This window comes from Procambarus clarkii, chromosome 75 (genome assembly GCF_040958095.1).
Source record: "Procambarus clarkii isolate CNS0578487 chromosome 75, FALCON_Pclarkii_2.0, whole genome shotgun sequence".
NCBI lineage: Eukaryota > Metazoa > Arthropoda > Malacostraca > Decapoda > Cambaridae > Procambarus > Procambarus clarkii.
Window position 1 is genome coordinate 29,325,802 of NC_091224.1, and position 72,082 is coordinate 29,397,883.

Sequence of the window (72,082 nt, forward strand, 5' to 3'; positions counted from 1 at the left end):
ACCCCAGGTGTGTTGCGAGCACCCCAGGTGTGTTGCGAGCACCCCAGGTGTGTTGCGAGCACCCCAGGTGTGTTGCGCCAGGTATATTGTGAGCACGCCAGGTATATTGTGAGCACGCCAGGTATATTGTGAGCACGCCAGGTATATTGTGAGCACGCCAGGTATATTGTGAGCACCCCAGGTATATTGTGAGCACACCAGGTATATTGTGAGCACACCAGGTATATTGTGAGCACACCGGGTATATTGTGAGCACATCGGGTATATCGTGAGCACTCCAGGGAGCACAACAGGTATATTGTGAGCACGCCAGGTATATTGTGAGCACCCCAGGTATATTGTGAGCACACCAGGTATATCGTGAGCACGCCAGGTATATTGTGAGCATCCCAGGTATATTGTGAGCACGCCAGGTATATTGTGAGCACACCAGGTATATTGTGAGCACACCGGGTATATTGTGAGCACATCGGGTATATCGTGAGCACTCCAGGGAGCACAACAGGTATATTGTGAGCACGCCAGGTATATTGTGAGCACCCCAGGTATATTGTGAGCACACCAGGTATATCGTGAGCACGCCAGGTATATTGTGAGCACCCCAGGTATATTGTGAGCACACCAGGTATATCGTGAGCACGCCAGGTATATTGTGAGCACCCCAGGTATATTGTGAGCACGCCAGGTATATTGTGAGCACACCAGGTATATTGTGAGCACGCCAGGTATATTGTGAGCACGCCAGGTATATTGTGAGCACCCCAGGTATATTGTGAGCACACCAGGTATATCGTGAGCACTCCAGGGAGCACACCAGGTATATTGTGAGTACTCCAGGGAGAACAACAGGTATATTGTGAGCACCCCAGGTATATTGTGAGCACACCAGGTATATCGTGAGCACTCCAGGGAGCACAACAGGTATATTGTGAGCACCCCAGGTATATTGTGAGCACACCAGGTATATCGTGAGCACTCCACATATGTTGTGTGCACACCAGGTATATTGTGAGCACGCCAGGTATATTGTGAGCCACCAGATATGTTGTGAGCACTCCAAATATGTTGTGTGCACACCAGGTATATTGTGAGCGCGCTAAGTATATTGTGAGTGCGCCAGGTATATTGTGAGTGCGCCAGGTATATTGTGAGTGCGCCAGGTATATTGTGAGTGCGCCAGGTATATTGTGAGTGCGCCAGGTATATTGTGAGTGCGCCAGGTGTATTGTGAGTGCGCCAGGCATGTTGTGAGCACGCCGGGTATGTTGTGAGCACGCCGGGTATGTTGTGAGCACGCCGGGTATGTTGTGAGCACGCCGGGTATGTTGTGAGCACGCCGGGTATGTTGTGAGCACGCCGGATATGTTGTGAGCACGCCGGGTATGTTGTGAGCACGCCGGGTATGTTGTGAGCACGCCGGGTATGTTGTGAGCACGCCGGGTATGTTGTGAGAACGCCGGGTATGTTGTGAGCACGCCGGGTATGTTGTGAGCACGCTGGGTATGTTGTGAGCACGCCGGGTATGTTGTGAGCACGCCGGGTATGTTGTGAGCACGCCGGGTATGTTGTGAGCACGCCGGGTATGTTGTGAGCACGCCGGGTATGTTGTGAGCACGCCGGGTATGTTGTGAGCACGCCGGGTATGTTGTGAGCACGCCGGGTATGTTGTGAGCACGCCGGGTATGTTGTGAGCACGCCGGGTATGTTGTGAGCACGCCGGGTATGTTGTGAGCACGCCGGGTATGTTGTGAGCACACCGGGTATGTTGTGAGCACACCAGGTATGTTGTGAGCACACCAGGTATGTTGTGAGCAGACCAGGTATATTGAGTACACCAGGTATATTGTGAGCGCACCAATATACTCACAATATTGTGAGCACCCCAGGTATATTGTGACCACCCCAGCTATATTGTGAGCACACCAGGTATATTGTAAGAACACCGGGTATATTGTGAGTTCTCCAGGAATATTGTGAGCACATCGGGTATATTGTGAGCACCCCAGAAATATTGTGAGCACCCCAGAAATATTGTGAGCACCCCAGAAATATTGTGAGCACCCCAGAAATATTGTGAGCACCCCAGGTATATTGTGAGCACCCCAGGTATATTGTGAGCACCCCAGGTATATTGTGAGCACCCCAGGTATATTGTGAGCACCCCAGGTATATTGTGAGTACACCAGGAATGTTGTGAGCACACCAGGAATGTTGAGCACACCAGGTATGTTGTGAGCAAACCAGGTATGTTGTGAGCACACCAGGTATGTTGTGAGCACACCAGGTATATTTTGAGCACACCTGGTATGTTTTGAGCACACCAGGTATATTGTGAGCTCCAGGTATATTGTGAGCACACCAGGTATATTGTAAGAACACCGGGTATATTGTAAGAACACCGGGTATAATGTGAGTTCTCCAGGTATATTGTGAGCACACCGGGTATATTGTGAGCACACCGGGTAAATTGTGAGCACACCGGGTAAATTGTGAGCACACCGGGTATATTGTGAGCACCCCAGAAATATTGTGAGCACCCCAGAAATATTGTGAGCACCCCAGAAATATTGTGAGCACCCCAGAAATATTGTGAGCACCCCAGAAATATTGTGAGCACCCCAGAAATATTGTGAGCACCCCAGAAATATTGTGAGCACCCCAGAAATATTGTGAGCACCCCAGAAATATTGTGAGCACCCCAGAAATATTGTGAACACCCCAGAAATATTGTGAGCACCCCAGGTATATTGTGAGCACACGAGGTATGTTATGAGCACACCAGGTATATTGTGAGCACACCACGAATGTTGTGAGCACACCGCGAATGTTGTGAGCACACCAGGTATGTTGTGAGCACACCAGTTATGTTGTGAGCACACCAGGTATGTTGTGAGCACACCAGGTATGTTGTGAGCACACCAGGTATAATGTGAGCACACCAGGTATGTTGTGAGCACACCAGGTATGTTGTGAGCACACCAGGTATGTTGTGAGGACACCAGGTATGTTGTGAGGACACCAGGTATATTGTGAGCACACCAGGTATATTGTGAGCGCACCAATATACTCACAATATTGTGAGCACCCCAGGTATATTGTGACCACCCCAGCTATATTGTGACCACCCCAGCTATATTGTGAGCACACCAGGTATATTGTAAGAACACCGGGTATATTGTGAGTTCTCCAGGAATATTGTGAGCACACCGGGTATATTGTGAGCACACCGGGTATATTGTGAGCACCCCAGTAATATTGTGAGCACCCCAGGTATATTGTGAGCACCCCAGGTATATTGTGAGCACCCCAGGTATATTGTGAGCATCCCAGGTATATTGTGAGCACCCCAGGTATATTGTGAGCACCCCAGGTATATTTTGAGCACACCAAGTATATTGTGAGTACACCAGGAATGTTGTGAGTACACCAGGAATGTTGTGAGCACACCAGGAATGTTGAGCACACCAGGTATGTTGTGAGCACACCAGGTATGTTGTACTCACAACATACCTGGTGTGCTCACACCAGGTATATTTTGAGCACACCTGATATGATTTGAGCACACCAGGTATATTGTGAGCACCAGGTATATTGTGAGCACCAGGTATATTGTGAGCATACCAGGTATATTGTAAGAACACCGGGTATATTGTGAGTACAACAGGTATATTGTGAGGTCTCCAGGTATATTGTGAGCACACAGGGTATATTGTGAGCACACAGGGTATATTGTGAGCACACCGGGTATATTGTGAGCACCCCAGTAATATTGTGACTACCCCAGAAATATTGTGAGCACCCCAGAAATATTGTGAGCACCCAGAAATATTGTGAGCACCCCAGAAATATTGTGAGCACCCAGAAATATTGTGAGCATCCCAGGTATATTGTGAGCACACCAGGTATATTGTGAGCACACCAGGTATATTGTGAGCACACCAGGTATATTGTGAGCACACCACGAATGTTGTGAGCACACCAGGTATGTTGTGAGCACACCAGGTATGTTGTGAGCACACCAGGTATGTTGTGAGCACACCAGGTATGTTGTGAGCACACCAGGTATGTTGTGAGCACACCAGGTATGTTTTGAGCACACCAGTTATGTTTTGAGCACACCAGGAATGTTGTGAGCACACCAGGAATGTCGTGAACACACCAGAAATGTCGTGAGCACACCAGGAATGTCGTGAGCACACCAGGTATATTGTGAGCACACCAGGTATATTGTGAGTACCCCAGGGATATTTTGAGTACACCAGGTATATTGTGAGCACACCAATATACTCACTATATTGTGAGCACCCCATGTGTATTGTGAGCACCCCAGGTATATTGTGAGCGCCCCAGGTATATTGTAAGCACACCAGGTATACTGTGAGCACACCAGGTATATTGTGAGCACACCAGGTATATTGTGAGCACACCAGGTATATTGTGAGCACACCAGGTATATTGTGAGCACACCAGGTATATTGTGAGCACACCAGGTATATTGTGAGCACACCAAGTATATTGTGAGCACACCAGGTATATTGTGAGCACCCCAGTAATATTGTGATCACCCCAGAAATATTGTAATCACCCCAGTAATATTGTGAGCACACCAGGAATGTTGTGAGCACACCAGGAATGTCGTGAACACACCAGAAATGTCGTGAGCACACCAGGAATGTCGTGAGCACACCAGGAATGTCGTGAGCACACCAGGTATATTGTGAGCACGCCAGGTATATTGTGAGCACACTAGGTATATTGTGATTACACCAGGTATATTGTGAGCACACCAATATACTCTCAATATTGCGAGCACCCCAGGTATATTGTGAGCACAACAGGTATATTGTGAGCACACCAGGCATATTGTGGGCACACCGGGTATATTGTGAGCACACCGGGTATATTGTGAGCACACCGGGTATATTGTGAGCACCACAGTAATATTGTGATCACCCCAGAAATATTGTGATCACCCCAGAAATATTGTGATCACCCCAGTAATATTGTGAGCACACCAGGTAAATTGTGGGCACACCGGGTATATTGTGGGCACACCGGGTATATTGTGAGCACACCGGGTATATTGTGAGCACACCGTGTTTATTGTGAGCACCACAGTAATATTGTGATCACCCCAGAAATATTGTGATCACCCCAGTAATATTGTGAGCACCCCAGGTATATTGTGAGCACCCCAGGTATATTGTGAGCACCCCAGGTATATTGTGAGCACCCCAGGTATATTGTGAGCACCCCGGGTATATTGTGAGCACCCCGGGTATATTGTGAACACCCCGGGTATATTGTGAACACCCCAGGTATATTGTGAGCACCCCAGGTATATTGTGAGCACCCCAGGTATATTGTGAGCACCCCAGGTATATTGTGAGCACCCCAGGTATATTGTGAGCACCCCAGGTATATTGTGAGCACCTCAGGTATATTGTGAGCACCTCAGGTATATTGTGAGCACCCCAGGTATATTGTGAGCACCCCAGGTATATTGTGAGCACCCCAGGTATATTTTGAGCACACCAGGTATGTTGTGAGCACACCAGGTATGTTGTGAGCCACCAGATATGTTGTGAGCACTCCAAATATGTTGTGTGCACACCAGGTATATTGTGAGCGCGCTAAGTATATTGTGAGTGCGCCAGGTATATTGTGAGTGCGCCAGGTATATTGTGAGTGCGCCAGGTATATTGTGAGTGCGCCAGGTATATTGTGAGTGCGCCAGGTATATTGTGAGTGCGCCAGGTATATTGTGAGTGCGCCAGGTGTATTGTGAGTGCGCCAGGCATGTTGTGAGCACGCCGGGTATGTTGTGAGCACGCCGGGTATGTTGTGAGCACGCCGGGTATGTTGTGAGCACGCCGGGTATGTAGTGAGCACGCCGGGTATGTTGAGAGCACGCCGGGTATGTTGTGAGCACGCCGGGTATGTTGTGAGCACGCCGGGTATGTTGTGAGCACGCCGGGTATGTTGTGAGCACGCCGGGTATGTTGTGAGCACGCCGGGTATGTTGTGAGCACGCCGGGTATGTTGTGAGCACGCCGGGTATGTTGTGAGCACGCCGGGCATGTTGTGAGCACGCCGGGCATGTTGTGAGCACGCCGGGCATGTTGAGAGCACGCCGGGCATGTTGAGAGCACGCCGGGCATGTTGAGAGCACGCCGGGCATGTTGAGAGCACGCCGGGCATGTTGAGAGCACGCCGGGCATGTTGTGAGCACGCCGGGCATGTTGTGAGCACGCCGGGCATGTTGTGAGCACGCCGGGCATGTTGTGAGCACGCCGGGCATGTTGTGAGCACGCCGGGCATGTTGTGAGCACGCCGGGCATGTTGTGAGCACGCCGGGCATGTTGTGAGCACGCCGGGCATGTTGTGAGCACGCCGGGCATGTTGTGAGCACGCCGGGCATGTTGTGAGCACGCCGGGCATGTTGTGAGCACCCCAGGTATATTGTTAGAACACCAGGTATATTGTGAGCACTCCAGGGAGCACACCAGGTATATCGTGAGCACTCCAGGGAGAACAACAGGTATATTGTGACCACCCCAGGTATATTGTGAGCACACCAGGTATATTGTGAGAACATCAGGTATATTGTGAGCACACCAGGTATATTGTCAGCACAACAGGTATATTGTGAGCACCCCAGGTATATTGTGAGCACCCCAGGTATATTGTGAGGCCACCAGATATATTGTGAGCACACCAGGTATATTGTGAGCACACCAGGTATATTATCACCACACCAGGTATATTGTGAATACCCCAGGTATATCGTGAGCACACCAGGTATATCGTGAGCACACCAGGTATATTGTGAGCACATCAGGTATATTGTGAGCACACCAGGTATATCGTGAGCACTCCAGGGAGCACACCAGGTATATTATGAGCACCCCAGGGAGAACAACAGGTATATTGTGAGCACCCCAGGTATATTGTGAGCACACCAGGTATATTGTGAGCACTCAAAGGAGCACACCATGTATATTGTGAGCACACCAGGTATGATGTGAGCACACTAGGTATATTGTGAGCACGCCAGGTATATTGTGAGCACACAAGATATGTTGTGAGCACTCCACATATGTTGTGAGCACACCAGGTATATTGTGAGCCTGCCATGTATATTGAGAGCACGCCGGGTATATTGTGAGCACGCCAGGTATATTGTGAGCACACCAGGTATATTGAGAACACGCCGGGTATGTTGTGAGCACGCCGGGTATGTTGTGAGCTCGCCGGGTATGTTGTGAGCACACCAGGTGTATTGTGAGCACACCAGGTGTATTGTGAGCACACCAGGTGTATTGTGAGCACACCAGGTGTATTGTGAGCACACCAGGTGTATTGTGAGCACACCAGGTGTATTGTGAGCACACCAGGTGTATTGTGAGCACACCAGGTGTATTGTGAGCACACCAGGTGTATTGTGAGCACACCAGGTGTGTTGTGAGCACACCAGGAATGTTGTGAGAACACCAGGTATATTGTGAGCACACCAGGTACATTGTGAGCACACCAGGTATATTGTGAGCACACCAGGTATATTGTGAGTACACCATGGATATTGTGAGTACACCAGGTATATTGTAAGCACACCAATATACTTAAAATATTGTGAGCACACCAGGTGTATTGTGAGCATACCAGGTGTGTTGTGAGCACACCAGGAATGTTGTGAGAACACCAGGTATATTGTGAGCACACCAGGTACATTGTGAGCACACCAGGTACATTGTGAGCACACCAGGTATATTGTGAGCACACCAGGTATATTGTGAGTACACCATGGATATTGTGAGTACACCAGGTATATTGTAAGCACACCAATATACTTAAAATATTGTGAGCACACCAATATACTTAAAATATTGTGAGCACGCCAAGTATATTGTGAGCGCGCCAAGTATATTGTGAGCGCGCTAGGTATATTGTGAGAGCGCCAGGTATATTGAGAGCCCGCCAGGTATATTGAGAGCCCGCCAGGTATATTGAGAGCCCGCCAGGTATATTGAGAGCCCGCCAGGTATATTGAGAGCCCGCCAGGTATATTGAGAGTCCGCCAGGTATATTGAGAGCCCGCCAGGTATGTTGTGAGCACGCCAGGTATATTGAGAGCACGCCAGGTATATTGTGAGCACACCAGGTATGTTGTGAGCACGCCAGGTATGTTGTGAGCACGCCAGGTATATTGTGAGCACACCAGGTAAGTTGTGAGCACGCCAGGTATATTGTGAGCACGCCAGGTATATTGTGAGCACGCCAGGTATATTGTGAGCACAATAGGTATATTGTGAGCACAATAGGTATATTGTGAGCACGCCAGGTATGTTGTGAGCACGCCAGGTATGTTGTGAGCACGCCAGGTATGTTGTGAGCATGCCAGGTATATTGAGAGCACACCAGGTATGTTGTGAGCACGCCAGGTATGTTGTGAGCACGCCAGGTATGTTGTGAGCACGCCAGGTATGTTGTGAGCACGCCAGGTATATTGAGAGCACGCCATGTATATTGAGAGCACGCCAGGTATATTGTGAGCACGCCAGGTATATTGTGAGCACGCCAGGTATATTGTGAGCACGCCAGGTATATTGTGAGCACGCCAGGTATATTGAGAGCACGCCAGGTATATTGAGAGCACGCCAGGTATATTGTGAGCACGCCAGGTATATTGTGAGCACGCCAGGTATATTGTGAGCACGCCAGGTATGTTGTGAGCACGCCAGGTATGTTGTGAGGACGCCAGGTATGTTGTGAGCACGCCAGGTATGTTGTGAGCACGCCAGGTATGTTGTGAGCCCGCCAGGTATGTTGTGAGCCCGCCAGGTATGTTGTGAGCCCGCCAGGTATGTTGTGAGCCCGCCAGGTATGTTGTGAGCCCGCCAGGTATGTTGTGAGCCCGCCAGGTATGTTGTGAGCCCGCCAGGTATGTTGTGAGCCCGCCAGGTATGTTGTGAGCCCGCCAGGTATGTTGTGAGCCCGCCAGGTATGTTGAGAGCCCGCCAGGTATGTTGTGAGCCCGCCAGGTATGTTGTGAGCCCGCCAGGTATGTTGTGAGCCCGCCAGGTATGTTGTGAGGCCGCCAGGTATGTTGAGAGCCCGCCAGGTATGTTGTGAGCCCGCCAGGTATGTTGTGAGCATGCCAGGCATGTTGTGAGCACGCCAGACATGTTGTGAGCACGCCAGGCATGTTGTGAGCACGCCAGGCATGTTGTGAGCACGCCAGGCATGTTGTGAGCACGCCAGGCATGTTGTGAGCACGCCAGGCATGTTGTGAGCACGCCAGGCATGTTGTGAGCACGCCAGGTATATCGTGAGCACTCCAGGGAGCACACCAGGTATGTTGTGAGCACACCAGGGACATTGTGAGCACACCAATATACTCACAATATTGTGACCACCCCAGGTGTATTGTGAGCACACCAGGTGTATTGTGAGCACACCAGGTATATTGTGAGCACACCAGGTATATTGTGAGCACACCAGGTATATTGTGAGCACACCAGGTATATCGTGAGCACACCAGGTATATTGTGAGCACACCAGGTGTTACGGACCCGAGCCCGACGTCCGAGCACGGAGCAGTGACGACCGCGCCATCTGTGGGTCAGCTCCCGAAACCCCTTCCAAATGGACGACGACACCTGGTGAGGACGAGGTGTACTGGCCACGAGGGCCAGTTTCCGGTCCTGTTCAGCTCACAACACAGCCGCTGCTGACCTCTGGTGAGGTGGTGCTCAGACAACAACGCCATCTATGGAGTGGATAGGTGGGCGTTTGGGTCTGAGCCTGTAAGCGAGGTGCTTTAGTGTGTCCCTGTTATTGATGACGTGTCTGCTTACAGAGTCGACCTGGGACTGCTGTAAGGAAAGTTGAGTCAGTCTACCCAAGGCAGCCGTCTCGTCACCAAGTGTTTGCTGCAGCAGCTGTGAGTCGCCCCCCGGATGAACACTGTGGTGTTACCCTGCCTATGAAGTGGCAGTTGAAGGATTGTCATACCCGGGACTGACTGGTGGAGACGCTTAACTACTGGGGTGTTGTGGAAAGGAGAGTGATCTGTGGTATCACACGAGGCTCCTGACTAGGGCGCGACCCTAGTATCGCTCGTGGAGTGGCCTAACCAGCGTGGCTGATTTGGAACCTGCCAGCTATCTGCTGGACTTGTGGTTGACGGCCTCCACGACGGTGCCCCCAGTGGAACTGTGTTTTGGCTGGCCTGTGGCCGGGGTAGACTCAAGATTCGCGAAGGATTCGTCGTGAGGCTACGAGAGCACCAAGAGCTTGGCACCGTGAAGATCCAGAGTCTTCAGAAGAAGACAACCGTGTAGATAATAGTGTTTATACCCCCCCCCCCCCGTGTAATCTTCTTATATATATTTATTGGTGAAGGTGTTAATTATAATATTAAGTTTTTGCCTTTCTTTCCCTTCCCCTTTTATTTTACTTGCGTTACGGATCACATCCCTTGAAAGCCACTACTGGCTTGGGGCCGGATACCCTTCCTCTAACAACATCAGAGTAAGAACCCGATTGCGACCCGAGAGGGCCGTAACACCAGGTATATTGTGAGCACCCCAGGTATGTTGTGAGTACCCCAGGTATGTTGTGAGTACCCCAGGTATGTTGGGAGCACCCCAGGTATGTTGGGAGCACCCCAGGTATGTTGGGAGCACACCAGGTATGTTGGGAGCACACCAGGTATGTTGGGAGCACACCAGGTATGTTGGGAGCACACCAGGTATGTTGGGAGCACACCAGGTATTTTGGGAGCACACCAGGTATGTTGGGAGCACACCAGGTATGTTGGGAGCACACCAGGTATGTTGGGAGCACACCAGGTATGTTGGGAGCACACCAGGTATTTTGGGAGCACACCAGGTATGTTGGGAGCACACCAGGTATGTTGGGAGCACCTTCTAGTGTGTGGTCTGGTCAACATTCTTCAGCCACGTTATTTTGACTCATCGTCTGCATATAGTATATCAACCCGTCCTCGACTTAAGTCCATTACATCCAGCGGTCAACCCCACAGACGCATTCATTAATTTTAACTTGCTGTTCATTCAAAACGGGAATTTTCTCAAGTATAAATTAATATTATAATATATTAGCATATTGTGCATATATAGGCATAGGTTAGGTTAGGTGTTTAGGTTCTGTTGGCGATTATTTGTATTTGTAGTACGTGGGTGAAGCATTTATACAACCCATCCTCGACTAAAGTCCATTACATTCAGCAGTCAACCCCACAGACGCATTCATAAATTTTAACATGCTGTTCATTCAAAACGGGAATTTTCTCAAGTATAAATTAATATTATAATATATTAGCATATTGTGTATATATAGGCATAGGTTAGGTTAGGTGTTTAGGTTCTGTTGGCGATTATATGCATTTGTAGTACGTGGGTGAAGCATTTATAGCGATGTGGTTCGAACAAAACTCGTCAGTGAAGCACTTGTTCCGGAAGTGTTCGAACGAAATCAGTTGTGAGTCGTGTGTAAACCGTTTTCATTCATAAACAGGGGGTTTGACGGGTGGATGGAATCACTTTTGGATCTTTGTTTGGAGGACGGGCTGATTTATAGCGTTGTGATTCGAATAAAATTCGTCAGTGAAGCACTTGTTCCGGATATGTTCGAACGTCAGCAGTTGTGCGTCGTGTGTAAACCGCTTTTCATTCATAAACAGGGGGTTTGGCGGGTGGATGGAATCACTTTTGGATCTTTGTTTGGAGGACGGGCTGAGTATATTGTCCATATATAGGCATAGATTAGGTTAGGTGTTCAGGTTCTTTTGGTGATTATTTGTGTTTGTAATACGTGGATCATTTATAGCGTTGTGGTTCAAACAAAATTCGTCAGTAGAGCACTTGTTCTGGAAGTGTTCAAATGAAATCAGTTAAGTCGTGTGTAAACCGTTTTTCGTTTATAAACAGGGGGTTTGGTGGTTGCATGTACAGCCTGTCTTCCAAACAAAGATCCAAAAGTGATTCCATGCACCCGCCAACCCCCCTGTTTATGAATGAAAAGCGGTTTACACACGACTCTCAACTGCTGACATTCGAACATATCCGGAACAAGTGCTTCACTGACGAATTTTGTTCGAATAACAACGCTATAAATGCTTCACCCACGTACTACAAATACAAATAATCGCCAACAGAACCTAAACACCTAACCTAACCTATCCTATGCCTATATATACACAATATGCTAATATATTATAATATTAATTTATACTTGAGAAAATTCCCGTTTTGAATGAACAGCATGTAAAAAATTATGAATGCGTCCGTGGGGCCGATCACTGGATGTAATGGACTTGAGTCGAGGACGGGTTGGCATGTAATCACTTTTGGGTCTTTGTTTGGAGGACGGGCTGTTGTGGGGCTATAAACACGCTCTCCTTGTCCAGAGTCATGTTGGTCAAGAGAGTCAACTTCAGTGCAACAAAAACACTACAGAACTTCTCAGTCGGTCATCATCAGATTTGTAAATTTATAAAAGACAATAGTTTTAAGAATTAGAAAGTTCTAAACTTAACTAGAGATATAGTTTTAAGAGAAAGAGATATTTAGGGCCTTAGGACTTAGTATTGAAAGTAACCATGTGATGGAATTTAGTATAGAAGGTTTTACACAATCATAAAACTCATAAACATACATTGACAAAACGTGGGTGCTAATAATATAGTGGGTGCTAACATTACTCTAGAGTGGTGTTAGCAAAGCTTGTACAGCATCAGGGGACAATGAGCCGTCTCAACTGACCAATCAAATACTTCACTTGTGGACAATTCTGTCTTAACATTTACTAAGACAACCAATCACTAACATGGCTTTCTTAACACTGACAATTGCAAGAGGAACTCAGGATTCCATTCACATGAACTCTAGGAGACTCGAACCACGGAGACCATGCGTGTGAGGCAGAACTCTATCCACTCCTATCTATTTATGTTCCTATTTACTTTATAGGAACACAGGAGTTCCAACTGGATACTCAGGCAATCGATATAATCGAATGCAGAATCAACAAAATAATGATCGGTCATGCAGACAGCCAATAAAGCGGATGGAACAATCATGATATCAAACAGATAATCACTTGTCTCCATCAGGTATTTCTTTACCTCTAGCCTCCACCTGTTGTAGGTCGGTAGCAAAGCAAGCAAGCTCTCGCTGATCAAGAATCGATGCACAGATCGACAATAACACATTAAAACAGTTTAGTACTTACAGTATGCCGGCCTCATACTTTCATACCAATATATACACATCTCGCAAAAGGTCCGACCGATTGGTTTTCACGATGGTCGGTCTTGTGGGACGTCTTGTAATAAAAGGGAGTATACTCTTCAACGACCGAGAAGTCATGCTGGAGCGATCTACGACGACTGCATGTGGTATCAATGTAGATCACACATTGGGTCAGAACACAGGCTTGCTTAAGATACTTGTTGTAAAGTGACGTTGAGAGGGAGCAGACGTTGGGCTTGAGCTGCAGTGCTTGCCTGACGCTGCTGAGTGGTGGTTCGTTGTTGGTGTGGTGCGGCCGGGGTTCCGGCCAGCAGTATGGCAGGGACTGGTGGTGGCCATATCTGCTGGGTGGATACCATACAGCTGGATTTTTCTGCCCCTTTGGATTGTCCCCCTTGTGGAGGATGCCCTTCTGGATGTGCTCGATATGGTTGTCTCCGTTCTCCTAGGACTGGAGAAGCTTTCGCCTATCCGTGAGGCAGTAATGTTTGCCACTTGTTTACCAGACGTTTGTGCACTGTTGGGATACGAAGACGCTTGCGATTCCTGCTTCAGCCGTGACTGTGGAGGTCTCGGATCCATGGGGGCCCATGACATATGCGAGTATCCGCGGTGTGCCAGTGAACTTCCCTGAGACGCAGCTGTGTGCAGAGTTTGCAAAATTTGATGTGGTCTTGGGGCATCGGTTTGCCCTTATGCGCAGTGGACGGCTGCAGTGGCTCCGTATGGGTGCGCACATGTTGCACATGAGGATCGCTGGGACTATTCCTTCCTGGGTATTGGTATGTGGATTCTACGTGTGGGTAATTTATAAGGGCCAGACTCGCTCATGCTTCCGGTGTGGAGAGGAGGGTCACTTCGCTGCTGGTTGCAGTGCTCCTCGAGCTGGGGACCCGTCGATTTTCCACGCATGCAAGTGCGAGGGATCTCTCCGGTTGGTCAGCGTTCTGTGGATGTGCCTGGCAGGGTCTCTGCGCTTGCTGTGCCTGCCTCTTCATCTGGTCCTGATGTGTCTGCCTTGCCAGTGGGTGGCCCGGCGATCCTGGAGGTTCCTGCTCCGTGTCCTCAGCTGATGGTGGATGCGGTAGTGCATCAGGCTCCAAGTGTCTCCATGGCGATGGTCAGTGTTGGGGTGGGGGTGGAGCGTGAGCCTCGTGCTGGGGGCAGTGTGCTTCCCGGGGCTGGGAGTGTTGTAGGCCCTGTGTCTCCTGGCTGTGTGGCCGGCGGTGTTTCTGGTGCTGGTGCTTTGGCGCGCCCCTCTGTTGATGCTGGTGTTGTGCTTCCCGTGGAGGAATTGTGTTCCACTGCCCCTCGCCGTAAGCGCGCTCCGACGGATCGATCGCATAGCAGGAGCCCCCCTGGAGAGAGGGTCGAGGCTTCATGTGGTGTGGATTGGGCGGGCGTTCCTCCCTCCGTTCTTCCTCTACAAAGGACGCGGGGACCAGTGGTGAGGTGGGCGCTGCTTGCGACGTGGATTCTGGGGAGGCTGGGGACAAGGCGGCCGACTGGGTGGTGGCATCGAAGGCTCTGACCGATTCGCCGCATATTGTTGGCACCATGAAGCTTCAGAGGTGTCCTTGTCCATCCTTCACTGTAGGTTCGTCCTTGGGGGTGCAGGGGGTGGTTAGACCTGGTGTTGCTCCCGCGGAGGGTTCCGGTGTTCTTCCCTGGGGGACGCCTGGGAATGGAGATGTCTTGATGATCTTGCGATGGCACCCTCTGTTGTATGTGCGTCCTTAAATGTCCAAGGTTTAAATGATCTTGCAGTTCAGTTGGGCCTGGTGGATGTTCTTCAGGAGCAGTGTGTGGATGTGGCTCTGATAGAGAAGCATAACGTTTGGGATGTGTCTGTGCTTCGGGGTTTGTGTGCTGATTATCATATTGTGCTGAACCTGCCGAGGACATCCTTTTTGGGGACTCTTATGTTATTTTCAAGGAGAGCATCCATATCCGTGCTTCATACGAAGATGGATGAGGATGGGCGGGTTTTGTTTGTTTGGGTGGAGATTTTAAGGGTCGTGATTCCGTTCCTGACGATGTACGCCCCCTCTGGGGCAGCGCGTCACCAGGAGCAGGAAGAGTTTTTTCGGGTGGGGCTTCTTCCCTTCCTGCATCATGATACACCGGACATGATGTTTTGGGGGGATTTCAATTGTGTAATGAGTGCTTGGGACTGTACTAGTGCCCACCCAAAAAATGTTTCGGGTGCTCTGCTGGAGGTTGTGCTCTCTTGCAGGTTTGGGGATGCTGCTGTGCTCTGTGGCGGCGCACTGGATTTTACTTTTGCTGCTCATGAGGCGTGTTCTCGGTTGGATAGGGTTTATGTTACTGGTGGGGAGTGTTCTGTGTTTCATTTTCCCACTGTCCCGGTGGCCTTCTCGGACCATTGTTTGTTGGTGGTCCGAGTTGGAGTGCGCAGTTAGGTGCCGGGTGGTGGAAACTTAATTGTGGTATGCTGCATAGTCCACGTGTTTGTGAGCAGTTTCGGGTCTTGTGGGTCGGGGTTCTTGCCAGGCGGCCTGCTTTTCCATCTCTTTTGGTTTGGTGGGAGTGGAGTAAGGTGCAGTGTCGGTCGTTTTTTCGGGTGGTTGCGAAGCGAGTGGTGGCTGGGAGGTTTGGGTTGCTGCGGTTGCTTCAGGTATGGCTTTCACGTTTGTATGTGCGGTTGAATGGTGGGGTTGATTGTTTTGGGGATATTGCGGAGTGTAAGGAGCGTATTTGTAGTTTGAGTAGTGAGTGGGCTGAGGGTGTTCGTTTGCGTGCTCGTGTGAATGAGCGTATTTGTAGTTTGAGTAGTGAGTGGGCTGAGGGTGTTCGTTTGCGTGCTCGTGTGAATGAGCGTGTAGATGGGGAACGGCTTTCTTCCTTTCTCTTAGGTAAGGTCAAGGCTGTGAGAGATTCTGTTCTTTTTATGGGCCTTCAGTGGTTGGATGGGACCGTCATTTTGAACACAGATGGAGTGGTCTCCTAGTGACAGGAGTTCGCAACACTCTATGGGGCAGTGGTGGGAGACGACACGCTTGCGGATAGTTACTTGTGTGGGTGTGTTCCGAAGTTGTCTGATGCAGATTGTGATTGGTGCGGGATATCTCGTTGGGGGAGCTCTTAGGTGTGGTCCGGTCGTTTAGTTCCGGGAAGGTGCCGGGCTCGGATGGCCTTCCTTTGGAGTTTTATGTTACTTTTTGGTATGTGCTGGGGGAGGGGTCTTCTTGGAGGTAGTACTGTCTTATCTTCGGGGGTGTACTCTGCCGGTATCCCAATATGGTGGGATCATGCGGTTGCTCCTGAAGCCGGGCGATTTACGATTCTTTTTGAATTGGAGGTCCATTACTTTATTGAATGTGGACTATAAGATCGTGTCCAAGGTGTGCGCTAGTCATTGTTGTAGTGTTGTTACGTCTGTTGTTTCTGTTGAACAGTTTTGTGGTGTTCCTGGTCGGTCCTTGCTGCATTGTAACTCCTTGTTTCATGATGTACTTCTTTGTGTCAGAGTCTCGCCTGTCGGCGGCGATGCTCTGTCTAGATTGGTCGAAGGCTTTCGACTGGGTGTAGTCGGCTTTGTGTAAATGGGTTTTTGAGTACTCCTTACCCTGTTCGGCGTTCTGTGCGGCAGGGTTGCCCCCCTTTCTATGCTTCTCTATGTGCTCTTTTAGGAGCTTTTCTTTTGGGCGGTCAAGGCTTGCGCCTTGATTGTCCCTCCTCGGTTGCCTTCTGGTTTTAGATTGCCAATTTGTGGTTATGCGGATGATACCATTTTGTTCATGGCTTCTGAGGGTTCTGTCGGTGCTGTGCAGGACATTATTGAGAGGTTTGAATTGGCTATGGCGGCCCTTGTTAATCGTGCTAAGTCAGGTATCATGGGTGTCGGTGGGTGGGCCTCTCACCTTGTGTGGGAGAGGTCGTGGTATCCAGTGGTCTCCTCTCTGCGGGTTCTGGGGATCACCTGGTTTGCTTCCTATGAGCGCTCCTTGAAGTGGAATTGGGGTGCTGTTTCTCGTAATGTTGGCCTTGCGGCTGGGATGTTATCGGCGCGTCCATTGACGATATATCAGCGGGTGCTGCTTGTTACCTGCAAATTGCTGTCGCAAGTGTGGTTCGTGGCTAGGTGCTTCCCTTTAGATTGCCGGAAGGCTCTGGGGTTGGAACGTCAGGTGCATCGGTATGTGTGTGGTGTGGTTGTTACCATCCGGTTCGTCGCTCGACGTTGGTGTTGGCTGTGCGGGAGGGTGGTATCGGTATTCCTGACGTCTTTACCAAGGCTCGGGCTTTGTTCTGGGTCTCGTTGAGGCAGGGGTTGGAGTTAGGTGGAGGGCTTCATGATTTGTGTGTTTTTTATTGCTCGGTTAGGTTTAGCTTCTTGGTGGATTTAGGGAGTTGTCGGGAGGTGGTTTAGTATACCTCTCCTGTGTTCTCTTGGGCGGTGGACGTTCTTTGGGCTCTCTGCCACAGTCCTGGCTTCATGTCTCTTTCATGTCGAGCGGTGTATGGGGTGTTGTTCTGTCGTGTCCGTCCTCGGATGGAGGCCTTGTTCCCGTGTTGGAATTGGGTGTGGGCGGCTTTGGGGGGGGGGGGTGACGATTTTTAGCACTATAGCAGCAGGAGTTGATTTTCCATGTTTTACATTTGTCATTAGCGACGAATGAACGGTTGTGCATGCTGGGGTTGTGCGCCTCTGCGGAGTGCTTGCACTGTGGGTTACCTGAATCGCAGATGCATGTCTTTTATTTTTCCAAGCAGTTGCGTGGTTTGGTTGATTGGTTTCAGGGTGTATTGGAGGCGTTTTGTGGGCTGGGGTTTAGGGGTGATTTTCTGCGGTTTATGTCCTTTCCAAGGGGTTCTTGGAAGGTTCGGAATACTTTGTCTTCTTGTCACAGATTGTGTGTTTTGTGTGTAGGTTGGCAGGAGGGAGGGTTATGAGGTTGCACGGGTTATGGGCTTTTTGCGGGGGTCCATGCAGTACACCTGGTGGTGGTTGTGGTGCACCTTTCCGGCGGCCTTTTGCGGTTGGTTTACTGATGCATATTTCCTTGGGGATGCTTTTAGGTAGGTGGGGGCGTCGTTTGTTAGGGGGGGGGGGTGTTGGTCTCAAGTGGGGTTGGGTAGTCTTCATGTTGCGGAGAGTGGGGTGGTTAGGACCGGGTTCTTGGCTCATGGTTGAAGGTTTTTCTGATTGGGTTCCCCTTGGGCCCCTACCCCTTCCGTGGGGCCTCTCGCCGAGGGCTGGGCGAGTTGTGTGTGTATTGTTTGTGTTGCGGTTGCTCCTGTGCTTGTGTGCTTGTTCTACTCGTTGCCTTCGGGTTCGGTTTGGTATGGGTGTGTGTGTGTGTGTGGATGTGACTGCTTTTCCTGGCTACTACGTGGGCATCTGCTTGGTTGGTGTGTTTTGGTTTGGTTTGCCTTGCACGCGCCCGTATGTTGGGGTAGCGGGCATGTTGATGTGTGGTAGTGAGGTTGTGGGTTGTGTGTGCTGTTGTTCCATGTGTTTGTAACATGGGTTGTGTGTGTATGGGTGCTTATTTATTCTGCTTTGTACATATTTTATTCTTTGTACATATTTTATGCTATTTTTTTTTTTTTTTGAGATATATACAAGAGTTGTTACATTCTTGTACAGCCACTAGTACGCGTAGCGTTTCGGGCAAGTCCTTAATCCTATGGTCCCTGGAATACGATCCCCTGCCGCGAAGAATCGTTTTTTCATCCAAGTACACATTTTACTGTTGCGTTAAACAGAGGCTACAGTTAAGGAATTGCGCCCAGTAAATCCTCCCCGGCCAGGATACGAACCCATGACATAGCGCTCGCAGAACGCCAGGCGAGTGTCTTACCACTACACCACGGAGACTGTATTTATGTTATTCTGTGGGTTTCCTGCTCCTTTGTATTTGGCATCTGCATTTTGTGTCCGGTTTTACTCCTCTGTGTGAGGGATCGGGATGCCCGGACTAGTATTATGTTTTTCACCCCTTTATGTTATGAGGCGGTTGTCCTTATGTTATTGTTGTTTGTATTACTTATGTCTTATCCATGTTGTGTAATGTCAGTATTCTATATCACATGTTGTTTGTAATTTTGTATTGCTTGTGTAATGTACGCTTTCCTGTGCCTCCTTGTGTGTACATTACGTATGTTTCATAGTTTTTGTTGTATTGTTCATGTGTTGGCACGATTGTTTGTATCCATATGTTGTCCTTTACTTGTTGACTGTTTTGTACATTTTCTTATATTGATAAAAAAATGTGTAGTAGTAGGTTAGCAGCGACTCTAACAGTTGGAGGTGCTGCTGTTGGTCGAGTACCACGTGGGTGGCGTTTGGCAGCTAAAAACTAGTTTGAGAGAGAAAAACAGTGACATCTACAGTTTTGGTTCTTCCTTCTGACTTTTGTTTTAAGCTTTTTACTCTTAGATTCTCTGTGGTGACACTTGTGGTTCTCACACAACGTTCACAGAACACTTGTGTATCTCGCTATACAGATTACAGATAAAACACGATAACAGTGGTACACTTTTCAACAGTCCAGTTGCCTCTGTACGTCCATTGTGGTATCTCTTGCAGTCACTCTGCTTAATTTGATGAAATTTCACTAACACAGGATTCCAGCTATTTACATCTTATTTACCCTGAAGGACGATGTTGCAACTAATTTTTTCGACGTAAGAACTTTGACGATGTGTTGTCTAATGAGTGACAACAAACAAATCACACACATCTGCTATGACTGACTTCCCAATGCTGGAATATTTGACCCAATACACAAAGCATGCTTTAGTGAGCTTCAGCTTTTGTCTCTAGCACTAGCCAATTAGTGATCGGCTATTCTGCAGCGCCCGTTTAATGGGTCGCTGGAGGTTCATCCGTGGTGATGCGGGTCGTGATGCCAGGAGTCTTTCACTAATCCTGGGTCGACCGTTGACCTGACCTCGTGTGTGTGTGTGTGTGTGTGTGTGTGTGTGTGTGTGTGTGTGTGTGTACATTGTGTGAGGCATAATACTGCCATCAGTAACCTTCCAAGATGGCTTCTAACAACGGAATTGCTGTACTCCCTCCATCTCTATATTAGGTTTTTGCTTTTATTTATATATACAAGAGTTCTTACATTCTTGTAAAGCCACTAGCACGCATAGTGTTTCTGCCAGGTCCTTAATCCTACTTTTTTCCAACGGAATACGATCCGCCAAATCGTTTAATAATCGGGTACCCTTTCACTGCTGGGTGAACATTGGCTACAGTTAAGGATTGGCACCCAGTCCATCATCCCCGACCAGGGTTTGAACCCAGGCCGAAGCGCCGGTCGAATGTTTTACCACTGCACCATGGGGACTAAAGGAAGTAAATACACCCGGCTGTGCAGTTAAGGTTGAAAGACGCAATCGGTGAAGTTGCTCAGAGGGTTCGTCTATGCACTCCAAAAACTCACCCCCCCCCCCCCCCCCGTCTTGTCTGTGATTTCGTTGTTTATTCTGTGACCAACGGAGAGGAGGGAGTTTGTGGCATTCACATGCATGCACACACGCCCATTCACGCGCACTCAGAATGGAATGGTTAGGACAGAGAGGCAGTGAATGAAATTCTAATAGAGTTAAAGATGGAAGGGGCTGACCAAAGCATTGAGAAGGTTTTCAGGTTAGGCTGGTACAACAAAGATAGAGACCGCCTGATGAAGACAATGTTTGTAAACGAGATCATGAAGGAGAATATTCTAGCAAGGAAGAGCCAACTGCAATGTGTGAGAGAATACAAAAAAGTATTCCTCCAGAGGGACATGATGAAGGACGAGAGAGCCATGGACACAGAGGCAAGGAAGAAGCACAATTTGAGAGGAAAAAAACAGGAAATCACAGCCCCCAACACAATAATCCCAGATGGCAGGGGGAAACCTACAACCATCATCCCAGCAACACCAGAGGGGAAGACAACACCACCACCCTCCTCCGCATAGAAGCCCTCCCTACCCCAAACCCTCTCCTGCCCCCACTCAAGTGCTCAGGCAACCCTCCCTGTCCCCTCATCTCATACACCCTGTTCCCTGCCTCCCCCCTTCCCATTTTCATCCCTGTCCCCCTCTCCCTTCATCTCATTCCTTCACTGTCCCCCACCTCACCCCATATCCATCATGTCCCTCTCCCTCCTAAGCCCATACCCTCCCTGTCCTTCTTTCCCATGACCCCTCACCCCTTCCCATAGTATCCACTGAGACCCCTGTTAACCACCTCATAAATCTTTGCACCTATGGAACAGCTTCATCCACCAGCAGAACACTCACTTCGAAGAGGACATGAGAATGAACAGAAGAAAGAGCTTCAAGGCAATGTACACCAACATAGATAGGATTACAAATAAAACAAGTGAACTTGGAAAATGGGCACTAGAAGAAAACCCAGACATAATAGCACTCACAGAAACAAAGCCAACAAAAACCATAATAAATGCAGTGTTTCTGCAGGACTACTATTTAGTGAGGAAAGAGAGAGAAGGACGAGGTGGTGGCAGTGTAGCTCTGCTGATAAGAAAAATATGGAGTTTGACGAGAAGGTTATTGAGGGCTGTGAAGGTTTCAGTGACTACATAATAAGTATCATATAAATTGGAGCACAAAAACTTGTAGTAGTAGTCATATATAAAATCCGACCAAATGATAGAAAACCCAGACAGGAAAATGACAAACACCATGGCCACCATTAATATACTAGAGAGAGGAGTTTCTGGCATTAGCAGGAATAGATCCAGACTACTAATCATTGGAGACTTAAACCATGGGAAGATAGATTGGGAGAACAGAGAACCACATGGAGGACCAGATATATGGAGAGCTAAGCTGCTGGACGTGGCAACAAGAAACTTTCTAAATCAACACATCAAGGGACCGACAAGAATGAGAGGGGAAGATGAACCAGCCATGCTTGATCTGATATTTACCCTAAATGAGTGGGAAATAAGGGAAGTTAAGTTGGAAGCCCCCTTGGGAATGAATGATCACAGTATATTGATCTTTGAGTATATGGTAAAGCTAGCTCCCTCCCCCCCCCAAAAAAAAAGAACTAGGAAACAAAGTGCTAGGATACCGAAAGGGAAATTATGAGATGAGAAAATTCCTAAGGGATATACCATGGGACACAGAACACGGAACTAAGTCCGTACAAGACATGATGGACTATGTCACCCAAAAGTGTCAGGAGGCTGTAACCAGGTTTATCCGGGACCCCAAAAAAACTGAGAAGCAAAAGAAGACTCCATGGTTTATTAGCGCATGTATGGAAGCAAAGGAACTGAACAAAAGGGCGTGGAGGAACTTCCGAAATAATAGAACGCCCTAAAGCAGAGAGTTACCAGAGAACCAGGAACGAGTATGTTAGTGTGAGAAGAGAAGCAGAGAAAAAGTATGAAAATGATATAGCAAATAAAGCCATGACCGAAACAAAGCTACTCCACAGGCACATCAGGAGGAAAACAGTGAAAGAACAGGTGGTGAAACTTAGAACAGGTGAGGACAGGTACATGGAGAATGCCAAAGAGGTGTGTGAAGAACTCTACAAGAGGTTCCAGGAGGTCTTCACAATAGAACGAGGTGAAGTCGCTGTGCTAGGAGAGGTGGCAGTAAACCGGGTGGCCTTGGAAGGGTTTTATATTACAAGAGATGAGGTCAAGAGGCATCTGTTTTATCTGGATGTGAGAAAGGCTGTTAGTTCGGATAGAAACTCACCATGAGTATTGAAAGAGTGGGCAGAAGCCTTTGTTTGCCACTCTCCACAGTGTATAGTAGGTCACTGGAGACAGGGGACCTACCAGAAATATGTAAGAGGGTTAATGTAGTCTCAATATGCAAAAAGGGGTGACAGACAAGAGGCACTGAACTACAGGCCAGTGTCCATAACTTGTATATCATCAAGGTGAGGGAGAAGATCGCAAGAAAAAATCAAGTAACACATCTGGAGAGAAGGGACTTGTGACAAACCAACAACATGGGTTCAGGGAGGGTAGATCTTTCCTCATAAGAAAGTAAGTAAGAGTTATGGAGGCTGGAGTTTTATGTGAGGTGGCCGCTGGAGTCTGAATATACCACCTCCTTTCTCAGGGCTTCTCGCTCTGCTGGTGACCATTACTTACACCGCTAAGCGAGGCTGTTGGGTAATTATGGTCCCGTTAACTGTCTTGTGCCCTGATGGGTTGGTGACGAGGGGGTGGGGGGGGGGGTCGGTGACGAGGGGTGGGTCGGTGACGAGGGGGGGGGGTCGGTGACGAGGGGGGTGGGTCGGTGACGAGGGGGTGGGTCGGTGACGAGGGGGGGGGGGGGGGTCGGTGACGAGGGGGGGTGGGTCGGTGACGAGGGGGGGGGGGGTCGGTGACGAGGGGGGGGGGGGTCGGTGACGAGGGGGTGGGTCAGTGACGAGGGGGTGGGTCGGTGACGAGGGGGGTGGGTCGGTGACGAGGGGGGTGGGTCGGTGACGTGTGGGGGGGGGTCAGTAACGAGGGGGGGGGGGGTCGGTGACGAGGGGGGGGTGGGTCGGTGACGAGGGGGGTGGGTCGGTGACGAGGGGGGTGGGTCGGTGACGAGGGGGGTGGGTCGGTGACGAGGGGGGGGGGGGGGACGGTGACGAGGGGGGTGGGTCGGTGACGAGGGGGTGGGTCGGTGACGAGGGGGTGGGTCGGTGACGAGGGGGGTGGGTCCGTGACGTGTGGTGGGACAGTTTCCGACTCCCCAAATACTAACCCTTGACACACTAAGGTAAATACGTTGTGTCAAGACACTAACTTTACTAACCATACTAATAGTCTAGTAATTGTAAGTCTAGAAGTTCTAGAACATGTAAAGGGATGATTGCGTCAGCCGCCACATATTCCCCGTCATTATTCTTTTGCCGAACACTTGATAAAACTGTCTGCAATCTGCCTTTATTAGTGATTGCCATCTTAGATTGTGTTTAATCAATAACTAGATATAATTCATTGATTTTTAACTTTAATATAAAGTTTAAAACCGCCGAGAATAAGTGCTTCATGGAGGAGGAGGAAAAATCATACTGGGAATTATCTCAATATAACACTCCACAAATTACTTAATTCTTCGCGGTAAGTCATCAGAAACAGTACAAAACTGGTCATAGTAATTGATGATAATAAAATATTCTTAAATTAGCACCTACCTCTCTTCATTCGTAATTTTGCACCGAAGAGTTGCCGTGACTATGAGCTGTGAGGGCACCCACGGGAGGGGGAGCAGCTAGGGCCCCATCAGCCAGGAGCTCTGAGCGGAGGGTGCCACCCAGCTACTCCCGGGAGGCCACCAGCCAGGAGCTCTGAGCGGAGGGTGCCACCCAGCTACTCCAGGGAGTCCACCAGCCAGGAGCTCTGAGCGGAGGGTGCCACCCAGCTACTCCCGGGAGTCCACCAGCCACGGTGATCAGGGGTCGAGACCCGCCACAGTGTGTACTCACAATATTGGTGTGTTAGTTGTCTTCCATAATAATTGTGGTGGTGTGTTCGTTGTTTCCCAGCACATTAATATTTCCATTACAATAGTTTGTGTGATACAACTTTGTCCTCGTGCATATTTTTGTATTATTTTGATCCTGTAAGTTGAAATCCCATTACAAAAATGAATTTCAGCACGCCATTATATCCCCATTATTGCTTCCTTTACATGTTTATTTCTATTAAATTCCATAGCTCCATTGTTAGTTTTCCATGGCCCCCATTACATGTTCTTTCCATTATTTAAAGTTCATAATCCCCTCCCATTGTGTTATTTTCACTTCTCATTACATATTAATTTCACAGAACTGTATTACACTAATTTTCCTATTATTTGCCCCATTAGAGTAGTGCACAATAGTACACTATCGACTTATGCCACGGGTGCTGGAGGGGGGGGGGGGGGGCGGGGGTCCTGCTATGACGTCACCGTCCTGTGAGTACACTGTATAGGCCTCGGTGCTGGTTCTGACGGGCGAGGGGGGGGGGGTGGTTAGGGGGAGAGAATTATCAGGGGAAAGCGCCAAGCCATCACGACAATATAGCACTTGGAAGGGGTCAGGATTTGGGATGGGACGGGGGAAAGGAATGGCGCCCAACCACTTGGACGGTCGGGGATTGAACGCCGAACTGCATGAAGCGAGACCGCCGCTGTATTACCGTCCAGGTCGGCGTTCAATCCCCGGTCGTCCAAGTAGTTGGGCACCATTCCTTCCCCCCCCCCCCCGTCCTTAATACATACAGTCAGAACACCCGCTGTTCTGACTGTATGTATTAAATATATTAAGATCACTTGTCTCTGATCAGATAGTTTCTGGAGTTTGTAATATTCTGCAGGGGCTGGACGGTAGAACGACGGTCTCGCTTCATGCAGGTCGGCGTTCAATCCCCGACCGTCCAACCATCTATCTTGAGGTGATTTCGGGGCTTAGCGTCCCCGCGGCCCGGTTCTCGACCCAGGCCTCCTTTTAGTTACATCCCCCCAGGAAGCAGCCCGTAGCAGCTGTCTAACTCCTAGGTACCTGTTTACTGCTAGGTAACAGGAGGATCAGGATGAAAGAAACTCTGCCCATTTGTTTCCGCCTCCACCGGGGATCGAACCCGGAACCTCAGGACTACGAATCTGAAGCGCTGTCCACTCAGCTGTCAGGCCCCTGTTAGGGACCAGTAGCCCATAACAAATAGTTTAATAAAAGTAAACTGAGTCGCTGTGATTGATAAATGATGTACGGGTTTCGTAAAGGGAGACATAAATGAATCCTGGCCGCTGGAATCGCCTCTAAGATGCGTACTCACCTATTTGTGCTTGCGGGGGTTGAGCTTTGGCTCTTTGGTCCCGCCTCTCAACTGTCAATCAACTGGTGTACAGGTTCCTGAGCCTATTGGGCTCTATCATATCTACACTTGAAACTGTGTATGGAGTCAGCCTCCACCACATCACTGCCTAATGCATTCCATCCGTTAACTACTCTGACACTGAAAAAGTTCCTTCTTACGTCCCTGTGGCTCATGTGGGTACTCAGTTACCACCCGTGTCCCCTTGTTCGCGTCCCACCAGTGTTGAATAGTTTGTCCTTGTTTACCCGGTCGATTCCCCTGAGGATTTTGTAGGTTGTGATCATATCCCCCCCCCTTACTCTTCTGTCTTCCAGTGTTGTATGGTGCATTTCCCGCAGCCTTTCCTCATAACTCATGCTGATGCGTGGGTTGGATTCCTTGGTAGACTAGAGTTCTCACGTTTCTCTCCACGTTCCACTATGATAATATTTCAGCTTTTACTAAGGTGATAATATATTCAAGGCAGAAGAGTTTCGGGAAGTATGTGAAGACTTCCTCAAGCGATAGATAAAGATCCAACCTGGGAAAATGTTATTTTTGACCTAATGCTATAAAAGAAACTATATTAAACCTGCTCAATCATATCTTCCTTCAAATTCACAAATAACAAATCAAAAACCATGTCGTGGCGCAGTTGACTAAGGCGCATCTGAGATCATACCGGGCGTAGGTTCGAACCCTCATCACGACCCTTGTGGATTTGTTCATTTGATATATCACGCCAGTGCGGTTTGTGTGTGTGTATCTTCGTTCAGTCCCTCCCCCCCCCCTCCTCCTCCCTGTGAGTAGGAAGGCGGGGGGGGGGGGGCTGAGCATCAAGGAAGGAACCATTCCTTCCCTCCGTCCCATCCCAAATCATTATCCTCATCCCTTCCTAATGCTATACAGTTGTAATGGCTTGGCGCTTTCCATTAATAATTCTCTCCTTCCTCTCGTCAGTTGCAGAATCAAGTATTTGTGTGTGTTCCTCGAGCATTTGTCTAGCGAGAGCTGCTGCGTCTTTTATGACGTATAAGGTGGTTCCTGGTTGTAGGTATAAGGTGGTTCCTGGTTGTAGGTATAAGGTGGTTCCTGGTTGTAGCTATAAGGTGGTTCCTGGTTGTAGGTATAAGGTGGTTCCTGGTTGTAGGTATAAGGTGGTTCCTGGTTGTAGGTATAAGGTGGTTCCTGGTTGTAGGTATAAGGTGGTTCCTGGTTGTAGCTATAAGGTGGTTCCTGGTTGTAGGTATAAGGTGGTTCCTGGTTGTAGCTATAAGGTGGTTCCTGGTTGTAGCTATAAGGTGGTTCCTGGTTGTAGGTATAAGGTGGTTCCTGGTTGTAGGTATAAGGTGGTTCCTGGTTGTAGGTATAAGGTGGTTCATGGTTGTAGCTATAAGGTGGTTCCTGGTTGTAGGTATAAGGTGGTTCCTGGTTGTAGGTATAAGGTGGTTCCTGGTTGTAGGTATAAGGTGGTTCCTGGTTGTAGGTATAAGGTGGTTCCTGCTTGTAGGTATAAGGTGGTTCCTGGTTGTAGGTATAAGGTGGTTCCTGCTTGTAGGTATAAGGTGGTTCCTGGTTGTAGGTATAAGGTGGTTCCTGCTTGTAGGTATAAGGTGGTTCCTGGTTGTAGGTATAAGGTGGTTCCTGGTTGTAGGTATAAGGTGGTTCCTGGTTGTAGGTATAAGGTGGTTCCTGGTTGTAGGTATAAGGTGGTTCCTGGTTGTAGGTATAAGGTGGTTCCTGGTTGTAGCTATAAGGTGGTTCCTGGTTGTAGGTATAAGGTGGTTCCTGGTTGTAGCTATAAGGTGGTTCCTGGTTGTAGCTATAAGGTGGTTCCTGGTTGTAGGTATAAGGTGGTTCCTGGTTGTAGCTATAAGGTGGTTCCTGGTTGTAGGTATAAGGTGGTTCCTGGTTGTAGCTATAAGGTGGTTCCTGGTTGTAGCTATAAGGTGGTTCCTGGTTGTAGGTATAAGGTGGTTCCTGGTTGTAGCTATAAGGTGGTTCCTGGTTGTAGGTATAAGGTGGTTCCTGGTTGTAGCTATAAGGTGGTTCCTGGTTGTAGCTATAAGGTGGTTCCTGGTTGTAGCTATAAGGTGGTTCCTGGTTGTAGGTATAAGGTGGTTCCTGGTTGTAGCTATAAGGTGGTTCCTGGTTGTAGCTATAAGGTGGTTCCTGGTTGTAGGTATAAGGTGGTTCCTGGTTGTAGCTATAAGGTGGTTCCTGGTTGTAGCTATAAGGTGGTTCCTGGTTGTAGCTATAAGGTGGTTCCTGGTTGTAGGTATAAGGTGGTTCCTGGTTGTAGCTATAAGGTGGTTCCTGGTTGTAGCTATAAGGTGGTTCCTGGTTGTAGGTATAAGGTGGTTCCTGGTTGTAGCTATAAGGTGGTTCCTGGTTGTAGCTATAAGGTGGTTCCTGGTTGTAGGTATAAGGTGGTTCCTGGTTGTAGCTATAAGGTGGTTCCTGGTTGTAGCTATAAGGTGGTTCCTGGTTGTAGGTATAAGGTGGTTCCTGCTTGTAGCTATAAGGTGGTTCCTGGTTGTAGGTATAAGGTGGTTCCTGCTTGTAGGTATAAGGTGGTTCCTGCTTGTAGGTATAAGGTGGTTCCTGGTTGTAGCTATAAGGTGGTTCCTGGTTGTAGCTATAAGGTGGTTCCTGGTTGTAGCTATAAGGTGGTTCCTGGTTGTAGGTATAAGGTGGTTCCTGCTTGTAGGTATAAGGTGGTTCCTGGTTGTAGCTATAAGGTGGTTCCTGGTTGTAGCTATAGGTGGTTCCTGGTTGTAGGTATAAGGTGGTTCCTGCTTGTAGGTATAAGGTGGTTCGTGCTTGTAGGTATAAGGTGGTTCCTGCTTGTAGGTATAAGGTGGTTCCTGGTTGTAGGTATAAGGTGGTTCCTGGTTGTAGCTATAAGGTGGTTCCTGGTTGTAGGTATAAGGTGGTTCCTGGTTGTAGGTATAAGGTGGTTCCTGGTTGTAGCCATAAGGTGGTTCCTGCTTGTAGGTATAAGGTGGTTCCTGGTTGTAGGTATAAGGTGGTTCCTGGTTGTAGCCATAAGGTGGTTCCTGCTTGTAGGTATAAGGTGGTTCCTGGTTGTAGGTATAAGGTGGTTCCTGGTTGTAGCCATAAGGTGGTTCCTGGTTGTAGCTATAAGGTGGTCCCTGCTTGTAGGTATAAGGTGGTTCCTGGTTGTAGGTATAAGGTGGTTCCTGCTTGTAGGTATAAGGTGGTTCCTGGTTGTAGGTATAAGGTGGTCCCTGCTTGTAGGTATAAGGTGGTCCCTGCTTGTAGGTATAAGGTGGTTCCTGGTTGTAGGTATAAGGTGGTCCCTGCTTGTAGGTATAAGGTGGTTCCTGGTTGTAGGTATAAGGTGGTCCCTGCTTGTAGGTATAAGGTGGTTCCTGGTTGTAGCTATAAGGTGGTTCCTGGTTGTAGCTATAAGGTGGTTCCTGGTTGTAGCTATAAGGTGGTTCCTGGTTGTAGCCATAAGGTGGTTCCTGGTTGTAGCTATAAGGTGGTTCCTGGTTGTAGCCATAAGGTGGTTCCTGGTTGTAGGTATAAGGTGGTTCCTGGTTGTAGGTATAAGGTGGTTCCTGGTTGTAGGTATAAGGTGGTTCCTGGTTGTAGCCATAAGGTGGTTCCTGGTTGTAGCTATAAGGTGGTTCCTGGTTGTAGGTATAAGGTGGTTCCTGATTGTAGGTATAAGGTGGTTCCTGGTTGTAGGTATAAGGTGGTTCCTGGTTGTAGCCATAAGGTGGTTCCTGGTTGTAGCTATAAGGTGGTTCCTGGTTGTAGGTATAAGGTGGTTCCTGATTGTAGGTATAAGGTGGTTCCTGGTTGTAGGTATAAGGTGGTTCCTGGTTGTAGCTATAAGGTGGTTCCTGGTTGTAGCTATAAGGTGGTTCCTGGTTGTAGCTATAAGGTGGTTCTTGGTTGTAGCTATAAGGTGGTTCCTGGTTGTAGCTATAAGGTGGTTCCTGGTTGTAGGTATAAGGTGGTTCCTGGTTGTAGCTATAAGGTGGTTCCTGGTTGTAGCTATAAGGTGGTTCCTGGTTGTAGCTATAAGGAACATGTGTGTCCCAGCCTCACTTTTTACCTCACTAACAATGACTCATTTTAATGTATTCTACTTCGTTCATTTTGCCTAAAATCTCTGGAGAGATACTAACATATTATTCAAATATTGAGAAGTCCTGCAAGTTTAAACTTTATAATAATTTTCTGGGAGGAAAAGACGCGGCGATATATATGTGAGTGGGAATAATGGGACGGCTTCTGAGGCTGGAGACAGACCCACCACAGGAAACATGGCGACACAATGATGATATAACCAGGAAAAGAAAGAATATAATTTTTACCAAAACGACTAAAGAAATACACTGTGAGAGGAGACTGAATATGAATGGGGGAGAGAGAGGGAGGGAGAGACAGGGGGAGGGGGGGGGGGAGAGTCAAGGGTAGAAGCAACTTTAGAATATCACTTTAGTGACTCCAGTGTCATGTACTTATCTATCAGTGACTGGGGAGGTCAGGTCTAGCTCTGTGTTCCCCGCCCTCCTACTGGCCTTCTTGTAGCTGTAACATGAGCAGAACAACTGTCACCACACTGTCAGCTGTGGTGGTGGCGGCGGCCACCACCACCACAGTCACACTGGCGGCGGCCACCACCACCACCACAGTCACACTGGCGGCGGCCACCACCACCACAGTCACACTGGCGGCGGCCACCACCACAGTCACACTGGCGGCGGCCACCACCACCACAGTCACACTGGCGGCCACCACCACCACCACAGTCACACTGGCAGCGGCCACCACCACCACAGTCACACTGGCGGCGGCCACCACCACCACAGTCACACTGGCGGCCACCGCCACCACCACCACAGTCACACTGGCGGCGGCCACCACCACCACCACAGTCACACTGGCGGCGGCCACCACCACCACCACAGTCACACTGGCGGCGGCCACCACCACCACCACAGTCACACTGGCGGCGGCCACCACCACCACCACAGTCACACTGGCGGCGGCCACCACCACCACCACAGTCACACTGGCGGCGGCCACCACCACCACCACAGTCACACTGGCGGCGGCCACCACCACCACCACAGTCACACTGGCGGCGGCCACCACCACCACCACAGTCACACTGGCGGCCGCCACCACCACCACCACAGTCACACTGGCGGCGGCCACCACCACCACCACCACAGTCACACTGGCGGCGGCCACCACCACCACAGTCACACTGGCGGCGGCCACCACCACCACAGTCACACTGGCGGCGGCCACCACCACCACCACCACAGTCACACTGGCGGCGGCCACCACCACCACCACCACAGTCACACTGGCGGCGGCCACCACCACCACCACCACAGTCACACTGGCGGCGGCCACCACCACCACAGTCACACTGGCGGCGGCCACCACCACAGTCACACTGGCGGCGGCCACCACCACAGTCACACTGGCGGCGGCCACCACCACCACCACAGTCACACTGGCGGCGGCCACCACCACCACCACAGTCACACTGGCGGCGGCCACCACCACCACAGTCACACTGGCGGCGGCCACCACCACCACAGTCACACTGGCGGCGGCCACCACCACCACAGTCACACTGGCGGCGGCCACCACCACCACCACAGTCACACTGGCGGCGGCCACCACCACCACCACAGTCACACTGGCGGCGGCCACCACCACCACCACAGTCACACTGGCGGCGGCCACCACCACCACCACAGTCACACTGGCGACTACCACCACCACCACAGTCACACTGGCGGCCACCACCACCACCACAGTCACACTGGCGGCCACCACCACCACCACCACAGTCACACTGGCGGCCACCACCACCACCACCACAGTCACACTGGCGGCCACCACCACCACCACCACAGTCACACTGGCGGCCACCACCACCACCACAGTCACACTGGCGGCCACCACCACCACCACAGTCACACTGGCGGCCACCCACCACCACCACCACAGTCACACTGGCGCCACCACCACCACCACCACAGTCACACTGGCGGCGGCCCACCACCACCACAGTCACACTGGCGGCGGCCACCCCACCACCACAGTCACACTGGCGGCGGCCACCACCACACAGTCACACTGGCGGCCACCACCACCACCACCACAGTCACACTGGCGGCGGCCACCACCACCACCACAGTCACACTGGCGGCCACCACCACAGTCACACTGGCGGCCACCACCACCACCACCACAGTCACACTGGCGGCGGCCACCACCACCACCACAGTCACACTGGCGGCGGCCACCACCACCACCACAGTCACACTGGCGGCGGCCACCACCACCACCACAGTCACACTGGCGGCGGCCACCACCACCACCACAGTCACACTGGCGGCGGCCACCACCACCACAGTCACACTGGCGGCGGCCACCACCACCACCACAGTCACACTGGCGGCGGCCACCACCACCACAGTCACACTGGCGGCGGCCACCACCACCACAGTCACACTGGCGGCCACCACCACCACCACAGTCACACTGGCGGCGGCCACCACCACCACCACAGTCACACTGGCGGCCACCACCACCACCACCACAGTCACACTGGCGGCGGCCACCACCACCACCACAGTCACACTGGCGGCGGCCACCACCACCACCACAGTCACACTGGCGGCCACCACCACCACCACCACAGTCACACTGGCGGCGGCACCACCACCACCACAGTCACACTGGCGGCGGCACCACCACCACACAGTCACACTGGCGGCCACCACCACCACCACAGTCACACTGGCGGACGGCCACCACCACCACAGTCACACTGGCGGCCAGGCCACCACCACCACAGTCCACACTGGCGGCGGCCCACCACCACCACCACAGTCACACTGGCGGCCACCACCACCACCACCACAGTCACACTGGCGGCCACCACCACCCCACCACAGTCACACTGGCGGCGGCCACCACCACCACAGTCACACTGGCGGCCACCACCACCACCACAGTCACACTGGCGGCCACCACCACCACCACCACAGTCACACTGGCGCGTCACCACCACAGTCACACTGGCGGCGGCCACCACCACCACAGTCACACTGGCGGCGGCCACCACCACCACAGTCACACTGGCGGCGGCCACCACCACCACAGTCACACTGGCGGCGGCCACCACCACCACAGTCACACTGGCGGCGGCCACCACCACCACCACAGTCACACTGGCGGCGGCCACCACCACCACCACAGTCACACTGGCGGCCACCACCACCACCACAGTCACACTGGCGGCCACCACCACCACCACAGTCACACTGGCGGCCACCACCACCACCACAGTCACAACTGGCGGCCACCACCCACCACCACAGTCACACTGGCGGCCACCACCACCACCACCACAGTCACACTGGCGGCGGCCACCACCACCACCACCACAGTCACACTGGCGGCGGCCACCACCACCACCACCACAGTCACACTGGCGGCGGCCACCACCACCACAGTCACACTGGCGGCGGCCACCACCACCACAGTCACACTGGCGGCCACCACCACCACAGTCACACTGGCGGCCACCACCACCACCACAGTCACACTGGCGGCCACCACCACCACCACAGTCACACTGGCGGCCACCACCACCACAGTCACACTGGCGGCGGCCACCACCACCACCACAGTCACACTGGCGGCGGCCACCACCACCACAGTCACACTGGCGGCCACCACCACCACCACCACAGTCACACTGTTGGCCACCACCACCACCACCACAGTCACACTGGCGGCCACCACCACCACCACAGTCACACTGGCGGCCACCACCACCACCACAGTCACACTGGCGGCGGCCACCACCACCACAGTCACACTGGCGGCGGCCACCACCACCACAGTCACACTGGCGGCCACCACCACCACCACAGTCACACTGGCGGCCACCACCACCACCACCACAGTCACACTGGCGGCCACCACCACCACCACCACAGTCACACTGGCGGCCACCACCACCACCACCACAGTCACACTGGCGGCCACCACCACCACTACAGTCACACTGGCGGCGGCCACCACCACCACCACAGTCACACTGGCGGCGGCCACCACCACCACCACCACAGTCACACTGGCGGCGGCCACCACCACCACAGTCACACTGGCGGCCACCACCACCACCACCACAGTCACACTGGCGGCGGCCACCACCACCACCACAGTCACACTGGCGGCCACCACCACAGTCACACTGGCGGCCACCACCACCACAGTCACACTGGCGGCGGCCACCACCACCACCACAGTCACACTGGCGGCGGCCACCACCACCACCACAGTCACACTGGCGGCGGCCACCACCACCACCACAGTCACACTGGCGGCGGCCACCACCACCACAGTCACACTGGCGGCGGCCACCACCACCACAGTCACACTGGCGGCGGCCACCACCACCACAGTCACACTGGCGGCGGCCACCACCACCACAGTCACACTGGCGGCCACCACCACCACCACAGTCACACTGGCGGCGGCCACCACAACCACCACAGTCACACTGGCGGCCACCACCACCACCACCACAGTCACACTGGCGGCGGCCACCACCACCACCACAGTCACACTGGCGGCGGCCACCACCACCACCACAGTCACACTGGCGGCCACCACCACCACCACCACAGTCACACTGGCGGCGGCCACCACCACCACAGTCACACTGGCGGCGGCCACCACCACCACAGTCACACTGGCGGCCACCACCACCACCACCACAGTCACACTGGCGGCGGCCACCACCACCACAGTCACACTGGCGGCGGCCACCACCACCACAGTCACACTGGCGGCGGCCACCACCACCACCACAGTCACACTGGCGGCCACCACCACCACCACCACAGTCACACTGGCGGCGGCCACCACCACCACAGTCACACTGGCGGCGGCCACCACCACCACAGTCACACTGGCGGCCACCACCACCACCACCACCACAGTCACACTGGCGGCCACCACCACCACCACCACAGTCACACTGGCGGCGGCCACCACCACCACCACCACAGTCACACTGGCGGCGGCCACCACCACCACAGTCACACTGGCGGCGGCCACCACCACCACAGTCACACTGGCGGCGGCCACCACCACCACAGTCACACTGGCGGCGGCCACCACCACCACAGTCACACTGGCGGCGGCCACCACCACCACCACAGTCACACTGGCGGCGGCCACCACCACCACCACAGTCACACTGGCGGCGGCCACCACCACCACAGTCACACTGGCGGCCACCACCACCACCACAGTCACACTGGCGGCCACCACCACCACCACAGTCACACTGGCGGCCACCACCACCACCACAGTCACACTGGCGGCCACCACCACCACCACAGTCACACTGGCGGCCACCACCACCACCACCACAGTCACACTGGCGGCGGCCACCACCACCACCACCACAGTCACACTGGCGGCGGCCACCACCACCACCACAGTCACACTGGCGGCGGCCACCACCACCACCACAGTCACACTGGCGGCGGCCACCACCACCACAGTCACACTGGCGGCGGCCACCACCACCACAGTCACACTGGCGGCCACCACCACCACAGTCACACTGGCGGCCACCACCACCACCACAGTCACACTGGCGGCCACCACCACCACCACAGTCACACTGGCGGCCACCACCACCACAGTCACACTGGCGGCGGCCACCACCACCACCACAGTCACACTGGCGGCCACCACCACCACCACAGTCACACTGGCGGCCACCACCACCACCACCACAGTCACACTGGCGGCCACCACCACCACCACCACAGTCACACTGGCGGCCACCACCACCACCACCACAGTCACACTGGCGGCCACCACCACCACCACCACAGTCACACTGGCGGCCACCACCACCACCACAGTCACACTGGCGGCCACCACCACCACAGTCACACTGGCGGCCACCACCACCACCACAGTCACACTGGCGGCGGCCACCACCACCAACACAGTCACACTGGCGGCGGCCACCACCACCACCACCACAGTCACACTGGCGGCGGCCACCACCACCACCACCACCACCACAGTCACACTGGCGGCGGCCACCACAGTCACACTGGCGGCGGCCACCACAGTCACACTGGCGGCGGCCACCACAGTCACACTGGCGGCGGCCACCACAGTCACACTGGCGGCGGCCACCACAGTCACACTGGCGGCGGCCACCACAGTCACACTGGCGGCGGCCACCACAGTCACACTGGCGGCGGCCACCACAGTCACACTGGCGGCGGCCACCACAGTCACACTGGCGGCGGCCACCACAGTCACACTGGCGGCGGCCACCACAGTCACACTGGCGGCGGCCACCACAGTCACACTGGCGGCGGCCACCACAGTCACACTGGCGGCGGCCACCACAGTCACACTGGCGGCGGCCACCACAGTCACACTGGCGGCGGCCACCACAGTCACACTGGCGGCGGCCACCACAGTCACACTGGCGGCGGCCACCACAGTCACACTGGCGGCGGCCACCACAGTCACACTGGCGGCGGCCACCACAGTCACACTGGCGGCGGCCACCACAGTCACACTGGCGGCGGCCACCACAGTCACACTGGCGGCGGCCACCACAGTCACACTGGCGGCGGCCACCACAGTCACACTGGCGGCGGCCACCACAGTCACACTGGCGGCGGCCACCACAGTCACACTGGCGGCGGCCACCACAGTCACACTGGCGGCGGCCACCACAGTCACACTGGCGGCGGCCACCACAGTCACACTGGCGGCGGCCACCACAGTCACACTGGCGGCGGCCACCACAGTCACACTGGCGGCGGCCACCACAGTCACACTGGCGGCGGCCACCACAGTCACACTGGCGGCGGCCACCACAGTCACACTGGCGGCGGCCACCACAGTCACACTGGCGGCGGCCACCACAGTCACACTGGCGGCGGCCACCACAGTCACACTGGCGGCGGCCACCACAGTCACACTGGCGGCGGCCACCACAGTCACACTGGCGGCGGCCACCACAGTCACACTGGCGGCGGCCACCACAGTCACACTGGCGGCGGCCACCACAGTCACACTGGCGGCGGCCACCACAGTCACACTGGCGGCGGCCACCACAGTCACACTGGCGGCGGCCACCACAGTCACACTGGCGGCGGCCACCACAGTCACACTGGCGGCGGCCACCACAGTCACACTGGCGGCGGCCACCACAGTCACACTGGCGGCGGCCACCACCGCCACAGTCACATTGGCGGCCCCCACCACAGTGGTGGCCGCCAGTGGCCACCTAAGCAATAGGAAGCAGAGAGTTACAGTGAGTGGTGAGACCTCAGATTTGCGTTAAGTCACCTGTGGAGTCCCACAGGGCTCTGTACTCGGTCCTATCCTGTTTCTGATATTCGTGAACGATCTCCCGGAGGTTATAGACTCATTCCTCTCAATGTTTGCTGACGATGCGAAAATTATGAGAAGGATTAAGACAGAGGGAGGACTGCTTGAGGCTTCAAGAATATCTAGACAAACTAAAGGAATGGTCGAACAAATGGTTGTTAGAGTTTAACCCAAGCAAATGTAATGTAATGAAGATAGGTGTAGGGAGCAGGAGGCCAGTTACAAGGTATCATTTAGGAGATGAAATTCTACACGAGTCAGAGAGAGAGAGAAAGACCTGGGGGGTTGATATCACGCCAGACCTGTCCCTTGAAGCCCATATCAAGAGGATAACATCACCATCATATGCCAGGTTGGCTAACATAAAAACGGCATTTAGACACTTGTGCAAGGAATCATTCAGAACTTTGTATGCCACCTATGTCAGACCAATCCTTGAGTATGCAGCCCCAGCATGGAGTCCATATCTAGTCAAGCATAAGACCAAACTGGAAAAAGGTCAAAGGTTTGCCACCAGACGAGTACCCGGGCTGAGGGGGGGGGGATATTAGAGTTAGGGGGATATGATCACCACATACCAGATTGTCAGAGGAATTGACAGGGTAGATAAAGACGGGCTATTTAACACAAGGGGGCACACGCACTAGGGGACACAGGTGGAAACTGAGTGCCCAAATGAGCCACAGAGATATTAGAAAGAATTTTTTTAGTGTCAGAGTAGTTAACAAATGGAATGCATTAGGCAGTGATGTGGTGGGGGCTGACTCCATACACAGTTTCAAGTGTAGATATGATAGAGCCCAATAGGCTCAGGAACCTGTACACCAGTTGATTGACAGTTGAGAGGCGGGACCAAAGAGCCAGAGCTCAACCCCCGGAAGCACAAATAGGTGAGCACATTTGGGTGGCTGCAGAATTTATGGACATCCGCGTCTATTCCTGGCCAAAAAAATGATCCCGAAGCCGATTTAAGGTCTTGGTCACTCCCAAGTGTCCCGCGAGATCAACTGAGTGAGCAAGCTTTAGCACCGCGCCTCTGTACTGCACCGGCACCACCACCTGTCGCCTCACTCTCAGCATATCGCCACCCACTTCTTCTCCCACTGGTCTCCACTGCCTCATTAGCACTCCCTTCTCCAAGAAGAAGTGAGTCGGCGACTCGGGTCCGGCGAGACTTCCTTCCACCTCCCGCTCTGGAAACTCTTCCATTTGCAGCTCACCTAGATGGGCGCTGTCAATACCTAGAGGGCTGGTGAGGATGACTTGGATACTCCTATCCAACCCTTCTTCACCTGGTACTTGCCCTCTGGCCTCCTCTCGGAACAGACGATTGAGCCCCAGGTCACCCGGCAAGTTTTCTTCGGCATGACTGGATCCGCTCACCTCATCTTCCCTGATACCCTGTCTCGACGTCACCGCGCATACCGGAAATGCCACTCTCGCAGTTTCCGTCGGGTCACCGCTGGCGTCCGTCGTGCTGCTATGTCGATAGGGCTCTGTACGCTCTTCGCCCTTAATCATTTCTGGAGAACACATCCCCCACGGGAGTTGTTCTCTAGGATCACCTGAGCTTCCATCCTGGGCAGTGAAGCACACACCCCTACCACGAGAGTCTGACAACCACAGTCTGAATTAAGTCTCTTTATGAAGAGTCTCTTTATCGTATTGGGGTATGCCTTTCCATTGAAGACTTTCAGCGCCGTGGAGAGGGGGAACCTGCTGCCTGGGTAACAGCTTCTCCCCCGAATCAACCTACCCTGGCTTTGCGCCCTGGTGAGGCCATTCCAGACCGCCAACCAGAGCGCAACTCCATAGTCTTCTGAGACTGATGGATGCCTACTACTATGAAGGGGCATCTTCACCTGCCCCTCCAGCGTTCTTATCAGGGCTACTCCTGTACTGGAACTTCTGTGGTCCTCGGGGAAGAGGGATTCACTAACAAGGGTGAAGTCGGATCCCGTGTCCCTCAGCATCCTTGCTGGTACAGGATCAGCTCCTCTTATCTTTATCGTCCCCTCACACACAAAGGGGTGAATCCTCTTCACCCTCATCACCGGCATATCACCTGAGGTATCATTGGCTTCTTCGCTTCCTACTCTCGCGAAAGCCACGTTCCCGCCGTTCTTGGGGCGACCACACTCCCTTGCAAAGTGTCCTCGCCCCTCACAGTTGAAACACCGGACGCCTCTCCCGGGCGATCCTCTACCAGTCACCCTGGTAGCACCAACGGTAGACGTTCCCTGGGTCCTTCTTGGACTTCCCGTCGTCGGTTCCCGTGCAGCAACACCTGCTCCCGAGCTTGGTGCTCGGGAGAAGTTTGGGAGCCGGTCGGCCGAGCGGACAGCACACTGGACTTGTGATCCTGTGGTCCCGGTTTCGATCCCGGGCGCCGGAGAGAAACAATGGGCAGAGTTTTTCACCCTATGCCCTTGTTACCTAGCAGTAAAATAGGTTCCTGGGTGTTAGTCAGCTGTCACGGGCTGCTTCCTAGGGGTGGAGGCCAGGTCGAGGACCGGGCCGCGGGGACACTAAAGCCCCGAAATCATCTCAAGATAACCTCAAGATAGGTCCACTGCTCACAACTTGGGGCATCATCCCCACGTCCCTTGAGCTCTTAATGAACCGAGTCACTTCACTGTGTAAACTACTCTTGGGAGAGTCCCCGCCCGTCCTCGCTCCTCCTGAACTCCTAAAGTTCTCTCCAGACCTGGGGTAAGGCGAGTGTCTGGGCGGTCCCTCCCTTCTGAGATGTAGTGCCTCCTCCAGCATGTCGGCTCTGTCTGCAGCAGCCTTAAGGTCCTTAATACCTGCTTCTCTCACCCTTACTCGCAACTCAGGATGGAGCACTGACATAAACTTCTCCATCACTATCAGTTGTTTGATTTCATCCGCTGACTCCGCTTCCTCCGCCTTAAACCACCGTAGGAACTTCCGTTCCATAGTTGTGCATTAATTGACTGTTGAGTCAATACCAACAATCAACAGCCAATTAATGCACAACTATATTCTACCCACTTCAAGACTCCGAACCAATATAGAAGCATCAAGAGGAAGTATGGGCCAATAGGCCATCTGCAGTTACTTCCATTCTTATGCTCTCATATCCAATTAATACCCATAGTTTCGTGTTCTGTCTTGTATTTGTCACAAGTTTGTTCACCTCATCCAAAACTGTTGCACCATATCACCTCACTCAAATGCGAGTATAAGGATGACGGATTAGCAGCCATCAACCAACTAGTCCTCAGATAGTTTCGAACTCCTCAGAGCTACCTTGCCCAACCACTTGGGCTGGACGGTAGAGTGACCGTTCAATCCTGAATCCTTATCCCGAGGACTAGGATTTGGATGCAGCATAGTATATCTTACCTAATAACCTCCCACCCATACTCTCCATCTTCTCACACCTACATTTCCCATCTCCTCCCACCTACACTCCTCCATCTACATGCCCACACACGCCCTTCGCCCGTCCCCCGTATGCTGCGGGTGTGGGGTCGCACCTTTTCACCCAGCAGTGAAAAGGTGCGTAAGCCAACTGGCAGTTAAGTGTTCCAGGAAAAGTGAATGAGGAAGGATAAATGTATCTCCAGGTGACACCAGTCAGCAGTCATCTATGCAACCACCGGGTAAAAAATAAAGAACAACGAAAAAATAAATTGGAAGAATTGAATAGAGACAGATGGCAGCTGCCTCCACTCCCGGTGACTGGCCGCTGCCTCCACTCCCGGTGACTGGCCGCTGCCTCCACTCCCGGTGACTGGCCGCTGCCTCCACTCCCGGTGACTGGCCGCTGCCTCCACTCCCGGTGACTGGCCGCTGCCTCCACTCCCGGTGACTGGCCGCTGCCTCCACTCCCGGTGACTGGCCGCTGCCTCCACTCCCGGTGACTGGCCGCTGCCTCCACTCCCGGTGACTGGCCGCTGCCTCCACTCCCGGTGACTGGCCGCTGCCTCCACTCCCGGTGACTGGCCGCTGCCTCCACTCCCGGTGACTGGCCGCTGCCTCCACTCCCGGTGACTGGCCGCTGCCTCCACTCATGGTAAACGGCATCTGCCTTCACTCATGATGAACGGCATCTGCCTTCACTCATGATGAACGGCATCTGCCTTCACTCATGATGAACGGCATCTGCCTTCACTCATGATGAACGGCATCTGCCTTCACTCATGATGAACGGCATCTGCCTTCACTCATGATGAACGGCATCTGCCTTCACTCATGATGAACGGCATCTGCCTTCACTCATGATGAACGGCATCTGCCTTCACTCATGATGAACGGCATCTGCCTTCACTCATGATGAACGGCATCTGCCTTCACTCATGATGAACGGCATCTGCCTTCACTCATGATGAACGGCATCTGCCTTCACTCATGATGAACGGCATCTGCCTTCACTCATGATGAACGGCATCTGCCTTCACTCATGATGAACGGCATCTGCCTTCACTCATGATGAACGGCATCTGCCTTCACTCATGATGAACGGCATCTGCCTTCACTCATGGTAAACGGCATCTGCCTTCACTCATGGTAAACGGCATCTGCCTTCACTCATGGTGGATGGCAGCGGCCGCCACTCATGGTGGATGGCATCTGCCTTCACTCATGGTGGATGGCAGCGGCCGCCATTCATGGTGGATGGCAGCGGCCGCCATTCATGGTGGATGGCAGCGGCCGCCATTCATGGTGGATGGCAGCTCCCACGTCGCCGGGCGTGTCTGCCCCGCTCACTGGGTTGTGTAAAACTTTAACAAAAACTCAACGACGGCGTCGGCGGTGTCGTGGAAGACGTCGCTTGACGCCTCTCCTACATCTCCGGCTGCGTCTTCCTGGGAGCCGAAGCCTGGAGAGACTCGCAGCGCCGCGTCTATAGATGCCAGAGATGCGGCCTCCAGCAGGGCGCCGTCAGCACCCTCTAGGAGGGCGCCGTCAGGACCAGTCAGGAGGGAAGCATCCTTCCGGTGGGCGCGTCGCTTGCAGGCGTCCCGGAGTATCTGCAGATACTGGTTATAAGTAAATTTTCCGCCGCGCTCGGCAACATCTCTGACGAAGCCATCGAGAACATTCCTGAGGGCGTCCTCCCTGGCGACAGCTGCCAGGTAACGCTCCAGGGCGCCGTTCTGGGGCTTACTCCTGAAGGCGCGGTAGTTAGAGGCCACCAGCCAGGCTGCCACGACGGTCAACACCAAGATGTATTTCCCCCAGGCGGCCAGCTTTGTGTGGTTCTTGGCCCAGTTGTTGACCTTCGAGGTCACGGAGGAGGCGAGGGTCTTGACCCAGCGGCCGACACGGGTCAAGGTCACTAATGCGACCATGGCGATGTTGGTCACAGTGGAGAGAGCGCTGGTGAGCACGAATTGTTTACCAAACATTTCACTATTTTTAACGATCTAAAAGATTTTTAATTTAGTTTTAGATTTTTATTTTAACTAAGTGATCACTCCTGTCAAATATAACTTGTAAATGAGCTTTAAATAGACCAAGCACGGAGACTGCTCATAGTCCCACTTTTGCTGCCGCTCTAAGAGTCTCTCTGTTGCTGCCGCTCTACGTGTCTCTCTGTTGCTGCCGCTCTACGTGTCTCTCTGTTGCTGCCGCTCTACGTGTCTCTCTGTTGCTGCCGCTCTACGTGTCTCTCTGTTGCTGCCGCTCTACGTGTCTCTCTGTTGCTGCCGCTCTACGTGTCTCTCTGTTGCTGCCGCTCTACGTGTCTCTCTGTTGCTGCCGCTCTACGTGTCTCTCTGTTGCTGCCGCTCTACGTGTCTCTCTGTTGCTGCCGCTCTACGTGTCTCTCTGTTGCTGCCGCTCTACGTGTCTCTCTGTTGCTGCCGCTCTACGTGTCTCTCTGTTGCTGCCGCTCTACGTGTGTCTCTGTTGCTGCCGCTCTACGTGTCTCTCTGTTGCTGCCGCTCTACGTGTCTCTCTGTTGCTGCCGCTCTACGTGTCTCTCTGTTGCTGCCGCTCTACGTGTCTCTCTGTTGCTGCCGCTCTACGTGTCTCTCTGTTGCTGCCGCTCTACGTGTCTCTCTGTTGCTGCCGCTCTACGTGTCTCTCTGTTGCTGCCGCTCAAAGAGTCTCTCTGTTGCTGCCGTTCTAAGAGTCTCTCTGTTGCTGCCGTTCTAAGAGTCTGTTGCTGCCGCTCTACGTGTCTCTCTGTTGCTGCCGCTCTACGTGTCTCTCTGTTGCTGCCGCTCTACGTGTCTCTCTGTTGCTGCCGCTCTACGTCTCTCTCTGTTGCTGCCGCTCTACGTGTCTCTCTGTTGCTGCCGTTCTAGGAGTCTGTTGCTGCCGTTCTAGGAGTCTGTTGCTGCCGCTCAAAGTCTCTCTCTGTTGATGCTGCTCTAAGACTCGCCATATTTGGTAGAACGCATGGTTTACGTACGAGATGAACTTAGGCTCGTCGTGGTCGCCAGAATTCAAGTCCCTGACCCTGTGTGACTCTGGGAATAAATATATTAAGGTAGCCCAGAACAAACCAAGAGTATAAAGTTAGTGAAGGAGCGGTATACGCCGTTCATGAGTAAACGTTGAATCAGAATAGGAGGCCAACCTGAAGTAGAAGTTGGCATCTTAAGAGATACCGGAGCGAATCAGAGCTTGATCACGAGAAGCCTGATTGCGAGTGGTCGACTGTTAGCTGTGAGGAGGAAGATTAAGGTGCACGGGCTTCTGTCAGAGGGTGCCATGCCAGTATGTGCTGTCCAGCTAAAGTCGGACTATGTGTCGGCGGAGGTGATATTGGGAGTGTGCCCCAACATATCTGTTCCAGGAGTCCAGGTGATCCTGGGGAATGACTTGTGCTGGACGAAGGTGGTGCCAAAGGTTAGAGCGGAGGTTGTGCCAGAGGAGTGCCAAAGGCGCCACGACACAGGTGGGACACCTGAGTGTGGAGACATGACTGACATCCTGGGAGATGAGTCAGGAGACCGCCCAGCCATGGACTACCCTGTCTCGGTAGTGACGAAGGCAGAGATGGCCGACAAGGAAGACACTGGTGAGGATGAGACAGTGTCGACTCCACCGACAGATGATGTCGACGTTCCTGGGCGACGGACTGGTGTACCTGGGCGACGGACTGGTGTACCTGGGTGACGGACTGGTGTACCTGGGTGACGGACTGGTGTACCTGGGTGACGGACTGGTGTACCTGGGTGACGGACTGGTTTACCTGGGTGACGGACTGGTGTACCTGGGTGAAGGACTGGTGTACCTGGGCGACGGACTGGTTTACCTGGGTGAAGGACTGGTGTACCTGGGTGACGGACTGGTGTACCTGGGTGTCGGACTGGTTTACCTGGGTGAAGGACTGGTGTACCTGGGTGTCGGACTGGTGTACCTGGGTGACGGACTGGTGTACCTGGGTGACGGACTGGTGTACCTGGGTGTCGGACTGGTGTACCTGGGTGAAGGACTGGTGTACCGGGGTGAAGGACTGGTGTACCTGGGTGAAGGACTGGTGTACCTGGGTGAAGGACTGGTGTACCTGGGTGTCGGACTGGTGTACCTGGGTGTCGGACTGGTTTACCTGGGTGTCGGACTGGTGTACCTGGGTGACGGACTGGTGTACCTGGGTGACGGACTGGTTTACCTGGGTGACGGACTGGTGTACCTGGGTGACGGACTGGTGTACCTGGGTGTCGGACAGGTGTACCTGGGTGTCGGACTGGTGTACCTGGGTGACGGACTGGTGTACCTGGGTGTCGGACTGGTGTACCTGGGTGAAGGACTGGTGTACCTGGGTGTCGGACTGGTGTACCTGGGTGTCGGACTGGTGTACCTGGGTGAAGGACTGGTGTACCTGGGTGACGGACTGGTGTACCTGGGTGTCGGACTGGTGTACCTGGGTGAAGGACTGGTGTACCTGGGTGTCGGACTGGTGTACCTGGGTGTCGGACTGGTTTACCTGGGTGTCGGACTGGTGTACCTGGGTGACGGACTGGTGTACCTGGGCGACGGACTGGTGTACCTGGGTGACGGACTGGTGTACCTGGGTGACGGACTGGTGTACCTGGGTGAAGGACTGGTGTACCTGGGTGTCGGACTGGTTTACCTGGGTGAAGGACTGGTGTACCTGGGTGACGGACTGGTTTACCTGGGTGAAGGACTGGTGTACCTGGGTGACGGACTGGTGTACCTGGGCGACGGACTGGTGTACCTGGGTGACGGACTGGTGTACCTGGGTGACGGACTGGTGTACCTGGGTGAAGGACTGGTGTACCTGGGTGTCGGACTGGTTTACCTGGGTGTCGGACTGGTGTACCTGGGTGACGGACTGGTGTACCTGGGTGAAGGACTGGTGTACCTGGGTGTCGGACTGGTTTACCTGGGTGAAGGACTGGTGTACCTGGGTGACGGACTGGTGTACCTGGGCGACGGACTGGTGTACCGGGGTGACGGACTGGTGTACCTGGGTGTCGGACTGGTGTACCTGGGTGTCGGACTGGTTTACCTGGGTGTCGGACTGGTGTACCTGGGTGACGGACTGGTGTACCTGGGCGACGGACTGGTGTACCGGGGTGACGGACTGGTGTACCTGGGTGACGGACTGGTGTACCTGGGTGACGGACTGGTGTACCTGGGCGACGGACTGGTGTACCTGGGTGACGGACTGGTGTACCTGGGTGAAGGACTGGTGTACCTGGGTGAAGGACTGGTGTACCTGGGTGTCGGACTGGTGTACCTGGGTGTCGGACTGGTTTACCTGGGTGTCGGACTGGTGTACCTGGGTGACGGACTGGTGTACCTGGGCGACGGACTGGTGTACCTGGGCGGCGGACTGGTGTACCTGGGTGACGGACTGGTGTACCTGGGTGACGGACAGGTGTACCTGGGTGACGGACTGGTGTACCTGGGTGACGGACTGGTGTACCTGGGTGACGGACAGGTGTACCTGGGCGACGGACTGGTGTACCTGGGTGACGGACTGGTGTACCTGGGTGAAGGACTGGTGTACCTGGGAGACGGACTGGTGTACCTGGGCGACGGACTGGTGTACCTGGGCGACGGACTGGTGTACCTGGGTGACGGACTGGTGTACCTGGGTGACGGACTGGTGTACCTGGGCGACGGACTGGTGTACCTGGGCGACGGACTGGTGTACCTGGGTGACGGACTGGTGTACCTGGGCGACGGACTGGTGTACCTGGGTGACGGACTGGTGTACCTGGGCGACGGACTGGTGTACCTGGGCGACGGACTGGTGTACCTGGGCGACGGACTGGTGTACCTGGGCGACGGACTGGTGTACCTGGGTGACGGACTGGTGTACCTGGCCGACGGACTGGTGTACCTGGCCGACGGACTGGTGTACCTGGGCGACGGACTGGTGTACCTGGGCGACGGACTGGTGTACCTGGGTGACGGACTGGTGTACCTGGGTGACGGACTGGTGTACCTGGGCGACGGACTGGTGTACCTGGGTGACGGACTGGTGTACCTGGGCGACGGACTGGTGTACCTGGGTGACGGACTGGTGTACCTGGGCGACGGACTGGTGTACCTGGGCGACGGACTGGTGTACCTGGGCGACGGACTGGTGTACCTGGGCGACGGACTGGTGTACCTGGGCGACGGACTGGTGTACCTGGCCGACGGACTGGTGTACCTGGGCGACGGACTGGTGTACCTGGGCGACGGACTGGTGTACCTGGGTGACGGACTGGTGTACCTGGGCGACGGACTGGTGTACCTGGGCGACGGACTGGTGTACCTGGGTGACGGACTGGTGTACCTGGGTGACGGACTGGTGTACCTGGGCGACGGACTGGTGTACCTGGGCGACGGACTGGTGTACCTGGGTGACGGACTGGTGTACCTGGGCGACGGACTGGTGTACCTGGGTGAAGGACTGGTGTACCGGGGTGACGGACTGGTGTACCTGGGTGACGGACTGGTGTACCTGGGTGACGGACTGGTGTACCTGGGTGAAGGACTGGTGTACCGGGGTGACGGACTGGTGTACCTGGGTGACGGACTGGTGTACCTGGGTGACGGACTGGTGTACCGGGGTGACGGACTGGTGTACCTGGGTGACGGACTGGTGTACCTGGGTGACGGACTGGTGTACCGGGGTGACGGACTGGTGTACCGGGGTGACGGACTGGTGTACCTGGGCGACGGACTGGTGTACCTGGGTGACGGACTGGTGTACCTGGGTGACGGACTGGTGTACCTGGGCGACGGACTGGTGTACCTGGGCGGTGGACTGGTGTACCTGGGTGACGGACTGGTGTACCTGGGTGACGGACTGGTGTACCTGGGCGACGGACTGGTGTACCTGGGTGACGGACTGGTGTACCTGGACGACGGACTGGTGTACCTGGGTGACGGACTGGTGTACCTGGGCGACGGACTGGTGTACCGGGGTGACGGACTGGTGTACCGGGGTGACGGACTGGTGTACCTGGGTGACGGACTGGTGTACCTGGGTGACGGACTGGTGTACCTGGGTGACGGACTGGTGTACCTGGGTGACGGACTGGTGTACCGGGGTGACGGACTGGTGTACCGGGGTGACGGACTGGTGTACCTGGGTGACGGACTGGTGTACCTGGGTGACGGACTGGTGTACCTGGGCGACGGACTGGTGTACCTGGGTGACGGACTGGTGTACCGGGGTGACGGACTGGTGTACCTGGGTGACGGACTGGTGTACCTGGGTGACGGACTGGTGTACCTGGGTGAAGGACTGGTGTACCGGGGTGACGGACTGGTGTACCTGGGTGACGGACTGGTGTACCGGGGTGACGGACTGGTGTACCGGGGTGACGGACTGGTGTACCGGGGTGACGGACTGGTGTACCTGGGTGACGGACTGGTGTACCGGGGTGAAGGACTGGTGTACCTGGGCGACGGACTGGTGTACCTGGGTGACGGACTGGTGTACCTGGGCGACGGACTGGTGTACCTGGGTGAAGGACTGGTGTACCTGGGTGACGGACTGGTGTACCTGGATGAAGGAATGGTGTACCTGGGTGAAGGACTGGTGTACCTGGGTGAAGGACTGGTGTACCTGGGCGACGGACTGGTGTACCTGGGTGAAGGACTGGTGTACCTGGGTGACGGACTGGTGTACCTGGGCGACGGACTGGTGTACCTGGGTGACGGACTGGTGTACCTGGGTGTCGGACTGGTGTACCTGGGTGAAGGACTGGTGTACCTGGGTGACGGACTGGTGTAGAGGTCTCACTGAGAGCGATAAGGAGGTATGCGAGGAACTCAACGAAAGATTTTAGGTCTTTACATTAGGACCAGCGTGGAGAGCAAGGTTACAAGATGAAAGCCCAGGGTAAATACTGGATGACATTGTAGTCACAATGGAAAAGGTGAAAAAGATCTGTTAATAGTTGCAGGATGTGGTTGCAGCTCTTAATATTGGGAAGGGAAGCCGTACCAGACACCTGTGGCCTTTTCTTCTTTATTAACAAAATATAATATCTACTGGGCCAGGTAACAGCTACGGTGTGTGTGTGTGTGTGTACTCACCTAATTGTACTCACCTAATTGTGCTTGCGGGGGTTGAGCTCTGGCTCTTTGGTCCCGCCTCTCAACCGTCAATCAACTGGTGTACAGATTCCTGAGCCTATTGGGCTCTATCATATCTACATTTGAAACTGTGAATGGAGTCAGCCTCCACCACATCACTTCCTAATGCATTCCATTTGCTAACTACTCTGACACTGAAAAAGTTCTTTCTAACGTCTCTGTGGCTCATTTGGGTACTCAGCTTCCACCTGTGTCCCCTTGTTCGCGTCCCACCAGTGTTGAAAAGTTCATCCTTGTTTACCCGGTCGATTCCCCTGAGGATTTTGTAGGTTGTGATCATGTCCCCCCTTACTCTTCTGTCTTCCAGTGTCGTGAGGTGCATTTCCCGCAGCCTTTCCTCATAACTCATGCCTCTTAGTTCTGGGACTAGTCTAGTAGCATACCTTTGGACTTTTTCCAGCTTCGTCTTGTGCTTGACAAGGTACGGGCTCCATGCTGGGGCCGCATACTCCAGGATTGGTCTTACATATGTGGTGTACAAGATTCTGAATGATTCCTTACACAGGTTCCTGAACGCCGTTCTGATGTTAGCCAGCCTCGCATATGCCGCAGACGTTATTCTCTTTATGTGGGCTTCAGGAGACAGGTTTGGTGTGATATCAACTCCTAGATCTTTCTCTCTGTCTGTTTCATTAAGTACTTCATCTCCTATTCTGTATCCTGTGCCTGGCCTCCTGTTTCCACTGCCTAGTTTCATTACTTTGCATTTACTCGGGTTGAACTTCAACAGCCATTTGTTGGACCATTCACTCAGTCTATCCAGGTCATCTTGTAGCCTCCTACTATCATCCTCTGTTTCAATCCTCCTCATAATTTTTGCATCGTCGGCAAACATTGAGAGGAACGAATCTATACCCTCTGGGAGATCATTTACATATACCAGAAACAGTATAGGTCCAAGGACTGACCCCTGCGGGACTCCACTTGTGACGTCTCGCCAATCTGAGACCTCACCCCTCACACAGACTCGTTGTCTCCTGTTGCTTAGGTATTCCTCTATCCACCGGAGTACCTTCCCTCTCACTCCAGCCTGCATCTCCAACTTTCGCACTAGCCTCTTGTGTGGCACTGTATCAAAGGCTTTCTGACAATCCAAAAATATGCAGTCTGCCCACCCTTCTCTTTCTTGCCTTATTTTTGTTGCCTGGTCGTAGAATTCAAGTAACCCTGTGAGGCAGGACCTGCCATCCCTGAACCCATGTTGATGCTGTGTTACAAAGTTCCTTCGCTCCAGATGCTCCACTAGTTTTTTTCGCACAATCTTCTCCATCAGCTTGCATGGTATGCAGGTTAGGGACACTGGCCTGTAGTTCAGTGCCTCTTGTCTATCCCCTTTCTTGTATATCGGGACTACGTTAGCTGCTTTCCAAATATCTGGCAGTTCCCCTGTTGCCAGTGATTTGTTATACACTATGGAGAGTGGTAGGCTCAGTTCTCTTGCTCCTTCCTTTAGAACCCAAGGGGAGATTCCATCTGGGCCTATAGCCTTCGTCACGTCCAACTCTAGTAAACACTTCCTTACTTCCCCACTGGTAATCTCAAACTCTTCCAGTGGTTCCTGGTTAGCTATTCCCTCACTTACCTCTGGAATTTCTCCTTGTTCTAAGGTGAAGACCTCCTGGAATTTCTTATTCAATTCCTCACACACTTCCTTGTCATTTGTAGTGAATCCTTCCGCCCCTATCCTTAATCTCATAACCTGTTCCTTTACTGTTGTTTTTCTCCTAATGTGGCTATGCAACAATTTAGGCTGAGTCTTTGCCTTGCTTGCGATGTCATTTTCGTATTGTCTTTCTGCCTCTCTTCTCATCCTGACATATTCATTCCTGGCATTCTGGTATCTTTCTCTGCTCTCCAGTGTCCTGTTATTCCTATAGTTTCTCCATGCCCTTTTACTTTGCTGCTTAGCTAGCCTACATCTTTGATTAAACCATGGGTTTCTCATCTTCATTTCTCTGTTTTCCTTTTGGACTGGGACAAACTTGTTTGCTGCGTCCTTGCACTTCTGCGTGATGTAATCCATCATATCTTGGGCCGTCTTTCCCCTGAGCTCTGTTTCCCATGCTATATCTGTTAGGAATTTTCTTATCCCCTCATAGTTTCCCTTTCGGTATGCTAACCTTTTGGTTTCGGTATCCCTCCTCGAGTTCAATAACCCTTCTTCAATCAAGTACTCAAACACCAGTACACTGTGGTCGCTCATTCCTACTGGGTCCTCAAAACCGATTTCTCTTATGTCGGAGTCGTTCAGAGTGAAGACTAGGTCGAGTCTCGCTGGTTCGTCATTGCCTCTCATCCTTGTGGGTTCTCCGACATGCTGCGTTAAAAAGTTGCTTGTCACCACCTCCAATAGTTTGGCTCTCCACGTATCCTCGCCTCCATGCGGTTCCTTGTTCTCCCAGTCAATCTTTCCGTGATTGAAGTCGCCCATGATGAGCAGGTGGGATCTATTTCTACAGGCAGCAGAGGCTGCCCTCTCAATTATAGTGTTAACTGCCTTGTTGTTGTTTTCATACTCTTGACTGGGTCTCCTGTCATTTGGTGGAGGGTTGTATATTACTGCTACTACTATTCTTGGTCCTCCCATTGTTATGGTGCCTGCTATGTAGTCTCTGAACTCCTCACAGCCCGGGATGGCCATCTCCTTAAAACTCCATTCCCTTCTCATGAGTAGGGCCACTCCGCCTCCTCCTCTACCTTCCCTCTCTTTCCTTATTACTGTATACTCCTGGGGAAACACGGCATTCGTTATGATTCCAGAGAGTTTTGTTTCAGTGAGTCCGATTACATCTGGGTTAACTTCTTGTGCTCTTTCCCTTAGTTCACTTGTCTTGCTTGTGATCCCATCTATGTTCGAGTACATCACCCTGAAACTGACTCTCTTCTGCTTCTTTTCTGGGGGGGACCTTTGGGATCTGGGGTGAGTGGGAGCTGGGGGGACCTGGCACGGGGGGATTGGTGGAGGAGGGAGGGCTTGGGGTGGTGGGGGAGAGGGGGAGGGTACAGGGGGTGGATAAGAGGGGGAGGGTACAGGGGGTGGATAAGAGGGGGAGGGTACAGGGGGTGGATAAGAGGGGGAGGGTACAGGGGGTGGGTAAGAGAGGGAGGGTTGGGGAAGCATGGGGGGAGGAGAGGCTGTGGGGGATAGGGGAGATGGGGGGGCTTGGGGGGAGAGAAAAGGGTGGAGGGCTTGGGGGGCGTGGGGGAAAAGGGAGGGCTGAGGTGGGTGATGAAGAGGGGAGGGTTTAGGGGAGTGGGGGAGAGGGGAAGACTTAGGTGGGGTGGGGGAGAGTGGGGGGCTTAGGGGGGAGGGGGAGAAGGGAGGGCATGGGGGTGGGAGAGACGGGAAGGCATGTGGGAGAAGGGAGGGCATGGGGGATGGGGGGGAAGGGAGGTCCTGGGGAGAGGGGTGAGGGGGAGAAGGGGGGTGAGTGGGGGGAGGGGGGTGGGTGGGGGGAGGGTGCCCTAGGTGGGTACTTAGTGGGGGGCTGACAGGGGATGGGGCAGGTTGGGTGTCTGTTGGGTAGAATTTGGGGGTGGTGCCCCAATCCCTGTGGCTGTTGCACTGTTTGAGGAGGGTTCTCCACTTCCCTCTGGGATTGTAGGGTTCTGGGTTGTGGTACTCTGATTTCCTTCTCTCTCCCTGCGCTCCTTCCTCGCGTCTGCTGTCTGTGTGTGTGTGTGTGTGTGTGTGTGTGTGTGTGTGTGTGTGTGTGTGTGTGAGTGAGTGAGTGAGTGAGTGTGTGTGTGTGTGTGTGTGTGTGCAGGATGAAGGCTCACGCTGATCTGCTGGTGGAGTGAGGCCCTCGGCGGCACCTCGGACGAGCCTACAACGAACGCCTTGTCCTGACGTGTACTGAGGAAGCATAGGAAGATGGCGCCCACTATCCCAGGGGCGTCCAACACATCTTGTAGTAACTAGACGTGAGAACATCACTGGGGTCAGACCTAACCTCACCATGGCTGTTGAAGGAGGACAACATCACTGGGGTCGGACCTAACCTCACCATGGCTGTTGAAGGAGGACAACATCACTGGGGTCAGACCTAACCTCACCATGGCTGTTGAAGGAGGACAACATCACTGGGGTCAGACCTAACCTCACCATGGCTGTTGAAGGAGGACAACATGACTGGGGTCAGACCTAACCTCACCATGGCTGTTGAAGGAGGACAACATCACTGGGGTCAGACCTAACCTCACCATGGCTGTTGAAGGAGGACAACATCACTGGGGTCAGACCTAACCTCACCATGGCTGTTGAAGGGAGGACAACATGACTGGGGTCGGACCTAACCTCACCATGGCTGTTGAAGGAGGACAACATGACTGGGGTCAGACCTAACCTCACCATGGCTGTTGAAGGAGGACAACATCACTGGGGTCAGACCTAACCTCACCATGGCTGTTGAAGGAGGACAACATCACTGGGGTCAGACCTAACCTCACCATGGCTGTTGAAGGAGGACAACATCACTGGGGTCAGACCTAACCTCACCATGGCTGTTGAAGGAGGACAACATCACTGGGGTCAGACCTAACCTCACCATGGCTGTTGAAGGAGGACAACATCACTGGGGTCAGACCTAACCTCACCATGGCTGTTGAAGGAGGACAACATCACTGGGGTCAGACCTAACCTCACCATGGCTGTTGAAGGAGGACAACATCACTGGGGTCAGACCTAACCTCACCATGGCTGTTGAAGGAGGACAACATCACTGGGGTCAGACCTAACCTCACCATGGCTGTTGAAGGAGGACAACATCACTGGGGTCAGACCTAACCTCACCATGGCTGTTGAAGGAGGACAACATCACTGGGGTCAGACCTAACCTCACCATGGCTGTTGAAGGAGGACAACATCACTGGGGTCAGACCTAACCTCACCATGGCTGTTGAAGGAGGACAACATCACTGGGGTCAGACCTAACCTCACCATGGCTGTTGAAGGAGGACAACATCATTGGGGTCAGACCTAACCTCACCATGGCTGTTGAAGGAGGACAACATCACTGGGGTCGGACCTAACCTCACCATGGCTGTTGAAGGAGGACAACATCACTGGGGTCAGACCTAACCTCACCATGGCTGTTGAAGGAGGACAACATCACTGGGGTCAGACCTAACCTCACCATGGCTGTTGAAGGAGGACAACATCACTGGGGTCAGACCTAACCTCACCATGGCTGTTGAAGGAGGACAACATCACTGGGGTCAGACCTAACCTCACCATGGCTGTTGAAGGAGGACAACATCACTGGGGTCAGACCTAACCTCACCATGGCTGTTGAAGGAGGACAACATGACTGGGGTCGGACCTAACCTCACCATGGCTGTTGAAGGAGGACAACATGACTGGGGTCAGACCTAATCTCACCATGGCTGTTGAAGGAGGACAACATCACTGGGGTCAGACCTAACCTCACCATGGCTGTTGAAGGAGGACAACATCACTGGGGTCAGACCTAACCTCACCATGGCTGTTGAAGGAGGACAACATCACTGGGGTCAGACCTAACCTCACCATGGCTGTTGAAGGCAGGACAACATCACTGGGGTCAGACCTAACCTCACCATGGCTGTTGAAGGAGGACAACATCACTGGGGTCAGACCTAACCTCACCATGGCTGTTGAAGGAGGACAACATCACTGGGGTCAGACCTAACCTCACCATGGCTGTTGAAGGAGGACAACATCACTGGGGTCAGACCTAACCTCACCATGGCTGTTGAAGGAGGACAACATCACTGGGGTCAGACCTAACCTCACCATGGCTGTTGAAGGAGGACAACATGACTGGGGTCGGACCTAACCTCACCATGGCTGTTGAAGGAGGACAACATGACTGGGGTCAGACCTAACCTCACCATGGCTGTTGAAGGAGGACAACATGACTGGGGTCAGACCTAACCTCACCATGGCTGTTGAAGGAGGACAACATCACTGGGGTCGGACCTAACCTCACCATGGCTGTTGAAGGAGGACAACATCACTGGGGTCGGACCTACCTACCTCACCATGGCTGTTGAAGGAGGACAACATCACTGGGGTCGACCTAACCTCACCATGGCTGTTGAAGGAGGACAACATCACTGGGGTCGACCTAACCTCACCATGGCTGTTGAAGGAGGACAACATCACTGGGGTCAGACCTAACCTCACCATGGCTGTTGAAGGAGGACAACATCACTGGGGTCAGACCTAACCTCACCATGGCTGTTGAAGGAGGACAACATCACTGGGGTCAGACCTAACCTCACCATGGCTGTTGAAGGAGGACAACATGACTGGGGTCAGACCTAACCTCACCATGGCTGTTGAAGGAGGACAACATCACTGGGGTCAGACCTAACCTCACCATGGCTGTTGAAGGAGGACAACATCACTGGGGTCAGACCTAACCTCACCATGGCTGTTGAAGGAGGACAACATCACTGGGGTCAGACCTAACCTCACCATGGCTGTTGAAGGAGGACAACATCACTGGGGTCAGACCTAACCTCACCATGGCTGTTGAAGGAGGACAACATCACTGGGGTCAGACCTAACCTCACCATGGCTGTTGAAGGAGGACAACATCACTGGGGTCAGACCTAACCTCACCATGGCTGTTGAAGGAGGACAACATCACTGGGGTCAGACCTAACCTCACCATGGCTGTTGAAGGAGGACAACATCACTGGGGTCAGACCTAACCTCACCATGGCTGTTGAAGGAGGACAACATCACTGGGGTCAGACCTAACCTCACCATGGCTGTTGAAGGAGGACAACATCACTGGGGTCAGACCTAACCTCACCATGGCTGTTGAAGGAGGACAACATCACTGGGGTCAGACCTAACCTCACCATGGCTGTTGAAGGAGGACAACATCACTGGGGTCAGACCTAACCTCACCATGGCTGTTGAAGGAGGACAACATCACTGGGGTCAGACCTAACCTCACCATGGCTGTTGAAGGAGGACAACATCACTGGGGTCAGACCTAACCTCACCATGGCTGTTGAAGGAGGACAACATCACTGGGGTCAGACCTAACCTCACCATGGCTGTTGAAGGAGGACAACATCACTGGGGTCAGACCTAACCTCACCATGGCTGTTGAAGGAGGACAACATCACTGGGGTCAGACCTAACCTCACCATGGCTGTTGAAGGAGGACAACATCACTGGGGTCAGACCTAACCTCACCATGGCTGTTGAAGGAGGACAACATCACTGGGGTCAGACCTAACCTCACCATGGCTGTTGAAGGAGGACAACATCACTGGGGTCAGACCTAACCTCACCATGGCTGTTGAAGGAGGACAACATCACTGGGGTCAGACCTAACCTCACCATGGCTGTTGAAGGAGGACAACATCACTGGGGTCAGACCTAACCTCACCATGGCTGTTGAAGGAGGACAACATCACTGGGGTCAGACCTAACCTCACCATGGCTGTTGAAGGAGGACAACATGACTGGGGTCAGACCTAACCTCACCATGGCTGTTGAAGGAGGACAACATCACTGGGGTCAGACCTAACCTCACCATGGCTGTTGAAGGAGGACAACATGACTGGGGTCAGACCTAACCTCACCATGGCTGTTGAAGGAGGACAACATCACTGGGGTCAGACCTAACCTCACCATGGCTGTTGAAGGAGGACAACATGACTGGGGTCAGACCTAACCTCACCATGGCTGTTGAAGGAGGACAACATCACTGGGGTCAGACCTAACCTCACCATGGCTGTTGAAGGAGGACAACATGACTGGGGTCAGACCTAACCTCACCATGGCTGTTGAAGGAGGACAACATGACTGGGGTCAGACCTAACCTCACCATGGCTGTTGAAGGAGGACAACATGACTGGGGTCAGACCTAACCTCACCATGGCTGTTGAAGGAGGACAACATCACTGGGGTCAGACCTAACCTCACCATGGCTGTTGAAGGAGGACAACATCACTGGGGTCAGACCTAACCTCACCATGGCTGTTGAAGGAGGACAACATGACTGGGGTCAGACCTAACCTCACCATGGCTGTTGAAGGAGGACAACATCACTGGGGTCAGACCTAACCTCACCATGGCTGTTGAAGGAGGACAACATCACTGGGGTCAGACCTAACCTCACCATGGCTGTTGAAGGAGGACAACATCACTGGGGTCAGACCTAACCTCACCATGGCTGTTGAAGGAGGACAACATGACTGGGGTCAGACCTAACCTCACCATGGCTGTTGAAGGAGGACAACATGACTGGGGTCAGACCTAACCTCACCATGGCTGTTGAAGGAGGACAACATGACTGGGGTCAGACCTAACCTCACCATGGCTGTTGAAGGAGGACAACATCACTGGGGTCAGACCTAACCTCACCATGGCTGTTGAAGGAGGACAACATGACTGGGGTCAGACCTAACCTCACCATGGCTGTTGAAGGAGGACAACATGACTGGGGTCAGACCTAACCTCACCATGGCTGTTGAAGGAGGACAACATGACTGGGGTCAGACCTAACCTCACCATGGCTGTTGAAGGAGGACAACATGACTGGGGTCAGACCTAACCTCACCATGGCTGTTGAAGGAGGACAACATGACTGGGGTCAGACCTAACCTCACCATGGCTGTTGAAGGAGGACAACATCACTGGGGTCAGACCCTAACCTCACCATGGCTGTTGAAGGAGGACAACATCTACTGGGGTCAGACCTAACCTCACCATGGCTGTTGAAGGAGGACAACATGACTGGGGTCAGACCTAACCTCACCATGGCTGTTGAAGGAGGACAACATGACTGGGGTCAGACCTAACCTCACCATGGCTGTTGAAGGAGGACAACATCACTGGGGTCAGACCTAACCTCACCATGGCTGTTGAAGGAGGACAACATGACTGGGGTCAGACCTAACCTCACCATGGCTGTTGAAGGAGGACAACATGACTGGGGTCAGACCTAACCTCACCATGGCTGTTGAAGGAGGACAACATGACTGGGGTCAGACCTAACCTCACCATGGCTGTTGAAGGAGGACAACATCACTGGGGTCAGACCTAACCTCACCATGGCTGTTGAAGGAGGACAACATCACTGGGGTCAGACCTAACCTCACCATGGCTGTTGAAGGAGGACAACATGACTGGGGTCAGACCTAACCTCACCATGGCTGTTGAAGGAGGACAACATCACTGGGGTCAGACCTAACCTCACCATGGCTGTTGAAGGAGGACAACATCACTGGGGTCAGACCTAACCTCACCATGGCTGTTGAAGGAGGACAACATCTGGGGTCAGACCTAACCTCACCATGGCTGTTGAAGGAGGACAACATGACTGGGGTCAGACCTAACCTCACCATGGCTGTTGAAGGAGGACAACATGACTGGGGTCAGACCTAACCTCACCATGGCTGTTGAAGGAGGACAACATCACTGGGGTCAGACCTAACCTCACCATGGCTGTTGAAGGAGGACAACATCACTGGGGTCAGACCTAACCTCACCATGGCTGTTGAAGGAGGACAACATCACTGGGGTCAGACCTAACCTCACCATGGCTGTTGAAGGAGGACAACATCACTGGGGTCAGACCTAACCTCACCATGGCTGTTGAAGGAGGACAACATGACTGGGGTCAGACCTAACCTCACCATGGCTGTTGAAGGAGGACAACATGACTGGGGTCAGACCTAACCTCACCATGGCTGTTGAAGGAGGACAACATGACTGGGGTCAGACCTAACCTCACCATGGCTGTTGAAGGAGGACAACATCACTGGGGTCAGACCTAACCTCACCATGGCTGTTGAAGGAGGACAACATCACTGGGGTCAGACCTAACCTCACCATGGCTGTTGAAGGAGGACAACATCACTGGGGTCAGACCTAACCTCACCATGGCTGTTGAAGGAGGACAACATCACTGGGGTCAGACCTAACCTCACCATGGCTGTTGAAGGAGGACAACATCACTGGGGTCAGACCTAACCTCACCATGGCTGTTGAAGGAGGACAACATGACTGGGGTCAGACCTAACCTCACCATGGCTGTTGAAGGAGGACAACATCACTGGGGTCAGACCTAACCTCACCATGGCTGTTGAAGGAGGACAACATCACTGGGGTCAGACCTAACCTCACCATGGCTGTTGAAGGAGGACAACATCACTGGGGTCAGACCTAACCTCACCATGGCTGTTGAAGGAGGACAACATCACTGGGGTCAGACCTAACCTCACCATGGCTGTTGAAGGAGGACAACATCACTGGGGTCAGACCTAACCTCACCATGGCTGTTGAAGGAGGACAACATCACTGGGGTCAGACCTAACCTCACCATGGCTGTTGAAGGAGGACAACATCACTGGGGTCAGACCTAACCTCACCATGGCTGTTGAAGGAGGACAACATCACTGGGGTCAGACCTAACCTCACCATGGCTGTTGAAGGAGGACAACATCACTGGGGTCAGACCTAACCTCACCATGGCTGTTGAAGGAGGACAACATCACTGGGGTCAGACCTAACCTCACCATGGCTGTTGAAGGAGGACAACATCACTGGGGTCAGACCTAACCTCACCATGGCTGTTGAAGGAGGACAACATCACTGGGGTCAGACCTAACCTCACCATGGCTGTTGAAGGAGGACAACATCACTGGGGTCAGACCTAACCTCACCATGGCTGTTGAAGGAGGACAACATCACTGGGGTCAGACCTAACCTCACCATGGCTGTTGAAGGAGGACAACATCACTGGGGTCAGACCTAACCTCACCATGGCTGTTGAAGGAGGACAACATCACTGGGGTCAGACCTAACCTCACCATGGCTGTTGAAGGAGGACAACATCACTGGGGTCAGACCTAACCTCACCATGGCTGTTGAAGGAGGACAACATCACTGGGGTCAGACCTAACCTCACCATGGCTGTTGAAGGAGGACAACATCACTGGGGTCAGACCTAACCTCACCATGGCTGTTGAAGGAGGACAACATCACTGGGGTCAGACCTAACCTCACCATGGCTGTTGAAGGAGGACAACATCACTGGGGTCAGACCTAACCTCACCATGGCTGTTGAAGGAGGACAACATCACTGGGGTCAGACCTAACCTCACCATGGCTGTTGAAGGAGGACAACATCACTGGGGTCAGACCTAACCTCACCATGGCTGTTGAAGGAGGACAACATCACTGGGGTCAGACCTAACCTCACCATGGCTGTTGAAGGAGGACAACATCACTGGGGTCAGACCTAACCTCACCATGGCTGTTGAAGGAGGACAACATCACTGGGGTCAGACCTAACCTCACCATGGCTGTTGAAGGAGGACAACATCACTGGGGTCAGACCTAACCTCACCATGGCTGTTGAAGGAGGACAACATCACTGGGGTCAGACCTAACCTCACCATGGCTGTTGAAGGAGGACAACATCACTGGGGTCAGACCTAACCTCACCATGGCTGTTGAAGGAGGACAACATCACTGGGGTCAGACCTAACCTCACCATGGCTGTTGAAGGAGGACAACATGACTGGGGTCAGACCTAACCTCACCATGGCTGTTGAAGGAGGACAACATCACTGGGGTCAGACCTAACCTCACCATGGCTGTTGAAGGAGGACAACATCACTGGGGTCAGACCTAACCTCACCATGGCTGTTGAAGGAGGACAACATCACTGGGGTCAGACCTAACCTCACCATGGCTGTTGAAGGAGGACAACATCACTGGGGTCAGACCTAACCTCACCATGGCTGTTGAAGGAGGACAACATACTGGGGTCAGACCTAACCTCACCATGGCTGTTGAAGGAGGACAACATCTGGGGTCAGACCTAACCTCACCATGGCTGTTGAAGGAGGACAACATCACTGGGGTCAGACCTAACCTCACCATGGCTGTTGAAGGAGGACAACATCACTGGGGTCAGACCTAACCTCACCATGGCTGTTGAAGGAGGACAACATGACTGGGGTCAGACCTAACCTCACCATGGCTGTTGAAGGAGGACAACATCACTGGGGTCAGACCTAACCTCACCATGGCTGTTGAAGGAGGACAACATCTGGGGTCAGACCTAACCTCACCATGGCTGTTGAAGGAGGACAACATCACTGGGGTCAGACCTAACCTCACCATGGCTGTTGAAGGAGGACAACATGACTGGGGTCAGACCTAACCTCACCATGGCTGTTGAAGGAGGACAACATCACTGGGGTCAGACCTAACCTCACCATGGCTGTTGAAGGAGGACAACATCACTGGGGTCAGACCTAACCTCACCATGGCTGTTGAAGGAGGACAACATCACTGGGGTCAGACCTAACCTCACCATGGCTGTTGAAGGAGGACAACATGACTGGGGTCAGACCTAACCTCACCATGGCTGTTGAAGGAGGACAACATCACTGGGGTCAGACCTAACCTCACCATGGCTGTTGAAGGAGGACAACATCACTGGGGTCAGACCTAACCTCACCATGGCTGTTGAAGGAGGACAACATCACTGGGGTCAGACCTAACCTCACCATGGCTGTTGAAGGAGGACAACATCACTGGGGTCAGACCTAACCTCACCATGGCTGTTGAAGGAGGACAACATCACTGGGGTCAGACCTAACCTCACCATGGCTGTTGAAGGAGGACAACATCACTGGGGTCAGACCTAACCTCACCATGGCTGTTGAAGGAGGACAACATCACTGGGGTCAGACCTAACCTCACCATGGCTGTTGAAGGAGGACAACATCACTGGGGTCAGACCTAACCTCACCATGGCTGTTGAAGGAGGACAACATCACTGGGGTCAGACCTAACCTCACCATGGCTGTTGAAGGAGGACAACATCACTGGGGTCAGACCTAACCTCACCATGGCTGTTGAAGGAGGACAACATCACTGGGGTCAGACCTAACCTCACCATGGCTGTTGAAGGAGGACAACATCACTGGGGTCAGACCTAACCTCACCATGGCTGTTGAAGGAGGACAACATCACTGGGGTCAGACCTAACCTCACCATGGCTGTTGAAGGAGGACAACATCACTGGGGTCAGACCTAACCTCACCATGGCTGTTGAAGGAGGACAACATGACTGGGGTCAGACCTAACCTCACCATGGCTGTTGAAGGAGGACAACATCACTGGGGTCAGACCTAACCTCACCATGGCTGTTGAAGGAGGACAACATGACTGGGGTCAGACCTAACCTCACCATGGCTGTTGAAGGAGGACAACATCACTGGGGTCAGACCTAACCTCACCATGGCTGTTGAAGGAGGACAACATGACTGGGGTCAGACCTAACCTCACCATGGCTGTTGAAGGAGGACAACATCACTGGGGTCAGACCTAACCTCACCATGGCTGTTGAAGGAGGACAACATCACTGGGGTCAGACCTAACCTCACCATGGCTGTTGAAGGAGGACAACATCACTGGGGTCAGACCTAACCTCACCATGGCTGTTGAAGGAGGACAACATCACTGGGGTCAGACCTAACCTCACCATGGCTGTTGAAGGAGGACAACATCACTGGGGTCAGACCTAACCTCACCATGGCTGTTGAAGGAGGACAACATCACTGGGGTCAGACCTAACCTCACCATGGCTGTTGAAGGAGGACAACATCACTGGGGTCAGACCTAACCTCACCATGGCTGTTGAAGGAGGACAACATGACTGGGGTCAGACCTAACCTCACCATGGCTGTTGAAGGAGGACAACATCACTGGGGTCAGACCTAACCTCACCATGGCTGTTGAAGGAGGACAACATCACTGGGGTCAGACCTAACCTCACCATGGCTGTTGAAGGAGGACAACATCACTGGGGTCAGACCTAACCTCACCATGGCTGTTGAAGGAGGACAACATCACTGGGGTCAGACCTAACCTCACCATGGCTGTTGAAGGAGGACAACATCACTGGGGTCAGACCTAACCTCACCATGGCTGTTGAAGGAGGACAACATCACTGGGGTCAGACCTAACCTCACCATGGCTGTTGAAGGAGGACAACATGACTGGGGTCAGACCTAACCTCACCATGGCTGTTGAAGGAGGACAACATCACTGGGGTCAGACCTAACCTCACCATGGCTGTTGAAGGAGGACAACATCACTGGGGTCAGACCTAACCTCACCATGGCTGTTGAAGGAGGACAACATCACTGGGGTCAGACCTAACCTCACCATGGCTGTTGAAGGAGGACAACATCACTGGGGTCAGACCTAACCTCACCATGGCTGTTGAAGGAGGACAACATCACTGGGGTCAGACCTAACCTCACCATGGCTGTTGAAGGAGGACAACATCACTGGGGTCAGACCTAACCTCACCATGGCTGTTGAAGGAGGACAACAACTGGGGTCAGACCTAACCTCACCATGGCTGTTGAAGGAGGACAACATGACTGGGGTCAGACCTAACCTCACCATGGCTGTTGAAGGAGGACAACATGACTGGGGTCAGACCTAACCTCACCATGGCTGTTGAAGGAGGACAACATGACTGGGGTCAGACCTAACCTCACCATGGCTGTTGAAGGAGGACAACATCACTGGGGTCAGACCTAACCTCACCATGGCTGTTGAAGGAGGACAACATCACTGGGGTCAGACCTAACCTCACCATGGCTGTTGAAGGAGGACAACATGACTGGGGTCAGACCTAACCTCACCATGGCTGTTGAAGGAGGACAACATGACTGGGGTCAGACCTAACCTCACCATGGCTGTTGAAGGAGGACAACATCACTGGGGTCAGACCTAACCTCACCATGGCTGTTGAAGGAGGACAACATGACTGGGGTCAGACCTAACCTCACCATGGCTGTTGAAGGAGGACAACATCACTGGGGTCAGACCTAACCTCACCATGGCTGTTGAAGGAGGACAACATCACTGGGGTCAGACCTAACCTCACCATGGCTGTTGAAGGAGGACAACATCACTGGGGTCAGACCTAACCTCACCATGGCTGTTGAAGGAGGACAACATGACTGGGGTCAGACCTAACCTCACCATGGCTGTTGAAGGAGGACAACATCACTGGGGTCAGACCTAACCTCACCATGGCTGTTGAAGGAGGACAACATCACTGGGGTCAGACCTAACCTCACCATGGCTGTTGAAGGAGGACAACATCACTGGGGTCAGACCTAACCTCACCATGGCTGTTGAAGGAGGACAACATCACTGGGGTCAGACCTAACCTCACCATGGCTGTTGAAGGAGGACAACATCACTGGGGTCAGACCTAACCTCACCATGGCTGTTGAAGGAGGACAACATCACTGGGGTCAGACCTAACCTCACCATGGCTGTTGAAGGAGGACAACATCACTGGGGTCAGACCTAACCTCACCATGGCTGTTGAAGGAGGACAACATGACTGGGGTCAGACCTAACCTCACCATGGCTGTTGAAGGAGGACAACATCACTGGGGTCAGACCTAACCTCACCATGGCTGTTGAAGGAGGACAACATCACTGGGGTCAGACCTAACCTCACCATGGCTGTTGAAGGAGGACAACATCACTGGGGTCAGACCTAACCTCACCATGGCTGTTGAAGGAGGACAACATCACTGGGGTCAGACCTAACCTCACCATGGCTGTTGAAGGAGGACAACATCACTGGGGTCAGACCTAACCTCACCATGGCTGTTGAAGGAGGACAACATCACTGGGGTCAGACCTAACCTCACCATGGCTGTTGAAGGAGGACAACATCACTGGGGTCAGACCTAACCTCACCATGGCTGTTGAAGGAGGACAACATCACTGGGGTCAGACCTAACCTCACCATGGCTGTTGAAGGAGGACAACATCACTGGGGTCAGACCTAACCTCACCATGGCTGTTGAAGGAGGACAACATCACTGGGGTCAGACCTAACCTCACCATGGCTGTTGAAGGAGGACAACATCACTGGGGTCAGACCTAACCTCACCATGGCTGTTGAAGGAGGACAACATCACTGGGGTCAGACCTAACCTCACCATGGCTGTTGAAGGAGGACAACATCACTGGGGTCAGACCTAACCTCACCATGGCTGTTGAAGGAGGACAACATCACTGGGGTCAGACCTAACCTCACCATGGCTGTTGAAGGAGGACAACATCACTGGGGTCAGACCTAACCTCACCATGGCTGTTGAAGGAGGACAACATCACTGGGGTCAGACCTAACCTCACCATGGCTGTTGAAGGAGGACAACATCACTGGGGTCAGACCTAACCTCACCATGGCTGTGAAGGAGGACAACATCACTGGGGTCAGACCTAACCTCACCATGGCTGTTGAAGGAGGACAACATCACTGGGGTCAGACCTAACCTCACCATGGCTGTTGAAGGAGGACAACATCACTGGGGTCAGACCTAACCTCACCATGGCTGTTGAAGGAGGACAACATCACTGGGGTCAGACCTAACCTCACCATGGCTGTTGAAGGAGGACAACATCACTGGGGTCAGACCTAACCTCACCATGGCTGTTGAAGGAGGACAACATCACTGGGGTCAGACCTAACCTCACCATGGCTGTTGAAGGAGGACAACATCACTGGGGTCAGACCTAACCTCACCATGGCTGTGAAGGAGGACAACATCACTGGGGTCAGACCTAACCTCACCATGGCTGTGAAGGAGGACAACATCACTGGGGTCAGACCTAACCTCACCATGGCTGTTGAAGGAGGACAACATCACTGGGGTCAGACCTAACCTCACCATGGCTGTTGAAGGAGGACAACATCACTGGGGTCAGACCTAACCTCACCATGGCTGGTTGAAGGAGGACAACATCACTGGGGTCAGACCTAACCTCACCATGGCTGTTGAAGGAGGACAACATCACTGGGGTCAGACCTAACCTCACCATGGCTGTTGAAGGAGGACAACATCACTGGGGTCAGACCTAACCTCACCATGGCTGTGAAGGAGGACAACATCACTGGGGTCAGACCTAACCTCACCATGGCTGTGAAGGAGGACAACATCACTGGGGTCAGACCTAACCTCACCATGGCTGGTGAAGGAGGACAACATGACTGGGGTCAGACCTAACCTCACCATGGCTGTTGAAGGAGGACAACATGACTGGGGTCAGACCTAACCTCACCATGGCTGTTGAAGGAGGACAACATCACTGGGGTCAGACCTAACCTCACCATGGCTGTTGAAGGAGGACAACATGACTGGGGTCAGACCTAACCTCACCATGGCTGTTGAAGGAGGACAACATCACTGGGGTCAGACCTAACCTCACCATGGCTGTTGAAGGAGGACAACATCACTGGGGTCAGACCTAACCTCACCATGGCTGTTGAAGGAGGACAACATCACTGGGGTCAGACCTAACCTCACCATGGCTGTTGAAGGAGGACAACATGACTGGGGTCAGACCTAACCTCACCATGGCTGTTGAAGGAGGACAACATGACTGGGGTCAGACCTAACCTCACCATGGCTGTTGAAGGAGGACAACATCACTGGGGTCAGACCTAACCTCACCATGGCTGTTGAAGGAGGACAACATGACTGGGGTCAGACCTAACCTCACCATGGCTGTTGAAGGAGGCACAACATCACTGGGGTCAGACCTAACCCTCACCATGGCTGTTGAAGGAGGACAACATCACTGGGGTCAGACCTAACCTCACCATGGCTGTTGAAGGAGGACAACATCACTGGGGTCAGACCTAACCTCACCATGGCTGTTGAAGGAGGGACAACATGACTGGGGTCAGACCTAACCTCACCATGGCTGTTGAAGGAGGACAACATCACTGGGGTCAGACCTAACCTCACCATGGCTGTTTGAAGGAGGACAACATGACTGGGGTCAGACCTAACCTCACCATGGCTGTTGAAGGAGGACAACATCGACTGGGGTCAGACCTAACCTCAACCATGGCTGTTGAAGGAGGACAACATCACTGGGGTCAGACCTAACCTCACCATGGCTGTTGAAGGAGGACAACATCACTGGGGTCAGACCTAACCTCACCATGGCTGTTGAAGGAGGACAACATCACTGGGGGTCAGACCTAACCTCACCATGGCTGTTGAAGGAGGACAACATTACTGGGGTCAGACCTAACCCCTTACATCCCTAACTCCATGGCTGTTGAAGGAGGACAACATGACTGGGTCAGACCTACCTCACCATGGCTGTTGAAGGAGGACAACATCACTGGGGTCAGACCTAACCTCACCATGGCTGTTGAAGGAGGACAACATCACTGGGGTCAGACCTAACCTCACCATGGCTGTGTGAAGGAGGACAACATCACTGGGGTCAGACCTAACCTCACCATGGCTGTTGAAGGAGGACAACATCACTGGGGTCAGACCTAACCTCACCATGGCTGTTGAAGGAGGACAACATCACTGGGGTCAGACCTAACCTCACCATGGCTGGTGAAGGAGGACAACATCACTGGGGTCAGACCTAACCTCACCATGGCTGGTTGAAGGAGGACAACATGACTGGGGTCAGACCTAACCTCACCATGGCTGGTGAAGGAGGACAACATCACTGGGGTCAGACCTAACCTCACCATGGCTGGTGAAGGAGGACAACATGACTGGGGTCAGACCTAACCTCACCATGGCTGGTGAAGGAGGACAACATGACTGGGTCAGACCTAACCTCACCATGGCTGGTGAAGGAGGACAACATCACTTGGGGTCAGACCTAACCTCACCATGGCTGTTGAAGGAGGAAACATACTGGGGTCAGACCTAAACCTCACCATGGCGGTGAAGGAGGACAACATGACTGGGTCAGACCTAACCTCACCATGGCTGTTGAAGGAGGACAACATGACTGGGGTCAGACCTAACCTCACCATGGCTGTTGAAGGAGGACAACATCACTGGGGTCAGACCTAACCTCACCATGGCTGTTGAAGGAGGACAACATCACTGGGGTCAGACCTAACCTCACCATGGCTGGTGAAGGAGGACAACATCACTGGGGTCAGACCTAACCTCACCATGGCTGGTGAAGGAGGACAACATCACTGGGGTCAGACCTAACCTCACCATGGCTGGTGAAGGAGGACAACATCACTGGGGTCAGACCTAACCTCACCATGGCTGTTGAAGGAGGACAACATCACTGGGGTCAGACCTAACCTCACCATGGCTGTTGAAGGAGGACAACATCACTGGGGTCAGACCTAACCTCACCACCATGGCTGGTGAAGGAGGCTGCACAATAAACTCCGCCATCCACTGTCTGTCATCTATATAAATAAAAATGGAAATGTTCATTTGTTCAAAAATCGGTAAACTCCGAAAATACTTCACCGATTGCTTTGAAAATTTCACACGACGTTTCATTCGCATCTGAGCAGGTTTATATATATATACTATATAGATGTAACATCTGTATTGGGAAAAACACGTGTTTTTTTGAAAAGTTGTGTTTTTCATCTTTTTTTCATGTGAGAGAAATCTTCGAGACATCTTTACCGATTGCTTTGAAAATTTGACCCAACGTTGCATTCGAATAGGCGCAAGTTATTATTTACCTACTATATACATGCATCACCTCTGACTAGAAAAATCATACTTTTTTTTTTTTTTAAACAGCGCCATCTGTTGCAGGGAATGGCCACACACGCTTTACTAAATATGTTACAATTCCATTTCAATGTTCCGGATTGCATAGATAAGTTGAATTTTCGTAGATTTCGATTTATTTTCACTTTGATTTATTTATTTTGTGACATTACATTGGAATTTAGCTGTGTTGTTTACCATACGTAAGTATAAGTATAGATGCCACACCTGTGACAGGTAAAAACATTCTTTTTTTCTGGAAACAGCGCCATCTGTTGCACGTAAGAGCACACACGCTATACAAAATATGTTAAGTTTCCATTTCATTGTTTACGATTGCATTGAAAAATTAAATTTTCATAGATTTCGATTTATTTATATTTTGATTTAATTATTTTGTGTGATATTCCGCTGGAATTGAGCTGTGTTGTTTACCATACTGTTCATTTCCTGAGTAAAGTTTATTTTTCTATTTTTTCATTGTTTTTCATTTTATTGTTTTAACCGTTTTTCTTATTTCAGTGATGGGAACATCAGATTTTTTATGTTCCCAATTTTCTGATGGGAACATCAGATCATTTGGGAATGAATCGTACGAGGGAGTGGGGAATGGTGGGGAGGACGAGGGGACGGGAGGGGGGGATGGTGGAGAGGACGAGGGGACAGGAGGGGGGATGGTGGGGAGGACGAGGGGACCGGGGAGAGGGGGATGGGGGGCAGAACGAGGGGATGGGGGGAGTTGGGAATGGTGGGGGACAGGGGAATGGGGAATGGTGGGGAGGACAAGGGGACAGGGATTAGGGATGGTGGGAAGGATGAGGGGGATGAGGAAGGGGGGGGGGAATTGTAAGGAGAACGAGGGGACGGGGGGAGTGGGAGATGGTAGGGTTGCAAGAGGATAAAGAGACGAGGGGAGGACGAGGGACGGGGGAGTGGGGAATGGTCGGGAGGACGAGGGGACGGGGGAGTGAGTAATGGTTGGGACGACGAGGGGACGGGGGAGGGGGAAATGGTGGGGAGGAATGGGAGACAGGGAAAGGTTGCTGTGGCTAAGCAACGCACATGTGCTGCTGAGCCACAGCAACACGTGGCCGGGTACAGCTAGTTTTTAATAAAACCTTTGAGCGGGGAAGTGTCCCAATGTCTGGCACAAGACAATCGTGGCCCCAGTATTCAATAAGGGGGATAGAAAGGAGACGCTAAGCTACAGACCAGCGTCATTGACAAGTGTTCCTTGTAAAGTGATGGAGAAAGTCATCGGGTCGACAATGGTGCAACATCTAGAGATGATCAATTGTCTTAAATCAGCATAGATTTAAAAATGGAAAATCTTGCCTGACAAACCTGATTGAGTTTTATGACAACGTTACTAAAATAAGACAGGAAGGAAGGCTGGGTAGACTGTGTTTTTTCTAGACTGTCAAAAGACATTACACACTGGTCCCCCATGAAAGTCTGATGTACAAGATGGAGAACCAGTCTGGGATAACTGGGAAAACACTGGACTGGGCAAGGGAGTACCTGAAGGACATAAACCAAACAGTCACAGTCAGAGAGAATGCTTCAAGCTGCAGGAATGTAACAAGTGGAGTCCCACAAGGCTCTGTCCTGGGACCACTGTTGTTCCTTATTTATGTGACTAACCTGCCCGAGGGAGTGAGCTCTGACATGTCAGTGTTTGCTGATGATGCGAAGCTGATGAGGAACGTGAAGACAGACGAGGACTGCAGAAAGTTATAGCAAGACCATGACAAACTGCAGGAGTGGTCAGACAAATGACTGCTAGAGTTCAATCCCAACAAGTGTAATGTGGACGGGAAAGAGAGAGAGGAGACCAGAAGGCATTTACACCATACTGGGAAGTCAGCTATAGGAATCTGAGAGAAGGATCTGGAAGTGGACATAATTCCGACACTCGCACCGGAGGTACACAAACAGGTTAACATCTGCAACATTTTGGCACGCTGGCAAATTATGTGCTGGTGGGGGGGGGGGGTCACTATTCAGTCTTGCCTCTCAACAGAACCAATAGGACAGTCCCCCGACCAGCCTATGTTCGTCCTGTACCCTAGTCCACTTCTCCTGCAAAGTTGGGTAAGGCCAGCCTCAAACGTCTGGCTTCCAACCTTGTACAGAGACAGTCAGACAGGCAGAGACACTCTTACACTCACACTCACACTCAGTACAGTTCTGAACCCAAATAACTAATGAGTCCCTCACGCTCGGGAGGATGGTGTTGTGAGTGTTAAAGATGTCTTGTAGAGTGTCATTATACACTCTGTGACACTCTTGTAGAGTGTGTCATTATACACTTTGTGACACTCTTGTAGAGTGTCATTATACACTCTGTAGCACTCTTGTAGAGTGTCATTATACACTCTGTGGCACTCTTGTAGAGTGTGTCATTATACACTCTGTGGCACTCTTGTAGAGTGTGTCATTATACACTCTGTGACACTCTTGTAGAGTGTGTCATTATACACTCTATGACACTCTTGTAGAGTGTCATTATACACTCTGTAGCACTCTTGTAGAGTGTCATTATACACTCTGTGGCACTCTTGTAGAGTGTTTGTCATTATACACTCTGTGACACTCTTGTAGAGTGTGTCATTATACACTCTGTGACACTCTTGTAGTGTGTTTGTCATTATACACTCTGTGACACTCTTGTAGAGTGTTTGTCATTATACACTCTGTGACACTCTTGTAGAGTGTGTCATTATACACTCTGTGGCACTCTTGTAGAGTGTGTCATTATACACTCTGTGGCACTCTTGTAGAGTGTGTCATTATACACTCTGTGGCACTCTTGTAGAGTGTGTCATTATACACTCTGTGACACTCTTGTAGAGTGTCATTATACACTCTGTGACACTCTTGTAGTGTGTTTGTCATTATACACTCTGTGACACTCTTGTAGAGTGTGTCATTATACACTCTGTGACACTCTTGTAGAGTGTGTCATTATACACTCTGTGACACTCTTGTAGTGTCATTATACACTCTGTGACACTCTTGTAGTCATTATACACTGTGACACTCTTGTTGAGTGTGTCATTATACACTCTGTAGCACTCTTGTTGAGTGTGTCATTATACACTCTGTGACACTCTTGTATAGTGTGTCATCATACACTCTGTAACACTCTTGTAGAGTGTGTCATTATACACTCTGTAACACTCTTGTAGAGTGCCTGTCATTATATGTCGGAAAATCCGACAGCATTTAATATATCATACAGACAGATAAGAGCTGTGTTGTATAAACAAGTTACCCATAGAAAACGTAACTTGTAGTGGAATTACCGTCTAAAGAAAACGGGATATCATCACCACATACTATTATAATTCACCAGCTATTCTGCTGGGAATTGTTCTTAAATACATTAGTCTTTGGACTTTACCATCATAAAAACATCTTATATAAA

At 52.5% G+C, this 72,082-nt stretch overlaps 1 protein-coding gene across 1 annotated transcript; it reads right to left on the bottom strand.

Annotated features, from left to right (window-relative positions):
- Nucleotides 1–27,087: 27,087 nt before the first annotated feature.
- LOC138357067 (cuticle collagen bli-1-like) lies at nucleotides 27,088–39,494 on the bottom strand. The gene is made up of 4 exons (XM_069313613.1): nucleotides 39,278–39,494; nucleotides 38,564–39,134; nucleotides 28,912–30,117; nucleotides 27,088–28,822 (listed from the first exon to the last, which is right to left on the bottom strand). Exons 1-4 carry the CDS (start codon nucleotides 39,492–39,494, stop codon nucleotides 27,088–27,090), a joined length of 3,729 nt encoding a protein of 1,242 aa, XP_069169714.1.
- Between the last annotated feature and the right edge of the window lie 32,588 nt (nucleotides 39,495–72,082).

Bases quoted from the DNA above. Each gene is read 5' to 3' on its own strand.
- LOC138357067 (XM_069313613.1), bottom strand. From the start codon at position 39,494: ATGCTGAGGGACACGGGATCCGACTTCACCCTTGTTAGTGAATCCCTC. The intron at 30,118-38,563 runs GTACAGAGGCGC...TGTTCCTTATAG, and splicing joins CAGGTGGTGGTGCCGGTGCA to CTACAACCAGGAACCACCTT. The intron at 28,823-28,911 runs GCAGGAACCACC...AACCACCTATAG, and splicing joins GAACCACCTTATACCTACAA to CTACAACCAGGAACCACCTT.